The sequence below is a fragment of the Oncorhynchus mykiss genome, chromosome 1, assembly GCF_013265735.2.
Source record: "Oncorhynchus mykiss isolate Arlee chromosome 1, USDA_OmykA_1.1, whole genome shotgun sequence".
NCBI lineage: Eukaryota > Metazoa > Chordata > Actinopteri > Salmoniformes > Salmonidae > Oncorhynchus > Oncorhynchus mykiss.
In genome coordinates this window covers 16,716,904-16,788,992 of record NC_048565.1, presented here as the reverse complement: position 1 = coordinate 16,788,992, position 72,089 = coordinate 16,716,904, and the positions used below count along the sequence as shown (strand labels likewise).

At 45.1% G+C, this 72,089-nt stretch overlaps 1 protein-coding gene and 1 long non-coding RNA gene across 3 annotated transcripts; one reads left to right on the top strand and one right to left on the bottom strand.

Moving 5' to 3' along the window:
- Window positions 1-37,538: 37,538 nt before the first annotated feature.
- Window positions 37,539-58,592, bottom strand: LOC118941434. Its single transcript, XR_005037653.1, has 3 exons — window positions 58,260-58,592; window positions 58,092-58,162; window positions 37,539-38,117 (listed from the first exon to the last, which is right to left on the bottom strand). It is a non-coding gene; the product is annotated as an uncharacterized LOC118941434 (long non-coding RNA).
- Window positions 58,593-62,385: 3,793 nt separating this feature from the next.
- On the top strand, window positions 62,386-65,762 carry LOC118941412 (interferon-induced protein 44-like). 2 transcript variants are annotated; one of them, XM_036954047.1, is made up of 8 exons: window positions 62,386-62,492; window positions 62,611-62,789; window positions 63,496-63,565; window positions 63,679-63,874; window positions 64,070-64,222; window positions 64,639-64,810; window positions 64,911-65,011; window positions 65,412-65,762. In XM_036954047.1, exons 2-8 carry the CDS (start codon window positions 62,612-62,614, stop codon window positions 65,598-65,600), a joined length of 1,059 nt encoding a protein of 352 aa, XP_036809942.1. In that variant the 5' UTR covers window positions 62,386-62,492; window position 62,611; the 3' UTR covers window positions 65,601-65,762. The 2 variants fall into 2 exon arrangements, with proteins under 2 accessions (XP_036809942.1, XP_036809874.1); XM_036953979.1 differs by having other exon boundaries at window positions 63,679-63,880.
- Window positions 65,763-72,089: the final 6,327 nt, after the last annotated feature.

Genomic DNA, 72,089 nt, shown 5'->3' with positions numbered 1-72,089 from the left:
GAGTAGCATTGACCCTTGCATATCTCCATCATGTCGCTTACTCGCTCTACTCCGTTTACCTTTAATTTTAAAAGGAAACTGAAACCTGTCAGGTTTGTTTTCACATTTTCACAGCTACGTGGCCTGTTGTTAAAGCCCAAGTGCTTGTGACAAAGGAGTCATCTGTCAGAAAAACTGAAATACTTTGTTGAACCCTACTGAGGGTTAGAGCCTACTGTATTTTGACAACCTATATTTCAGGATATGGATGATTAACATGTATTTTTACCCAGACTGGCTCGGCAGTTCATTGAGCCTGGTCCCCATCCAAACAAACCTATCAGACAACAGTCCAGTATGATGGTAGCCTATGGGCTACCATCACCAGCCAGCCAAATCAGGTATGGGTTTTTCCCAGAATCCAGGCTGTGGCTTGCTAGACTCATGAATAAATTAGATTACCTTACTACTGCAACATAAGGTGAAATGCACCGGAGTTTCCCTTCTATTCCCGTAGTCCTCTACACACCCAATAAATGACAGGAAATAGCCTATGGCATTTCCAACTAAAACAAAAGTATAGTTGCATTTGCTATCAGCTTTGCTGTGGGGTTTACGGTTTCACTGCTTCTGTCACGTTCTCATGGAGATAACTGGAACCAAAGCAGTATAAGACAAACGTGTGTGTAAGAGGGAGCATGGCTGTCTGTATAGCTGTCTCTATGGCTGTCTGTTTAGCTGTCTGTATAGCTGTATGTATGGCTGTCTGTATAGCTGTCTGTTTGGCTGTCTGTATAGCTGTCTCTATGGCTGTCTGTATGGCTGTCTGTTTAGCTGTCTGTTTGGGTGTCTGTTTTGCTGTCTGTTTGGCTGTCTGTTTGGCTGTCTGTTTGGCTGTCTGTATACAACACTGTCATGTAATGTATACAAGGTGGTTTTATACAGTACCAGTCAAAAGTTTGGACACACCTACTTATTCAAGGGTTTTTCTTTATTTTGACTATTTTCTACATTGTATAATAATAGTGAAGACATCAAAACTATGAAATGACACATATGTAATCATGACGTAACCAAAAAAGAATTTGAGATTCTTCAAAGCAGCCACCCTTTGCCTTGATGACAGTTTTGCACACTCTGTATATTCAAAGAGAAGATTATACTTTAATTTCAGTTCCAGTTTGTTTCAAATCTGGTTACGTTCCTATCAGGGATTAGAAACAAAACCAGGGCAGCAAAGGCCCGGTCTTAGAGTCAGGTCGCCCCAGCACTGGCGGCAGGGTAGCCTAGTGGTTAGAGTGTTGGACTAGTAACCGGAAGGTTGCAAGTTCAAATCCCCGAGCTGACAAGGTACAAATCTGTCGTTCTGCCCCTGAACAGGCAGTTAACTCACTGTTCCTAGGCTGTCATTGAAAATAAGAATTTGTTCTTAACTGACTTGTCTAGTTAAATAAAGGTAAAAAAAATAAAAAGACAGACGCTGATGTTCGTCATGCTCCCAAGTGTGCTCGTCTGCGGTCCGCCCCCGGGCCACCACGTCCCTCTGAGGACAGCACAGTGGTCGAGACACTACTGCCCCATCCTTCTCTTCCCTATATCACAAACGTGGCTGGAGGGGTTATAGAAGCCTAGATGAAGCTGGAGCGTTGGCTCTGGCTAAATCCTAAACACAAGGATGGGTAAACTAAGCTTATTTTGTACAGTACAGTCTATAATCTTGTGTTGACTGCATAATGCTTGAATGGTATCATGTGGACTTATTGCTGTGGCAATCATTCATTAAGAGAATGTGGAAAACAAATGATAGGTGGGTTATCCTTAGACGTTTGTCAAAGTATTTCTTTATGACATCCTCCATTACCTTTCCAAAATATAATATCAAGAACCCGCTGAAAACAAAGCCCTGCTTTCATGCCATTGCATAACAAACCCGACTCAACAGTCATGCAGCACTTTATCATTATGAGCCGATATCTGACCAAAATAATGGTGCAATGCTGCATACACACTATCTCACCCCATTTGTTATGGTGGTCTCAAGGACAGAGCCACAGAGAGAAAGGAAAAAGAGAGATTTGGTTGTTAATCGCAGCAGCGCCTATCGCTGTCCAGATAACAGAAGCTGGCATGGGGAGATAAGCAATAGAGTCTGGGATCAGATAATCAGGGAGGGTTGGTGAGAGAGGCCAGGTAAAGCCAGGACTGGTGTTATGTAGGGAGAGGGCATGGTGTACCTAGAGCCAGAGGGCTCTGGAATGCCTTACTCACACAGGCCTCATTGTGTGGCTTATCTGCCTGTCATCAGTATCGGTGAAGGCAACATCAGGAGTCTATCTGGGACCGGGCGGCTGACTGACGGATGGACGGCCGGATGGACTGGCGGACAGATGGCCTTGCTGCCCCAGCGCACAACTTGACAAGCTCTGTAGGAACAAAGGATCGCCATTCCAAGGGCAGCTGTTTTGAACATACTCTCACATGCACACTTCCTAAATGTTCAGTAGGTGAAGAGACATAGCCATGGGAAGTAGGGGTGCTGAGGGGGATGCAGCACCCCTTGAAAAATATGTAAAGAGAGAGAGAGAGAGACATTATTAGCCATTGTCTTTTGGTTTTAGGTTTAGAGACAACAACAAGGGAATCAAAACCAAAACGTCTGTGAGCATGAGGGCAGACACTGTATGTTCTGAGAACACTCAACGTGACTGGGAACAACAGGCGCGGCTTTGTGGTTTTACAGGAAACAGCTCTCTGTGTCAGAACACCACAGAAGCCCCACCCACGGCCCGCTGCCATTGGCTCAGCTGTTGTCAGGCTCAGCTCAGGAGAGAACAAAGCCTGCACCAGCCAATCAGAGCAGAGTAAGAAGTTTCCTGTTCTACCAACATCTCATCTTAGGCTGAAGTAGAGCGTGTTGGCGTGACATCATGGGGCTTTAAAACTGAAAACCACAATAATTTAAAAGGCCCAGTGAATGATGACATACTACCCCAAACTAACCTGTTGCTGCTACATGGTGTGAAGCAGTTCACTGGTTGAGTGACAACTGACCTAGTTTAGGGCCTTTTAGAAGTAAACAACAACAGGGCAATTATTTCTCAGAACACCTATATTCTGCCAACTGAGAAAATCTACGAGGTATGCTATGTTAGCCTTATCCCTTTAAGTGGATATTTTAAGTATTTGATTACTTTGATGAGTTGAAATGACTGTTCAATTAAGTGGACCCCACTTTTCGTTTCCAAAAATCCACCAAAAGGTTTTGGGAGGAGGAAGACTGAGGAAGTGGTTAGCTTTCCCCGGGTGGTCTTTCACCTTGCAGGCATCATCGTCAGGCTCAGGCTGAGGCACAATCAGTGATGCTTTATTGATATAGATCAGGCATGGGCAACTTTGATGGGGGTGGGGACCACAAAAAATGTGAACTTATCATGAGGGGCCGGTCTGTAATCCGACCATGCTTACTACAAGTGTAGATATCTGGCTACTTGACAAAATTTCCAATCAAAATTTGTTTTGCTGACATGAGTTAATTGAGTGACTGCTGATGCACAACCAAATTTCGAAAATGCACCTTGTGTATTCTATGATTCTAACTCTCAAAAGTAAGTTCAGACCCCGAATGAATTTCCCCCTCCCCCATTTGTATTATTTTGTATTGTTATAATATTTTTTTTGTATTGGTCCGCGGGCCTACAAAAGGGCCACCAGTTGGCCATCCCTGATGGATATCCATGCCTATGTCCAATAATGCATCCCATCCTGAAATTGAAGAAATCATTCTGTCTAAAATGATGTTTCTGAAGCTGAAAAAAAGTTAATTACTTAACATATTGTGAATGTTCAACTAATTAGATTACAAGGACACTGAACATTGAGAATGTTCATCTTATTAAACAGGTGTTTACGAGGACACTGATGAGTGAACAACATGGCTAAGAAGTGCTTGTCAGGGATGGGTGGGGAACACCATAAACTCACCCCCCTCAGACTGAATACAACTGCTCCTCGATCTATGCCAATACTAATAAAGTCTTAAAATAGTGTCTCTGACACCAGCACACCTCTGTTAAACCCAGTTCCCTTAGCAAATGATTAAACCACATCACACTTTGAAAGTGAAGCACAATTCATTCCACAAGTGAGAAGTCAAAACTTGCAAATTATTGGACGAATTCAAGTTGTGACAAAAGTATATTTACATTGGAGAATTTTTTGTTGTTGTTTAAAATAACAGACATTTTCACTTTCCTCCATAACTCTACCACCATATATATTTGAGTGCTCTATTGTAAATGTAATATGAAATGTAGGTGATATTTTGATAGATGAAAATCACCATCATCAAACTAGCACTGGGCAGATAGAAGTATTCAGGTCAAGGGTAGATGGCATGCACTTGAGGCTATGATGAACTTTATGGCCCACTGGAGGACAACTCAGTAACTGGGTGAGAGTTCAGTGTTTGCCCATGTCTAAGGAAAATGAACAGGGTGGAGTTTCTGGAGTTAAGGTAATTTCCCCTGTCACTTAGCCTGCTTGTTCACCCTCAGCAACAGTTTTGAGGAGCTAAACAACTGTCCACACTGGCAATCAGTCAGGAAAGGGAGGACTGACAACTTCCCCTTGACCCCATCGTTACGCATGTGCACACACGCGTGTGCACACATGCACACAACTACACACATGTGAGTGCCCACACACACACACACACACACACACACACACACACACACACACACACACACACACACACACACACACACACACACACACACACACACACACACACACACACACACAAGAAACTATACTATGAAGCAAAGATAAATTATATAAAGAATGATAGCAAAAACCTTTGGAGCACCTTAAATGAAATTCTGGGCAAGAAGGCAAACTCAGCTCCCTCATTCATTGAGTCAGATGGCTCATTCATCACAAAACCCACTGATATTGCCAACTACTTTAATGATTTTTTAATTAGTAATATTAGCAAACTTAGGCATGACATGCCATCAACAAACACCGACACTACACATCCAAGTATAACTTACCAAATTATGAAAGAAAAGTATTGTAAATTTGAATTCCGTATATTGAGTATGGAAGAGGTGAAAAAATATTGTTGTCAATCAACAATGACAAGACACCGGAAAATTACAATGACAACTTGAATGGAAAGGATTACTTAGGATGATTGCGGACGAAATTTCCCCTCCTATTTGACATATCATCAATCTAAGCCTACTAGAAAGTGTGTGCCCTCAGGCCTGGAATGAAGCAAAAGTAATGGTGCCGGGGGGATGGCTGGCGTTTTACGGGCTCCTAACCAACTGTTCTATTTTGTTTGTTTTTTCGCGTTGTTTGGAAGTCATTTTTTTACTTATTTTGTATATAATGTTGCTGCTACAATCTCCTATGACAGAAAAGAGCTTCTGGACATCAGAACAGCGATTACTCACCTGGATCTGGACAAAGATTTTTTCTTTAACGAGTCCGACGCCAAGGATATACTGCTTTCTCGAGACCAGTCCCAAATCCCTGTCATTCACATTAAGAAAAGACGGAAAAAAAGGGGTCAGAGGTCGGGCTGCCTTCTGAGAATTCGTAGGCGAGTGAGTAAACCTCCACATCCATCTGTACTATTGGCAAACCTGCAGTCATTGGAAAATAAAATGGATGATCTACGATTAAGACTATCCTACCAACGGTACATTAAAAAGTGTAATATCTTATGTTTCACCAAGTTGTGGCTTAACAATGACACGGATACCACAGAGCTGGCTGGGTATTCCGTGCATCGGCAGGACAGAGAAGCTACGTCTGGTAAGACGAGGGGCGGGGTGTGTGGCTATTTGTAAATTAAAGCTGGTGCGAGATTTCTAATATTAAAGAAGTCTCAAGGTATTGCTCGCCGTAGGTAGAGTACCTCATGATAAGCTGTAGACCACACTATCTACCAAGAGAGTTCTCAACTATATTATTTGTAGCCGTCTATTTACCACCACAAACCGATGCTGGCACTAAGACCACACTCAAAGACCCACACTGTATAAGGCCGTAAGCAAACAAGAAAATCTTCACCCAGAAGCAGCGCTCCTAGTGGCGGGGGACTTTAATGCAGGCAAACTTAAATCTATTTGACCAAATTTATACCAGCATGTCACATGTGCAACTAGAGGGAAAACAACTCTAGACCATCTAGAGCTGTCGCTTTCAAGGAGCGGGACTCTAACCCGGAAGCTTATAAAAAATCCTGCTATGCCCTGCGACGAACCATCAAACAGGCAAAGCGTCAATACAGGACTAAGATCGAATCATACTACACCAGCTCTGATGCTCGTTGGATGTGGCAGGGCATGCAAACCACTACAGACTACAAAGGGAAGCACAGCCGAGAGCTGCCCAGTGACACGAGCCTACCAGATGAGCTAAACTACTAATATGCTCGCTTCGAGGCAAATGGCACTGAAACATGCATGAGAGCACCAGCTGTTCCAGAAGACTCTATACAGCTGATGTGAGTAAGACCTTTAAACAGGTCAACATTCACAAGGCCGCAGGGCCAGACGCATTACCAGGATGTGTACTTCGAGCGTGCGCTGACCGACTGGCAAGTGTCTTCACTGACATTTTCAACCTCTCCCTGTTCGAGTCTGTAATACCAATATGTTTTTAGCAGACCACCATAGTGCCTGTTCCCAAGAACACTAAGGTAACCTGCCTAAATGACTACCGACCCTTAGCTCTCACGTCTGTAGCCATGAAGTGCCTTGAAAGGCTGACATCAACACCATTATCCCAGAAACCCTAGTCCCACTCCAATTTGCATCCCGCCCCAACAGATCCACAGAGGATGCAATCTCTATTGCACTCCACACTGCTCTTTCCCACCTGGACAAAAGGAACACATATGTGAGAATGCTATTCATTGACTACAGCTCAGCGTTCAACACCACAGTGCCCTCAAAGCTCATCAATAAGCTAAGGACCCTGGGACTAAACACCTCCCTCTGCAATTTGATCCTGGACTTCCTGACGGGCCGCCCCCAGGTGGTAAGGGTAAGAAACAACACATCTGCCATGCTGACCCTCAACAACCCCACAGGGGTGCGTGCTCAGTCCACTCCTGTTCTCCCCATTCACCCACGACTGCGTGGCCAAACACGACTCCAACACCATCATTAAGTTTGCTGACGATACAACAGTGGTAGGCCTAATCACTGAAAATTATGAGACAGCCTATAGGGAGGAGGTCAGAGACCTGGCAGTGTGGTGCCAGGAAAACAACCTCTTCCTCAACGTGAGCAAGACAAAGGAGCTGATCGTGGACAACAGGAAAAGGCTGGCCGAACAGGCCCCCATTAACATCGACGGGGCTGTAGTGGAGCGGGTCCTTGGTGTCCACATCAACAACAAACTATCATGGTCCAAACACACCAAGAGGGCTCGACAACACCCTTTCCCCTCAGGAGACTGAAAATATTTGGCATGGGTCCCCAGATCCATCCATCCTGACCGTTTGCTTCACCGCCTGGTATGGCAACTGCTCGTCATCTGACCATGAGGCCCTTCAGAGGGTAGTGTGTACAGCCCAGTACATCACTGGGGCCAAGCTTCCTACCATCCAGGACCTATACACTTGGCGGTGTCAAAGGAAGGCCACAAAAATTGGCAAAGACTCCAGTCACAGACGGTTCTCTCTGCTATTGCAAGCAAACCCTCCCTTTGTTTTTACATTGCTGCTTCTCGTTTATTATCTATTTATTTAACCAGGTAAGTTGACTGAGAGCACATTGTCATTTACAGCAACAACCTGGAGAATAGTTACAGGAGAGAGAAGGGATCAATGAGCCAAATTTAAACTGGGGAAGATTAAGTGGCCATGATGCTATGAAGGCCAGATTGGAAATTTAGCCAGGACACCAGGGTTAACACCCCTACTCTTACGATAAGTGCTATGGGATCTTTTGTGACCACAGAGAGTCAGGACACCTGTTTAACATCCCATCCAAAAGGCAATGCCCTACACAGGGAAATGTCCCCAATCACTGCCCTGGGGGATTGGGATATATATATATATTTTTTAAGACATGAGGAGAGGGTGCCTACTAATGGCCCTCCAACACCACTTCCAGCAGCATTTGGTCTCCCATCCAGGAACTGACCAGGACCAACCCTGCTTAGCTTCAGAAGAGAAGCAGCAGAGGGATACAGGGTGGTATGCTGCTGGCTATGCATAGGAAACTACCCCTACCTACATGTAGAAAATAACTTGACTAACCTGTACCCCAGCACACTGACTCGGTACCAGTACCCCCTGTATATAGCCTCATTATTGTTATTTTTATACTGTTACTTTTTATTTTACTATTTTTACTTTAGTTTATTTTGTATTTATTTCTTGAACTGCATTGTTGGTTAAGGGCTTGAAGGTAAGCATTTCACATAAGGTTGTTAACCTGTTGTATTTGGAGCATATGACAAATAAAATGTGACTTCATCAGCTTTAATAAACATTTTGAAAAAATGGTGTTTGGCCAGATACAATGCTATTTTACAGTAAACAAATTCACAACAGACTCAGCACAATTATAGGGAAGGGCATTCAACAACCACAGCCCTTACACAAATGACTAATGATTGGCTGAGAGAAATTGATGATAAAATAATTGTTGGGGCTGTTTTGTTAGAATTCAGTGCGGCTTTTGACATTATAGATAATTGTCTGCTGCTGGAAAAACGTATGTGTTATGGCTTTACACCCCCTGCTATATTGTGGACAAAGAGTGACCTATGTAACAGAACACAGAGGGTGTTCTTCAATGGAACTTTCTCCAACATAATCCAGGTAGAATCAGGAATTCCCCTGTTGTCTAGGCCCCTTACTTATTTCAATCTTTACTAATGACATGCCTTTGAGTAAAGCCAGTGTATCTATGTATGTAGATGACTCAACACTATAAATATCAGCATCAACAGCAAGTTAAATTACTGCAACACTTAAATAAGAGCTGCAGTTAGTTTCTGAATGGGTGGCAAGTAATAAGTTAGTCCTATATATTTCAAAAACTAAAAGCATTGTATTTGGGACAAATCATTCACTAAACCCTAAACTGCAACTAAATCTTGTAATGAATAATGTGGAAATTGAGTAAGTTGATGCGACTAAACTGCTTGGAGTAACCCTGGATTGTAAACTGTCATGGTCAAAACATTTTGATACAACAGTAGCTAAGATGGGGAGAAGTCTGCCAATGATAAAGCACTGCTCTGCCTTCTTAACAACACGATCAACAAGGCAGGTCCTACAGGCCCTAGTTTTTTCGCACCTGTACTACTGTTCAGTTGTTTGGTCAGGTGGCACAAAGAGGGACTTAGGAAAATTACAATTGGCTCAGAACAGGGCAGAACGGCTGGCCCTTAAATGTACATGGAGAGCTAACATTAATAATATGCATGTCAATCTCTCATGGCTTAAAGTGGAGGAGAGTGACTTCATCACTACTTATTTTTGTAATAAGTGTTGACAAGCTGAGTGCGTCAAGCTGTCAGTTTAAACTACTAGCACACAGCTCGGACACCCAAGCATACCTCACAAGACCAGTGGTGTGAAATACTTAAGTAAAAATACTTTAAAGTACAACTTAATTATTTTTTTAGGATATCTGTACTTTACTTTACTATTTATATTTTTGACAACTTTAATTTTACTTCACTACATTCTTAAAGAAAATAATGTACTTTTTACTCCATACATTTCCCTGACACCCAAAAGTACTCATTACAGTGACTTCTGAAAGTATTCTCCCCCCTCTGCATTTTTCCTATTTTGTTGCCTTACAAAAAAAAAATATTCTTGGGGGGTTTGTAACATTTGATTTACACAACATGCCTACCACTTTGAAGATGCAAAATATTTTTTTTCTTGTGAAACAAACAAGAAATAAGACAAAAAAAAACTGAAAACTGGAGCGTGCATAACTATTCACCCCCCCCCCCCCCCCCCAAAGTCAATACTTTTTAAAGCCACCTTTTGCAGCAATTGCAGCTGCAAGTCTCTTGGGGTATGTCTCTATAAGCTTGGCACATCTAGCCACTGGGATTTTAGCCCATTCTTCAAGACAAAACTGTTCCAGCTCCATCAAGCTGGATGGGATCCTGTACAGCAATCTTTAAGTCATACCACAGATTCTCAATTGGATTGAGGTCTGGGCTTTGACTAGGCTATTCCAAGACATTTAAATGTTTCCCCTTAAACCACTCGAGTGTTGGTTTAGCAGTATGTTTAGGGTCCTTGCCCTGCTGGAAGGTGAACCTCTGTCCCAGTCTCAAATCTCTGGAAGACTGAACAGGTTTCCCTCAAGAATTTCCCTGTATTTAGCACCATCCATCATTCCTTCAATTCTGACCAGTTTCCCAGTCCCTGCCGGTGAAAAACACCCCCACAGCATGATGATGTCACCACCATGCTTCACTGTGGAGATGGTGTTATTGGGGTGATGGGTTTGTGCCAGACAAGGCATTTTCCTTGATGGCCAAAAAGCTCAATAGTAGTCTCATCTGACCAGAGTTCCTTCTTCCATATGCTTGCGGCGTCTCCCACATGCCTTTTGGCGAACATCAAACATGTTTGCTTATTTATTTCTTTAAGCAATGGCTTTTTTTCTGGACACTCTTCCGTAAAGCCCAGCTCTGTGGAGTGTACGGCTTAAAGTGGTCCTATGCACTGATACTCCAATCTCCGCTGTGGAGCTTTGCAGCTCCTTCAGGGTTATATTTGGTCTCTTTGTTGCCTCTCTGATTGACGCCCTCCTTGCCTGGTCTATGAGTTTTGGTGGGCGGCACTCTCTTGGCAGGTTTGTTGTGGTGCCATATTCTTTCCATTTTTTAATAATGGATTTAAGGGTGCTCCGTGGGACGTTCAAAGTTTCTGATATTTTTTTATAATCCAACCCTGATCTGTACTTCTCCACAACTTTGTCCCTGACCTGTTTGGAGAGCTCCTTGGTCTTCATGGTGCTGCTTGCTTGGTGGTGCCCCTTGCTTGGTGGTGCCCCTTGCTTAGTGGTGTTGCAGAATCTGGAGCCTTTCAGAACAGGTGAATATATACTGAGATCATGTGACAGATCATGTGACACTTAGATTGCACACAGGTGGACTTTATTTAATTATTTATGTGACTTCTGAAGGTAATTGATTGCACCAGATCTTATTTAGGGACTTCATAGCAAAGGGGGTGAATACATATACACGCACCACTTTTCCATTTAGAATTTATTTTGAATTTTTTGAAATCTTTTTCATTTCACTTCACCAATTTGGACTATTTTATGTATGTCCATTACATGAAATCCAAATAAAAATCTATTTAAATTACAGGTTGTAATGCAACAAAATTGGAAAAATGCCAAAGGGGGGGTGAATACTTTTGCAAGGCACTGTACATTTTGAATGCTTAGCAGGACAGGAAAATTGTCCAATTCCCAAACTTATCAAGAACATCAGGAACATCCCTTGTCATCCCCACTGCTTCTGATCTGACGGACTCACTAAAAACACATGCTTTGTTTTTAAATGATGTCTGAGTGTTGGAGTGTGCACCTGGTTATCCGTTAATAACAAAAACAAGAAAATGGTGGCGTCTGGTTTGCATAATATAAGGAATTTTGTATTATTCTTTTACTTTTGATACTTAAGAATATTTTAGCAATTACATTTACTTTTTATACTTAAGTATATATAAAACCAAATACTTTAATACTTTTACTCAAGTAGTATTTTACTGAGTAACTTTCACTTTTACTTGAGTAATTTTCAATTAAGGTATCTTTATTTTTACTCAAGTATGACAATTGTGTACTTTTCCAAACCACTGCACAATATATGCCACCAGAGGTCTCTTCACAATCCCCAAGTCCAGAACAGACTATGGGAGGCGCACACTACTACATAGAGCCATGATTACATGGAACTCTATTCCACATAAGGTAACTGATGCAAGCAGTAGAATCAGATGAAAAAAAACAGATGAAAATCCACCTTATGGAACAGCGGGTACTGTGAAGAGACACACAAGCACTCTACACACTCGTACATTTTAATATGGTTGTATGGTCCTATTATATATTTTGTTTTGTAGATATGTAGTGGTGTAATAATGTTATATGATGTACTGTTTTATCTTTTGTTTTATGTGTGATGTAAGTGCCTTAATGTGTTTGAACCCCAGGAAGAGTAGCTGCTGCCTTGGCATCAGGATCCCTAATAAATACAAAAATGCAGACACACTCTGTGAAAAGGGAAACGTTTTTTCCTGTGTCTTTTAGAGTTGGACTTATGTGAAGGACGAACTATGATTAAAAAAACTTTGTTTCCCTTTCAGTCATAGGATGGATGGGAACATACCGTATAAATGATATACAGTACCAGTCAAAAGTTTGGACACACCTTCTCAATCAAGGGTTTTTCTTTATTTTTACTATTTTCTACATTGTAGAATAATAGTGAAGACATCAACACTATGAAATAACACATATGGAATCATGTAGTAACCAAAAAAGTGTTAAACAAATCAAAATATATGTTATATTTGAGATTCTTCAAAGTAGTCACCCTTTGCCTTGATAACAGCTTTGCACACTCTTGGCATTCTCTCAAATAGATGCATGAGGTAGTCATCTGGAATTAACAGGTGTGCCTTGATAAAAGTTAATTTGTGGAATTTCTTTCCTTCTTAATGTGTTTGAGCCAATCAGTTGTGTTGTGACAAGGTAATGGTGGTATATTATGGCAAGAACAGCTCAAATAAGCAAAGAGAAATTACAGTCCATCATTACTTTAAGACATGAAAATGTCAAGAACTTTTAAAGTTTATTCAAGTGCAGTTGCAAAAACCATCAAGTGCTATGATGAAACTGCCACAGGAAAGGAAGACCCAGAGTTACCTCTGCTGCAGAGGATAAGTTCATTAGAGTTACTAGACTCAGAAATTGCAGACCCAAATAAATGCTTCACAGAGTTCAAGTAACAGACACATCTCAACATCAACTGTTCAGAGGAGACTGCGTGAATTGGGCCTTTGTGGTTGAATTGCTGCCAAGATACCACTACTAAAGGACACCAACAATAAGAAGAGACAAGCTTGGGCCATGAAACACACGCAATGGAAATCTGTCCTTTGGTCTGATGAGTCCAAATTTGTCATTTTTGGTTGCAACTGCCATGTCTTTGTGAGACGCAGAGTGGGTGAACGGATGATCTCCACATGTGTGGTTCCCAACATGAAGCATGGAGGAGGAGATGTGATGGTGATGAGCTTCAACTTTCTTAACATTTCCACCGGAAATCCCCCTAAACCTCATTAAAACTCAGACCCTGGCTACGGCCCCGGAAGGGGGGACACAGGCAAGAATGACCATTAGAGGCCTTCCTTAGAGTGTGATGTCCACATAGGAAACATGATGGACAAACAGCAGTCAGCACTGATGATGACCAACCAAGAGAAATATGCTGCTAAACAGGAATAGGAAGTTAATAAAATCGTCAACATCTATAAACCAGTCATCCCCAATCGTAAATCAATGACATGAAACAATGTAAAGACTCAGATACTAGGTGGAGGTGACTGGCTTCCTCCTCTTGACCTCAGAGATCCAGATGACCACAGCATTCCCAAAACCCCCCAGAAGGAAAATTATGACTTCAATTGCAAACTGAGGAAAACTTTCTGAGGAAAACTCTAAAAAGAGTGAATACTCACAAAGCGTCTGGGTGTCTTCTCTGACATTTTCAACTTGTCCCTGAATCAACTTGTTTGATTCATTAAAAACTGCGGGCATACTGCAAGTCAAAACACAAAATCCCTTGCAGTGTCGTATCCACCTCTTCAGTAGTCTGTTTGCTGTGGCTTTACAACCGTTGACAGATGAAGTATTTAGGAAGTCAACATAATTTTTTACTGAAAACGTTTCCCATCTTCTTCCACTGATCCGATCAAAAGGCATGCATTTCATTGACTAAAAACATTTATACTAAACTAGAGGAACTTTAACTGACATCCGGTTTTGGTTAGAAGTTGTGAGTTTGACAAGTGCACGTGCACATTTTTACATTTTTAATTTAACCTTTATTTAACTAGGTAAGTCAGTTAAGAACAAATTCTTATTTACAATGACGGCCTACACCGGCCAACCCTGGACGACACTGGGCCTCCTAATCACGGCCGGATGTGTTGATCAGCATGATTACGAACCAGGGACTGTAGTGACGCCTCTTGCTCTGAGTTGCAGTGCCTTAGACTGTACTTATGGTGTGTGTGTGTGGACAAGACGTACAGGACATGTACTGTACATGCAGGGATGTGTGTTTTGATGTGTTCCGTGTACACTCCTTAGCCTTGCTATCCCAGCACGAAGAACTATTCTGTGTTCTGGGAAACGATTATGAGGGTCACTTTCCAGTCATTCCAACTGTGGAACTGATTGAAAGCAGGTCCGAGCTCCAATACCACTGAGACCTGCTGGAGCTGCAGTGAAAATCAGAGTGAGGCAATGCCTGAAAATCACTAACAGAAAAAGAGCATGAGCAAATGTTTTTCATCAATGTTTATCCAAGCTGGGACATAAACACATAAAAACAAACTTATCCTTTTCAGGAGAGGATGCATAAGCTAAATATTGTGCAAATGTACCATTGGAGGAAGAATTGCATGTTTACGTGTCTTTGTGTCTGTTTTGGAAAATAATCCTCCAGTCACATATGAAACACAAAACAGAGTTGAGTCCTCAAATGACTGGTGAGTGAATTCAGCCATCTTATGGGAAGTTACCCACACCACGCTAAAAACAAATTTCCAATAACAGGAAAGACCCATGTAAACTTCTGCCTCTAAGGTCAAACATCATGGTTTCTCCCAAGTGATGCAGAAAAACAAGTGTGTGGGGGGGCAGACAATTCTGAGCCATCCAGGAAGATTCTTGCTGCTCTGGATGACCAATTGCTTTTGCTCTCTGAGGAAAACTCTAAAAACTCTAAAAAGAGAGAATACTTACAAATCATCAACCTGTTCCTGTCCCAGTCCCAGGCTGTAGTCCCCACCTACTTTAAAGAGACAGATCACCATCATCCCAGTGCCTAAGAAAAACATGGTGACATGCCCAAATAACTATCACCCGTCGCACTCACCCATGTGGCATCATGAAGTGTTTCGAGAGGTTGGTAATGACCTACATCAAGGCCAGCATGCCAATCACATTGGACCCACTACATTTAGCCTAATTCTCCAACAGATCCATGGAAGATGCCATTTCCATCGATATTCACGAGGCCGTAACACATCTGGACAAGAGGAACACCTGTGTGAGAAAGCTGTTCATTGGCTACAGTTCAGAATTCAGTAATATTGTTCCCTCCTCAATACCAATCTCAGAGCCCTGGGTCTGGAGACCACCCTCTGCAACTGGATCCTGGACTTCCTGATGGTCAGACCACGGCTGTAAGGATGGCCAACAACACCTCCTCCACACTGACTCTTAACACAGGGGCCCAATGTACTCCCTGTTCGCCCACGACAGTGTCGCTTTGCACGACACCAACTCCATCATCAAGTTTTCTGACGACCCCACGGTGTCACGCCCTGATCTGTTTCCCCTGCCTTTGTGATTGTCTCCACCCACCTTCAGGTGTCACCTGTTTTCCCCATTAGTCCCTGGGTACTTATTTCTATATTCCCTGTTTGTCTGTTGCCAGTTTGTCTCGTCAAGTCAACCAGCGTGTTTTTCCATGCTCCTGCTTTTTCTGTTTTGCTAGTCCTTCCGGTTTTGACCCTTGCCTGCCTTGACTCTGAACCTGCCTGCCTGACCATGCTGCCTGCCCTGACCTCGAGCCTGCCTGCCACTCTGTACCTCCTGGACTAACCTAGTTTATAATATTTTGCCTGTCCACAACCATTCTCTTGCCTGCCCCTTGGATCATAGTAAATATCAGAGACTCGAACCATCTGCCTCCCGTGTCTGCATCCTGTGCCCTTATACGCGGTTGTAGGCCTGATAACCAACAACGATGAGTCATCCTATAGGGAGAAGGTAAGTGAGCTGGCATTGTGGTGCCAAGGCAACAACCTCTTCCTCAACGTCAGAAAAACAAAGGAGTTGGATGTTAACTTCAGGAAGCAGAGGAGGTAACATGCCCTGATCCACATCAACGGGACTGCAGTAGACAGAGTCAGCAGTTTTAAGTTCCTCTGCATCCACATCACTGAGGACTTGTCATGGACCAACAACACCACCACTCTTGCCAAGAGGGCGCAACAGCATCTCTACTTCCTAAAGCGGCTGAAGAATGTCGGCATGCCACCCCGGGTCCTCTCCAAATACTACCGCTGCACCGATGAGAGCGTTCTGACTGGCTGGACCCGGCTTCTACCTATGGAAGGCCCACATCATCATGAAGGATCCCACACACCCTAGCCGCAAGCTGTTCACTCCCTTACTGTCGGGCAGACGTTATTGGAGCATGAGGTTTGACATCAACAGGCTCAGAGACAGTACAAGCTGCCTTCTTAACACTTCAACTGGACTCTCACTATGATTGCTAAATACTGCACAATTTAAACATTGCCTCCCAATCCCCAAAACACGTGTACATATCGGAATATAAATGATGCCTTCCTGTATTATACTTATGCTAAAATGTTTATTCTATTCTACGGAGCCATTTACTTTATTCCTATTCTTCTTTTTTGTTATGTCTTATTGTTGTTGCATTGTCGAGAAGAAACCTGCAAGTAAGCATTTCGATGGAGGTTGTATACCATGTGTATCCCATAGATACAACTAATGAACCTTGAAAGTCGAATTTGCAAGCCTGTACCCGTCCCTGTGGTAAGAAAGCCAAAAGCACAAACAGAGAAGGAGAGAGAGAAGGAAGTGGAAGCATGTGGGTTTGTGTGCATCATGGTTGTTGAGAGAAGGGGAGGGTGGTGGTGTTGGTGGTGGCAGTGGAGTGGGTGGTGTTACACAGCACTGGCTCACTCCGGTTTGAGCTGCTTTTAGCCGGCTCTGTGCCACGGCGAGGTTGCGAGGTTAGCGCAAGGGTGGCGGCGGGGTTACTTAGCGCCTTGTCTGCGATTTGCGTGTCAGACATGACGCAGGGACTCGGCTCTAGCGTTGACAGATGCACCAGGTTTGTGTGTGTCGGTATGTGTCTTTATGTGTGTGTGTGTGTGTGTGTGTGTGTGTGTGTGTGTGTGTGTGTGTGTGTGTGTGTGTGTCAGAGTACTCTGTGTCCGTACTGTAAGGAGCTGTCACGACATGGAGGAACCCACTGTCCCACAGACGCACACACAGACAGACAGACAGACAGACAGACAGACAGACAGACAGACAGACAGACAGACAGACAGACAGACAGACAGACAGAAACTGTCCTATATAAATACACCAAGTGTACAAAATATTAAGAACACTCCCCCTTTTGCCCCTCAGAACAGCCTTATTTTTTGGGGCATGGACTCTACAAGGTGTCAAATGTGTTCCACAGGGATGCTGGTCCATGTTGACTCCAATGCTTCACAAAGTTGTGTCTAGTCAGCTGGATGTCCTTTGGGTGGTGGACCATTATTGATACACACTGTTGAGTGTGAAAAACCCAGCAGCGTTGCAGTTCTGAGCCTGGCACCTACTGCCATACCCTGTTCAAAGACAATTAAATAGTTTGTCTTACCCATTCACCCTCTGAATGGCACCCACAATCCATGTCCTAATTGTCTCAAGGCTTTAAAATCCTTCTTTAACTTGTCTCCTCCCCTTCATCTACACAAATTGAAGTGGATTTAAAGAGTGACATTAATAAGGGATCATAGCTTTCAACTGGATTTACCTGGTCAGTATATCTCATGGAAAGAGCAGGTGTTCATATTGTTTTATACACTCAGTGTAGTTTCTCACATATTGGAGTTCCCCCAAATTAATTAGTTTGTCTGGTTTTGCAGAACAACAAGAAATTCTAGGAATTGGACAACCAGAATGTTACTCAATACACCATAATTAAAAGTTGCACACAAACCAATTTTTGTATGACATTTGACATATTCCTGCATTTGTTTTGAGCCCCTTCCAATGTACAACAATGAGATGGTTGAGTGAACAAGAGGCTTTTTATATCAGATCCTTTGTCCAAATCAATGAAGATATATCCCATAAAGAAGATCCAGTCTGCTGTGTCAAATCACAGAATATGTGCCACCTCTCTATGCAAATAGTATTCGGCAAACACATCTCTATACAGTGCCTCACAGAGGCAGCATATACAACAAACCCAGTAATTTGTGTACTTTGAAGACACACCAGTCTGACATCAGCAAACAGTCAGACGCATGCCACTGAACAGGAGCCAGTTCTACTGCTGTGACTGGGTTAACCAGTGTGGAGGACCTTTGGATGGTTTGGTCTGCCAGGGCAGTCACTCCCCTCTCTGTGTTTGCAAGTGGGATTGTCTTGAGGTCTGTGAATGGGGAGCTTGTGAGAGAAGGGTCCCCACCGAGGAGGGGGGTGGGGATGGTCACTGACACAGCTGTTCAGCTCAAATAGTGCCTGCTGTCGTTTGGGGACTCCTGTTGGAAGTGTGGTTTGCTGGGAGAGCGTTGTAAGGAGCAGCAAGGAGGGATACTCTATTGTTTTTCTGTGTTTTTGCTTTGCTGGGAAAGACTTTAGTGATAAAGAAAGAGTCCAGGCTGTTTTGCTTGAATTTCATTTTAACCACTTCAAACTGGTCAAAATGGATGTTCTTGTTAAATGCTATTCCACTGTATGTATGATAAGTCAAGCTTACGTGATCATGAGAGTTTGTTTTGGGAATCTATGCTACATTTTGAACTTCCTCAGTTACAGTGTGTCCCCTATGTCTTCTGTCTCAAACCAAAAAGGGATCACAGTTATAGTGACCAAAAGTGAAACCTGTAGCCGTCCTTCACTGTTCGAACACTAAATCACAACACACCAAATCAGATTTTTGTGTGTTGTGTTCCCTTAAAGGCGGTCCCTGGTGCAACGAGGAACATGCTCTGCAGGGGAATTCGTGACACTGGTAGTTTACGGCTCTTTGGTCACGGGTTATAAAAACTCTGAATCAGCATGGAGTGGAGGCTCTGGACTGGGGTCTATCCCACAGTGCAGTGGGGTAATGAATGCCCCTCACCACGGTGAAGCTCTCGCCTGAGTTATGAGGTGAGAGCAAAGGTCGTAACCTCTCCCTTAACACGGCCTCCTCCAGTGGCCTAATTCTAAATCCAATTACAATGTTTAACCTGGATCCTTAAGCCATATAAACCAGAAACAGAAGTAGCGTTCTACTCTACCACTGTGCAATCATTATCTTGTAAGACAGCTTTGCCTTCTCTATCAAGACGTAACTTTGGGAATTCCATAGAATACCCACATGCACATGTACATCATTCTACATGCATATGTTGACACAAGCGGGTGTATAGCTATTTACAGACTGGTAATTTATTGTTGAAATGACCTGACGAAGGTCCTAGTGCAGGGGTTGTCAACCTTTTCTTGCCCAGGGACCCCCTCTCAGGCAAACCGGTGACCCAGGGATCCCCTCTCAGGCAAACCGGCGACCCGGGGACCCCCTCTCAGGCAAACCGCTGACCCAGGGACCTCCTCTCAGACAAACCGCCGACCCAGGGACCCCCTCTCAGGCAAACCGCCGACCCAGGGACCCCTCTCAGGCAAACCGGCGACCCAGGGACCCCCTCTCAGGCAAACCGCCGACCCAGGGAACCCAAAAATGTGCTGTCTTGTCTTATCGTATGATGGTGAACGATAATGGCGGAAGTAGTCAACAGTAGTCAACATTTTAAAATCAATTGATTTAGTAGATAGTTTTTCATTATTTTGACCTCCCCACATAATAATTGGAAGAGGAAGTGTAAACTCTAACATAACCTATTAGCTAGGTAACTCTAAAAACATTTTCGCTAAGAGCAGCTGTTTAGCTTGTTAAACAAAGGTTAGCCAAGTGTAGGCAAAAATGAATGTCCAAGTCAAGAAAGCTCAGCAGCAGTCAGTGGCACTTGCCACACTGGTAACCTATTCACATGAGCTTTTTCAAAGCCTATGTCACATACTTCAGGTGGTTGTCTGTAGCTTGACTGTCTGTAGTGGATGTCTGTAGCTTGACTGTCTGTAGTAGGTGTCTATAGCGTGACTGGTTTAGGTGGGTGTCTGTAGCTTGACTGTCTGTAGTGGTTTTATGTAGCGTGACTGTCTGTAGTGGGTGTCTGTAGCTTGACTGTCTGTAGTAGGTGTCTATAGCGTGACTGGTTTAGGAGGGTGTCTGTAGCTTGACTGTCTGTAGTAGGTGTCTATAGCGTGACTGGTTTAGGTGGGTGTCTGTAGCTTGACTGTCTGTAGTGGGTGTCTATAGCGTGACTGGTTTAGGAGGGTGTCTGTAGCTTTACTGTCTGTAGTAGGTGTCTATAGCGTGACTGGTTTAGGTGGGTGTCTGTAGCGTGACTGTCTGTAGTGGGTGTCTGTAGCTTGACTGTCTGTAGTGGGTGTCTGTAACGTGACTGTCTGTAGTGGGTGTCTGTAGTGTGACTCTCTGTAGTGGGTGTCTGTAGTGTGACTGTCTGTAGTGGGTGTCTGTAGTGTGACTCTCTGTAGTGGGTGTCTGTAGCGTGACTGTCTGTAGTGGGTGTCTGTAGCTTGACTGTCTGTAGTGGGTGTCTGTAGCTTGACTGTCTGTAGTGGGTGTCTGTAGCATGACTGTCTGTAGTGGGTGTCTGTAGCCTGACTGTCTGTAGTGGGTTTCTGTAGCGTGACTGTCTGTAGTGGGTGTCTGTAGCATGACTGTCTGTAGTGGGTGTCTGTAGCTTGACTGTCTGTAGTGGGTGTCTGTAGCGTGACTGTCTGTAGTGGGTGTCTGTAGAGTGACCAGTTTAGGTGTGTGTCTGTAGTGTGACTGTCTGTAGTGGGTGTCTGTAGCTTGACTGTCTGTAGTGGGTGTCTGTAGCTTGACTGTCTGTAGTGGGTGTCTGTAGCGTGACTGTCTGTAGTGGGTTTCTTTAGCTTGACTGTCTGTAGTGGGTGTCTGTAGCGTGACTGTCTGTAGTGGGTGTCTGTAGCCTGACTGTCTGTAGTGGGTGTCTGTAGCTTGACTGTCTGTAGTGGGTGTCTGTAGCATGACTGTCTGTAGTGGGTGTGTGTAGCTTGACTGTCTGTAGTGGGTGTCTGTAGCGTGACTGTCTGTAGTGGGTGTCTGTAGAGTGACCAGTTTAGGTGGGTGTCTTTAGTGTGACTGTCTGTAGTGGGTGTCTGTAGCTTGACTGTCTGTAGTGGGTGTCTGTAGCTTGACTGTCTGTAGTGGGTGTCTGTAGCGTGACTGTCTTTAGTGGGTGTCTGTAGCTTGTCTGTCTGTAGTGGGTGTCTGTAGTGTGACTGGTTTAGGTGGGTGTCTGTAGCTTGACTGTCTGTAGTAGGTTTCTATAGCGTGACTGGTTTAGGTGGGTGTCTGCAGTTTGCCTGTCTGTAGTGGGTGTCTGTAGCTTGACTGTCCGTAGTGGGTGTCTGTAGCTTGACTGTCTGTAGTGGGTGTCTGTAGTGTGACTGTCTGTAGTGGGTGTCTGTAGTGTGACTGTCTGTAGTGGGTGTCTGTAGCGTGACTGTCTGTAGTGGGTGTCTGTAGCTTGACTGTCTGTAGTGGTTGTCTGTAGTGTGACTGGTTTAGGTGGGTGTCTGTAGCTTGACTGTCTGTAGTAGGTGTCTGTAGCGTGAGTGGTTTAGGTGGGTGTCTGTAGTGTGACTGTCTGTAGTGGGTGTCTGTAGCTTGACTGTCTGTAGTGGGTGTCTGTAACGTGACTGTCTGTAGTGGGTGTCTGCAGTGTGACTCTCTGTAGTGGGTGTCTGTAGCGTGACAGTCTGTAGTGGGTGTCTGTAGCTTGACTGTCTGTAGTGGGTGTCTGTAGCGTGACTGTCTGTAGCGTGACTGTCTGTAGTGGGTGTCTGTAGCGTGACTGTCTGTAGTGGGTGTCTGTAGCTTGACTGTCTGTAGTGGGTGTCTGTAGCATGACTGTCTGTAGTGGGTGTCTGTAGCTTGACTGTCTGTAGTGGGTGTCTGTAGAGTGACCGGTTTAGGTGGGTGTCTGTAGTGTGACTGTCTGTAGTGGGTGTCTATAGCTTGACTGTCTGTAGTGGGTGTCTGTAGCATGACTGTCTGTAGTTGGTGTCTGTAGCCTGACTGTCTGTAGTGGGTGTCTGTAGCGTGACTGTCTGTAGTGGGTGTCTGTAGCATGACTGTCTGTAGTGGGTGTCTGTAGCTTGACTGTCTGTAGTGGGTGTCTGTAGCGTGACTGTCTGTAGTGGGTGTCTGTAGAGTGACCGGTTTAGGTGTGTGTCTGTAGTGTGACTGTCTGTAGTGGGTGTCTGTAGCTTGACTGTCTGTAGTGGGTGTTTAGCTTGACTGTCTGTAGTGGGTGTCTGTAGTGGGTGTCTGTAGCTTGGCTGTCTGTAGTGGGTGTCTGTAGCTTGACTGTCTGTAGTGGATGTCTGTAGCTTGACTGTCTGTAGTGGGTGTTTGTAGCGTGACTGTCTGTAGTGGGTGTCTTTAGCTTGACTGTCTGTAGTGGGTGTCTGTAGCATGACTGTCCGAGGTGGGTTTCTGTAGCTTGACTGTCTGTAGTGGGTGTCTGTAGAGTGACCGGTTTAGGTGGGTGTCTGTAGTGTGACTGTCTGTAGTGGGTGTCTGTAGCGTGACTGTCTGTAGTGGGTGTCTGTAGCTTGACTGTCTGTAGTGGGTGTCTGTAGTGTGACTGGTTTAGGTGGGTGTCTGTAGCTTGACTGTCTGTAGTAGGTGTCTATAGCGTGACTGGTTTAGGTGGGTGTCTGCAGTGTGACTGTCTGTAGTGTGTGTCTGTAGCTTGACTGTCTGTAGTGGGTGTCTGTAGCTTGACTGTCTGTAGTGGGTGTCTGTAACTTGACTGTCTCTAGTGGGTGTCTGTAGTGTGGACCTCTGTAGTGGGTGTCTGTAGCGTGACTGTCTGTAGTGGGTGTCTGTAGCTTGACTGTTTGTAGTGGGTGTCTGTAGCGTGACTGTCTGTAGTGGGTGTCTGTAGCTTGACTGTCTGTAGTGCGTGTCTGTAGCCTGACTGTCTGTAGTGGGTGTCTGTAGCTCGACTGTCTGTAGTGGGTGTCTGTACCATGACTGTCTGTAGTGGGTGTCTGTAGCCTGACTGTCTGTAGTGGGTGTCTGTAGCATGACTGTCTGTAGTGGGTGTCTGTAGCCTGACTGTCTGTAGTGGATGTCTGTAGCTTGACTGTCTGTAGTGGGTTTCTTTAGCTTGACTGTCTGTAGTGGGTGTCTGTAGCGTGACTGTCTGTAGTGGGTGTCTGTAGCCTGACTGTCTGTAGTGGGTGTCTCTAGCTTGACTGTCTGTAGTGGGTGTCTGTAGCATGACTGTCTGTAGTGGGTGTCTGTAGCCTGACTGTCTGTAGTGGGTGTCTGTAGCATGACTGTCTGTAGTGGGTGTCTGTAGTTTGACTGTCTGTAGTGGGTGTCTGTAGCGTGACTGTCTGTAGTGGGTGTCTATAGCGTGACTGGTTTAGGTGGGTGTCTGTATTGTGACTGTCTGTAGTGGGTGTCTGTAGCTTGACTGTCTGTAGTGGGTGTCTGTAGCTTGACTGTCTGTAGTGGGTGTCTGTAGCTTGACTGTCTGTAGTGGGTGTCTGTAACGTGACTGTCTGTAGTGGGTGTCTGTAGTGTGACTCTCTGTATTGGGTGTCTGTAGCGTGACTGTCTGTAGTGGGTGTCTGTAGCTTGACTGTCTGTAGTGGGTGTCTGTAGCTTGACTGTCTGTAGTGGGTGTCTGTAGCGTGACTGTCTGTAGTGGGTGTCTGTAGTGTGACTCTCTGTATTGGGTGTCTGTACCGTGACTGTCTGTAGTGGGTGTCTGTAGCTTGACTGTCTGTAGTGGGTGTCTGTAGCTTGACTGTCTGTAGTGGGTGTCTGTAGCGTGACTGTCTGTAGTGGGTGTCTGTAGCCTGACTGTCTGTAGTGGATGTCTTTAGCTTGACTGTCTGTAGTGGGTGTCTGTAGCATGACTGTCCGAGGTGTGTGTCTGTAGTGTGACTGTCTGTAGTGGGTGTCTGTAGCATGACTGTCTGTAGTGGGTGTCTGTAGCCTGACTGTCTGTAGTGTGAAGCAGCTTGCACCAGCCTGACCCTGTCCCCTTACTTGCAGATACTTAATCTGATTCTATTCAGTCTGACAATTGGTTTCATAACGCCAACCTGGCTGTCATTGCGTGTTAGGCAGTAATGGGCTGTAAACATTTGATTTGAGTGTAATTTATTCTGATGCTATGTCAAATAACTTCTCTTCTCTATAACTTCTCTATGTTCTAATTCTTATAAATTTTTTCCTTTCCTCCTATTTCCTTCAAAATACAGTATGACAGAAATAAATAATTTAGTGTCATATCCTAGCTGGCCAAAAGAGAAGTCTCTCCACACATGCATAGATGGTCAGGATGAGAAATCAATTTGCCGGACTGGACAAGTGTGATCTCTGTGCTGATGATCATGATGTCCTGATATAGATCTTAAGCGTAAATGTGCCCTAAATAGCCGGCAGATGACTCCCAAACCAAATGAAGCCACAGCATGGGCAGTCATGGGCGGATGTTTAAACCCCCTGTCACGCCCTGGCCATAGAGAGGCTTTTATTCTCTATTTTGGTTAGGCCAGGGTGTGACAAGGTTGGGCATTCTAGTTTCTTTATTTCTATGTTTTGGCCGGGTATGGTTCTCAATCAGGGACAGCTGTCTATCGTTGTCTCTGATTGGGAATCATACTTAGGCAGCCTTTTCCACACCTGTATTTTGTGGGTAGTTGTTTTCCGTATAGTTTATGCACCTTACAGAACTGTTTTGGTTTTCCCTCTTGTTTATTTTGTTAGAGTGTTTTGTGATCAAATAAAATCATGAACACTTACCACGCTGCGCTTTGGTCTGATCCTCATTACGACGAGAGCCATGACACCCCCTCACCCCAGTCGTGTTCCGCAGTTTCACTGCCCCCCCCCCCCCCCCCCCCCCCCCCCGCAAGGTCTGAGCAAACCCCTCCTCTCCAAATTGTATATACTGTATATATATTTATACACTGAACACATAAAGTGCTGAGGAATATTTCTGTCTGTAATAAAGTCCTTTTGTGGTGAAAAACTCATTCCAATTGGCTGGGCCTGGCTCCCCAGTGGATGGCTGCGCCCCTTCCCATTCATGTGAAATCCATAGATTAGGGCCTAATGAATTGAATTCAATTGACTGATTTCCTTCTATGAACTGTAACAGTAAAATCTTTGAAATTGTTACATGTTACATTTGTATATATTTGTATATATATATATATATATATATATATATGTATATATTTTGTGTTTTTTTGTTTGCAATTTTACCCCTTTTTCTCCCCAATTTTGTGGTATCCAATTGTTAGTAGCTACTATCTTGTCTCATCGCTCCAACTCCCGTACGGGAGAGACGAAGGTAGAAAGTCATGCGTCCTCCGATACACAACCCAACCAAGCTGCACTGCTTTTTAACACAGTGCGCATCCAACCCGGAAGCCAGCCGCACCAATATGTCGGAGGAAACACCGTGCACCTGGCAACCTTGGTTAGCGTGCACTGCGCCTGGCCCGCCACAGGAGTCGCTGGTGGGCGATGAGACAAGGATATCCCTACCTGCCAAACCCACCCTAACCCGGACGACGCTAGGCCAATTGTGCATTGCCCCACGGACCTCCCGGTCACGGCCGGTTGCGACAGAGCCTGGGCGCGAACCCAGAGTCTCTGGTGGCACAGCCCGTAACCACTGCGCCACCCAGGAGGCCCTACATTTATATTTTTGTTCAGTACATAAACTCAGCAAAAAAAGAAATGTCCCTTTTTCAGGAACCTGTCTTTCAAAGATAATTCATAAAAATCCAAATAACTTCACAGATCTTCATTGTAAAGGGTTTAAACACTGTTTCCCATGCTTGTTCAATGAACCATAAACAATGAATGAACACCTGTGGAAAGGTCGTTAAGACGCTAACAGCTTACAGACGGTAGGCAATTAAGGCCACAGTTATGAAAACTTAGGACACTAAAGAGGCCTTTCTGCTGACTCTGAAAAACACCAAAAGAAAGATGCCCAGGGTCCCTGCTCATCTGCGTGAACGTGCCTTAGGCATGCTGCAGAGAGGCATGAGGGCTACAGATGTGGCCAGGGCAATAAATTGCAATGTCCGTACTGTGAGACGCCTAAGACAGTGCTACAGGGTGACAAGATGGACAGCTGATCGTCCTCGCATTGGCAGACCACGTGTAACATCACACCTGCCGGAGAGGTACAGGATGACAACAACAAGCTGCCCAAGTTACACCAGGAACGCACAATCCCTCCATCAGTGCTCAGACTGTCCCCAATAGGCTGAGAAAGGCTGGACTGAGGGCTTGTAGGCCTCTTGTAAGGCAGGTCCTCACCAGACATCACCGGCAACAAAGTTTCCTATGGGTACAAACCCACCGTCGCTGGACAAGACAGAACTGGCAAAAAGAGCTCTTCACTGACGAGTCACGGTTTTGTCTCACCAGGGGTGATGGTCCGCGTTTATCGTCGAAGGAATGAGTGTTACACCGAGGCCTGTACTCTGGAGTGGGATCGATTTGGAAGTGGAGGGTCCGTCATGGTCTGGGGCGGTGTGTCACAGCATCATCGGACTGAGCTTGTTCTCATTGCAGGCAATCTCAATGCTGTGCGTTACAGGGAAGACATTCTCCTCCCTCATGTGGTACCCTTCCTGCAGGCTCATCCTGACATGACCCTCCAGCATGACAATGCCACCAGCCATACTGCTCATTCTGTGCGTGATTTCCTGCAAGACAGGAATGTCAGTGTTCTGTCATAGCCAGCGAAGAGCCCGGAACTCAATCCCATTGAACACGTCTGGGACCTGTTGGATTGGAGGGTGAGGGCTGGGGCCATTCCCCCCAGAAATGTCTGGGAACTTGCAGGTGCCTTGGTGGAAGAGTGGGGTAACATCTCACAGCAAGAACTGGCAAATCTGGTGCAGTCCATAAGGACGAGATGCACTGCTGTATGTAATGCAGCTGGTGGCCACACCAGATACTGATTGTTACTTTTGATTTTGACCCCCCCTTTGTTCAGGGACACATTATTCTGTTTATTTTAGTCACATGTCTGTGGAACCTGTTCAGTTTATGTCTCATTTGTTGAATCTTGTCATGTTGATACAAATATTTACACATGTTAAGTTTGCTGAAAATAAACACAGTTGACAGTGAGAGGACATTTCTTAGTTTGCTGAGTTTATATATATATATATATATATATATTGGTTTTATTTTTTTATTTTTTCTATGGGGAAACAATTCTACACATTTTGCCATGGACAAAGAGAAAAATGTGCAGTTTTATAGCTAATCTCATGCTTGCCTACACCTTTTGCCATGAGGCTGAGAGAAATGTTGCTGTTTTAAAGCGAATTACCTACAATTCTACTGATATTGCCAAGGGACAAAGAGAAACATTTGCAGTTTCATAGCTAACGTCCTGCTTGTCTACACATTTTGAAATGAGGCTGAGAAAATGTTGCTAATATCCTGCAATTCTACACATATTGCCATTGGGCAGAGAAAAATGTGCAGTTTTATAACTAATATCATGCTATTCTACACATTTTCCAATGAGGCTAAGAGAATTTAGCATGTTAAAGCTAATTTTCTGCTATTCTACACATTCCCCCCCCAGAGACTGTGGGCCCCATCTTGCGGCTGCAGGGAGGGTGAGGGCGGATACGCCAGTGCCCTGACCCATATGAGGTGTATCCACTACACCCCATCCAGTACATATGGTTCTTCTCAGCGTAGGTATGTGTAGATATGTACTCATGTCAAGTATGCATGCCTTATGATAATCAATACATATGACATGCCCATGACACCTCCTGACCGCCTTATGTAACTGTGGTGAAAACACCTGTCATGGACGCCCTGTGGTGCTCCGATCCCCATGCATGCATTTTCATCATCATTGAACTGCCTTGGGAGAAGATGGACCCACTTCTCAGGAATGTATACCCGGGTCCTTTTACAGGAGACAGAATGTAACGGGGTGCTTGAGGAAAAGTTCAGCCAGTCCTCGTCTGAGTCAGAAAGAGAGATAGGGAGAGAGAGAGCGAGAGAGAGAGAGAGAGAGAGAGACAAAGGAGGGAGTGGGTTGGACTTCCCCTGAGAGTCGGCGCGCGCTGGTTCAGACCGGTTCCTGTTTTCCCCTTTCCCTTCACTGACATGTAAATACCGGCCTGGCTTGCCGCCAGCATTAGTCACCATTCTGTCTTGTGAGAGAGAGAGAGAGAGTGAGAGAGAGAGAGTGAGAGAGAGAGAGAGAGAGAGAGAGAGAGAGAGAGAGAGAAGTAGAGAGACGCAAATTAAGTGAAGAGAGGCTCACATGAAGAGAGAGGGAGACAGAGAGGGATAGAGAAAGAGAGCGAAAGAGAGAGAGAGCAAGAGAGAGAGAGCAAGCCAACACCCACTCTGGCTCACAGCTCTCTAGACTACTCTCTTGTCGGTGGTTGGACACCGAAAGCAGCGATAAGGCTTCACACACACAGGGCTTCTGGGGTTGTTTGCAGAGAGGACAGGAGTTCTAGATGAAAACCCTGAAGCTGCACATCCTCCCTAGTCTGGGAGGGATTGAGGGCTTTTCAGACCGACGCCTCGGAAAAACTATTACTTTAGAGCAATTATAGCCAGTTTGATTAGTATCCCTTATTGTCCGAAACAAATAAAGGACTTTGCACTGTTGTGAAATTAACGTGACATGACCAATAAAAGGAATGTGAAAAAAAGGAGGAGTAGAACTCTCCTAGAATGTAAATATTGATATCGCCCCCTCTTCATGTTTCATGCGGCATTTGGGGTCTTATAGATAAGGTCTCGTGGTGATTATACATGTCTTGAGCAACAACAACAACAACAACAAAAATCCAAAGTAGCTTCAATGACCTGTGTGATGCACATACAGTGGGGAGAACAAGTATTTGATACACTACCGATTTTGCAGGTTTTCCTACTTACAAAGCATGTAGAGGTCTGTCATTTTTATCATAGGTACACTCCAACTGTGAGAGACGGAATTTAAAAAATCCAGAAAATCACAGTGTATGATTTTTAAGTAATTAATTTGCATTTTATTGCATGTCATAAGTATTTGATCACCTACCAACCAGTAAGAATTCCGGCTCTCACAGACCTGTTAGATTTTCTTTAAGAAGCCCTCCTGTTCTCCACTCATTACCTGTATTAACTGCACCTGTCTGAACTCGTTACCTGTATAAAAGACACCTGTCCACACACTCAATCAAACAGACCAAAACCTCTCCACAATGGCCAAGACCAGAGAGCTGTGTAAGGACATCAGGGATAAAATTGTAGACCTGCACAAGGCTGGGATGGGCTACTGGACAATAGGCAAGCAGCTTGGTGAGAAGGCAACAACTGTTGGCGCAATTATTAGAAAATGGAAGAAGTTCAAGATGATGGTCAATCACCCTCGGTCTGGGGCTCCATGCAAGATCTCACCTCGTTGGGCATCAATGATCTTGAGGAAGGTGAGGGATCAGCCCATAACTACATGGCAGGACCTGGTCAATGACCTGAAGAGAGCTAGGACCACAGTCTCAAAGAAAACCATTAGTAACACACTACGCCGTCATGGATTAAAATCCTGCAGCAAACGCAAGGTCCCCCTGTTCAAGCCAGCGCATGTCTAGGCCCGTCTGAAGTTTGCCAATGACCATCTGGGTGATCCAGAGGAGGAATGGGAGAAGGTCATGTGGTCTGATGAGACAAAAATAGAGCTTTTTGGTCTAAACTCCACTCGCCGTGTTTGGAGGAAGAAGAAGGATGAGTACAACCCCAAGAACACAATCCTAACCGTGAAGCATGGAGGTGGAAACATCATTCTTTGGGGATGCTTTTCTGCAAAGGGGACAGGACGACTGCACCGTATTGCGGGGAGAATGGATGGGGCCATGTATCGCGAGATCTTGGCCAACTACCTCCTTCCCTCAGTAAGAGCATTGAAGAGGGGTCGTGGCTGGATCTTCTAGCATGACAACGACACGAAACACACAGCCAGGGCAACTAAGGAGTGGCTCCGTAAGAAGCATCTCAAGGTCCTGGAGTGGCCTAGCCAGTCTCCAGACCTGAACCCAATAGAACATCTTTGGAGGGAGCTGAAAGTCCATATTGCCCAGCGACAGCCCCGAAACCTGAAGGATCTGGAGAAGGTCTGTATGGAGGAGTGGGCCAAAATCCCTGCTGCAGCGTTTGCAAACCTGGTCAGGAACAACAGGATGCGTATGATCTCTGTAATTGCAAACAAAGGATTCTCTACCAAATATTAAGTTATACTTTTCTGATGTATCAAATACTTATGTCATGCAATAAAAAGCAAATTAATTACTTAAAAATCATACTCTGTGATTTTCTGGATTTTTGTTTTAAATTCCGATGCAAGAAACCACTTTACAAAATAAAATCTACTATTATTACCTTAAAGAGAATTAGACAATGTAGGCTACCCCTCTGCCCATTAGCTTATTTGCATATTCAAGCCTGTCTCAAAATACAACACTACCCATTTAGTTTGCCAATGACACAACAGTGGTAAGCCTGGTCCCCGACAACCACAAGGCAGCCTATATGGAGGAGGTCCACAGAGACCTGTGGTGCCAGGACAACAACAACAACAACTTCTCCCTCAATGCGATCAAGACAAAGGAGATGATTGTGAACTACAGGAAAAGGAGGATCGAGCACACCCGCATTCTCATCAACAGGGCTGTAGTGGAACAGGTTGAAAGTTTCAAGTTCCTTGTTGTCCACATCACCAACAAACTAACATGATCCAAACACACCAAGACAGTCGTGAAGAGGGCACGACAAAACCTATTCCCCCTCAAGAGACTGAAAATATTTGGCATGGGTCCTCAAATCCTCAAAATATTCTACAGCTGCACCATCGAGAGCATCCTGACTGTTTGCATCACTGCCTGGTATGGCAACTGCTCGGCCTCGGACCGCAAGGCACTACAAAGTGTAATGCGTACAGCCCAGTACATCACTGGGGCCAAGCTTCCTGCCATCCATGACCTCTATACCAGGCGGTGTCAGAGGAAGGCCCTAAAAATTGTCAAAGACTCCAGCCACCCTAGTCATAGACTGTTCTCTCTGTTACTGCTTGGCAAGTGGTACCGGAGCGCCAAGTCTAGGTCCAAGAAGCTTCTAAACAGCTTCTACCCCCAAATCACAAGATTCCTGTACATCTAATCAAATGGCTACCCAAACTCTTTTACGCTGCTGCTACTCTCTGTTTATTATCTATGCATAGTCACTATAATAACTCTACCTACATGTACATATTACCTCAACTACCTTGACTAACCGGTGCTGCACATTGACTCTATACCAGTAACCCATGTATATTATTGTCATTTTACTGCTGCTCTTTAATAATTTGTTACTAATATTTCTTTTTTTGTTGTTGTATTTTTCTTGAAACTACATTGTTGGTTAAGGGCTTGTAAGTAAGCATTTCACTGTAAGGTTGTATTCGGCACATGTGTAAAATAACATTTGATTTTAATTAAGACATAAGCTTTTTACCTGAATACATGTTTTGTACTCTTGTAGGAATCAGAAACTCCCCATTGCCGACCTATATTTAGCTATAACTGGGCTAATAGCTCGCTAACGAGCAAAGAATATCAACCAATGTGCACACGCGCGGCACTCTGATATGAACTGATCTGAAAAGCGCATTCGCTCGCAGGTGACTGAAAGACCGCTCATGGGCTACCCCCGCCAATATAATTATACTCTGCTGCGCTCTGGCTCTCCCAACAACAAAATCATAGACTAAATCTTGCAAATATAGATTTGTTTTGGTTTTTAGCATTGAAAAGGGGCTGACATAATGTTGATTCGATCACAGAAAAAACAGTGATCTATATAGTGCAAATTAAATTGGGTGAACTCAGTGAAGTTCAATCACGCCTCTCTGCGTGGCGTGATAGTTCTTCTGCGCGGCAGTTTAGACTAGAGGGACCATTGCCAGTGAAGTGGCCTCAGCTGGGTTACACAATGTTACACAATTCAGCCAAGTTCCTCCGTTTTGCATGGAAAATGTATTTATTGCATGTTTTTGTACAAAGAATCCCTTTCCTGCTTGTCTGCTGTAAAAATACTTGGGGTTGGGTGGTGGAGATGGGGAGTGTGGAGTTGGGGGAGATTGAACAGACTGGACAATTGTCAGCTTCTAACCTCCTAAAGGGTAAAAAGAAAAAGAAAAACAAAAGTGTGATTCACTGAATTGAGGCCAAGAAGCATAAACTGGCTTCAAAATGGGGTTTATATAGTCCTAACTAACATCTCCCCTCTCTCCTTTGCTGACAGACTTTGTAGTGCAAACTCATTCCAATTATACAGACTTTAAGGATTAAAACATGACTGGTATCTGTTTACTACATTCCTCTTATCTGGTAGGACTATTTCTGCAGCTGAACAACATGTCTGCAGCTTCAGACAGACAGGGTTCAGCTGTCGAACACTAAGGGCCCAACCGGTAGAGCAGACCTGCAGGCAGCCAGGCCAGTTGCGTCAGACAACTGTTGTTATTGAGGGGTACTGATAATAACCAGTGTCAGCAGTCACATATTGACATGTTTAGTTGCAGCAAATCAAATGTATTTGTCACATGTGCCAAATACAACAGGTGTAGACTTTACCGTAAAATGCTTTCTTGTGAGCCTTTTCCCAACATTGCAGAGTTAAAAAAGTATGAAAAATTTGCACAAAAAAAGGAAATAGTAACACAATTAAATAACAACAACGAGGCTATATACAATAAGTACCCGTACCGAGTCAATGTGTAGGGGTACGAGGCAATTGAGGTAATTGAGGTAATATGCACATGTAGGAAGGGGTAAAAGTGACTAGGCAAATCAGGATAGACAATAAACAGAGTAGCATCGGTGTATGTGAAGAGTGTGAAATAGTGTGAAAGTGTGTCTGTGTGAGTGTGTGGCGTCAATATGCATATAAGTGTGGGTTTTATGTGTGTGAGCATATGGAGTGTGTGTGTGTGTGTGTGTGTGTGTGTGTGTGTGTGTGTGTGTGTGTGTGTGTGTTGGAGTGTCAGTGTAGTATGTTTGAGTAGTATCCGGTGAGTGTGCATAAAGCCAATGCAAGAGAATCAGTGCAAAAGAACGGGGTCAATATAAATAGTCAGGTACCCATTTTATTAACTGTTCAGCAGTGTAAGGGCTTAGGGGTAGAAGCTGTTCAGGAGCCTTTTGGTCCAAGACTTTACCCTCCGGTGGTGATGGTATTGGAGTCGTGCGTGGCCATCCAGTCGTGGGTGAATAGGGAGTACAGGAGGGGACTAAGAACCCACCCCTGAGCATGTCTCACTACTCATTCATTCTACTCATTATTCATGTACACACGACTGAGTTTGTACCGTATAATCTAAAGCTATGAAAGGGAATATGTCCCTATCGTCAGTGGGGGTTGTAAGGTTGCTCGGGGTTTAGGGGCTATTTAACTACTGTACTTTGTCTGGAACTTTCATCAGAAAAAGCATATTCATCCTCTCAAAGTTTTGCTTGAAATTTCAGGACATTAATGTCACAGCTGACAACAAACATCTACAGTAGTCAAACCACCACCCAACTAATTCTTTAACATTTGAAATCCTTTAATGAGGCCTTTGTTTCTATTTTCTCCCCAAGCAACCACCAGCAGCCGGCTTCATCCAGATCATCTCCTGGTTTCCATCCTCTCAGCACTTCAGGTTAACGAGGCCACTGGCCAACCCACTCCATCCGTAGTGAAAATACCATTGCCTCCAATAGGGCTGGCAAGTCTTGGGATAGGGAGAGAGCCTGTGTGTGTGTGTATTTGTGTGTGTGACTGCTGAGCGTGTATGTGTGTGTGTGAGTACGGTGAGGAGGCAATTGTGAAAGACTGCAATGTCACATGGATAAATAGTCGGCATAGCTCTCTGTTCCCTTCCTCCATCCCTCCCCCTATCCCCCCCCCTCTCTATCTACAACTCCAATAGTAATGCAGTACATGTCTCTCATCACCACAGCCAATCAGTGAGGGCTGAGCACAAAGGTACTTCCTGCTTAGTCAGAGAAACCAAAATGAATGGGTGAGCTTCCTGACCTCTTCCATAGAACAGCCCAAATGCAGTGGCACACACTGTTTATTCGCTGGTGTCCTTATAGAGATGCAGGTTGGCCCCATGTGCAGATCTAGGATCAAATTACCCCACTGTATCCTTACCATGACCATTAGGAGGTAAAATACAAATCTGAGATCAGTCCATGGGGGTAACAACATGTTTCACAAGTACAGTACCATTCAAAAGATTAGATACACCTACTCATTCTAGTTTTTTATTTTATTTTTACTATTACTGTTAAACAAATCAAAATATATGTTATATTTGAGATTCTTCAAAGTAGCCACCCTTTGCCTTGACAGCAGCTTTGCATACTCTTGGCATTCTCTCAACCAGCTTCATGAGTTAGTCACCTGGAATGCATTTCAATTAACAAGTGTGCCTTGTTAAAAGTTAAATAGTGGAATTTCTTTCCTTTGTTACATCTACTCCTGTCACGCCCTCTACTGCTCATCCTGTGTCTCCTTGACCTGACGCCACTCCCCCAGTACTCTCTCCCTCTCCCTCTCTCTCTCTGTGTGTGATTGTGTGGGCGGATGCCCCAACCCCTCTCGCTCCAGCCTCAGCCTCCGCACCTGGTTTCCTGCAGTCCACCCAAGCTTGCCCTGGCCTGCACTCCATCTTCCCCCTGTGTTTCAATTAATACCTTGTTTACTTCATCCCAGTTTCCTCGTCTGAGTCTGCTCTTGGGTTCCCCTGTTCCACTCCGCGTAACATCCTCCTTAATGCGTTTGAGTCAATCAGTAGTGTTGTGAGAAGGTAGGGGTTTTATACAGAAGAAAACCCTATTTGGTAAAATACCAAGTCCATATTATGGCCGTAACAGATCAAATACACAAAGAGAAATGACAGTCCATCACTACTTTAAGACACAAAGGACAGTGAATCCGGAAAATGCCAAGAACTTTTAAAGTTTCTTCAATTGCAGTCACAAAAACCATCAAGCGCTATGATGAAACTGTCTCTCATGAGGACCGCCACAGGAAAGGAAGACCCAGAGATAGCTCTTCTGCAGAAGACAAATTAATTAGAGTTACAAGCCTCAGAAATTGCAGCCCAAATAAATGCTTCACAGAGTTCAAGTAACAGACACATCTCAACATCAAATGTTCAGAGGAGACTGAGTGAATCAGGCCTTCATGGTCGAATTGCTGCTAAGAAACCACTACTACAGGACACCAATAAGAAGAAGAGACTTGCTTGGGCCAAGAAACACGAGCAATGGACATTAGACCGGTGGAAATCTCTCCTTTGGTCTGATGAGTCCAAATTTGAGATTTTTGTTTCCAAGCGCCGTGTTTATGTGAGATGCAGAGTGGAAGAACAGATGATCTCTGATATGTGGTTCCCACCGTGAAGCATGGAGAAGGAGGTGTGATTGCGTGGGGGGGCTTTGCTGGTGATTTATTTAAAATTCAAGGCACACTTAACCAGCATGGCTACCACAGCATTCTGCAAAGATACGTCATCCCATCTTGTCTGCACTTAGTGGGACTATGATTTGTTTTTCAACAGGACAATGAGCCATCACACCTCCAGGCTGTGTAAGGGCTATTTGACCAAAAATGAGAGTGATGGAGTGCTGCATTAGAGGACCTGGTCTCAACCCAATTGAGATGATTTGGGATGAGTTGGACCGCAGAGTGAAGGAAAAGCAGCCAACAAGTGCTCAACATATGTGGGAACTCCTTCAAGACTGTTGGAAAAGCAGCCGAGGTGTAGCTGGTTGAGAGAATGTCAATAGTGTGCAAAGCTGTCATCAAGGCAAAGGATGGCTACTTTGAAGAATCTCAAATAAATGTTGATGATTCCATATGTGTTATTTCATAGTTTTGATGTCTTTACTATTATTCTACAAGGTAAAAACTAGTAAAACATTAAGAAAAACCCTTGAATGAGTAGGTGTGTCCAAACTTTTGACTGGTACTGTCGATCACTCAATGACTTGTCTCTCCATGCTCGTCATGCTATATCTTGAAATGCGTGTCATAGATTTGCAATTAGAATTTACTAACTTGGAGTCAGATACCCACTGGGCACACACTGGTTGCATTAATGTTGTCGCCACGTAATTTCAATTAAATAAGGTTGAACCAACATGGAATAGACGTTGAGTTGACATCTGTGCCCAGTGAGTATGGAGTTCATTTTCCATGATAGTACCCCAAGCAGTGGTCACGTTCAAGTTATTGTGAAGACAGCAGGTTACACTTGGCAGTGAGATGAATCAGACGGGGTACATACACTCTTAGAAAAAAGGGTTCCAAAAGGGTTCTTCACTATTAGAAAAAAGGGTTCCAAAAGGGTTCTTCATTGTCCCTATAGATTAACCTTTTTTGGATCCAGGTAGAACCATTTTGGGTTCCATGTAGAACCCTCTGTAAAAATTGTTCTTTATGGAACCCAAAAGGGTTCTTCTACCTGGAACCAAAAAGGGTTCTTCAAAGGGTTATCCTATGGGGACAGCCGAAGAACCCGAGGTTCTAGATATAACTTTTTTTCTGGGTGTACTGACAAAATACGTTGCCTTTCAAATTGGAAACAGCTCACAGACACACACTCACAACGTAAACGTTTTCCCATCCCATCTCCCATTCAGAAATTCCTCATATCTCCAAGGTTTCTTCAACAAGTGTCCCAAATCTGCTGAATTGACTCACACAGCAAGCAGTTAGCTGAGCTCCAAAAGCAATTTCATTGGCTGATAATGGCAATTGGGTTGTTATGGTTAATTCTTCACAGGAATCAGACAGCAACCAGTGGCCCCAAGAACATAAGCATACGCATGCATGACCAGGACAAAATAAAGAAGTGGTTGTGAGTTTGTATGTGAAAGTGCAATGCAGATTAGTTCATTATTTGTATATTTTATTGATGATATTATGAACTTATAAATTATGCAAAAATATTTTTAAAGGGCTGACAGAAACACAATTGTTGTTTGGAACATAAACTAAAGAGTATTCAGCTTTGTGCATATGACCATTTGTATAACAGCTTGTTGTTGAGAGATACATCCAGGAACAAGAGCAGCATTGTCTCAGTTGAAATCAGTGAGTTTGTGAAACAGAGATGCCATGCATATGAATTTACCATCACTCAACACAAACACTACAACTGCAGGCAGTGACCACCATCTAGTGTCAACATATGGTAATGGCAACCAGAATGATAATCTGTATTTATTTATTTGTATTTTTTTCTTTAACTAGGCAAATCAGTTAAGAACAAATTCTTATTTTCAGTGACAGCCTAGGAACAGTGGGTTAACTGTCTCTTAAGGGGAAGAACAACAGATTTGTACCTTGTCAACTCAGGGATTTGAACTTGCAACCTTTCAGTTACTATTCCAAAGCTCTAACCACTAGGCTACCTGATCTTTCAATAAAATACTCAAGAAACATCATGAATACTTTAATAATAGTAAAGATTGTACATGAAATGCTAAGGATAATTTTTGATAGGTTAACAAATATTTGTAATCAAGTAAAATCCATGCAAAGTGAGGGCTGTGTACCATTTCTATAATGCTTTCCTTCATGTCTGGTTCCACACTCATAGTTACTATAGGGATTCCAGTCCTTTCCAGACATAGTCCACAGTCCGGTAGTTGTGTACGTGCCATCACTTCCCCTGGAACTCCAAATGGCATTGTTCTCAGGGGTTACCACTGTGTTGTTGATCCACCAAATGATGTCCAACAAATGGTGTGTTTTTAAACCACTGAGTATACACACCAGTGTAGGTGAGGCACCAGGGTTGTGCCCAAATGAGGAGAGGATTACTACAGAGGGATTAGAAGGGTTCAAACCTGAGGAGAGAAAGAATATCAACATGCATGAAGCTCTCGGGGTGAAAGGTGTTGGAACCAAACATGTTTAGAAACATTTGGAACTCTGTACTACAGTATATCTTGAATAAATGTTATTGAATACAGACAATTGGGTCGTTCCACGAAATGAGAGCCTTTTGTGTCCTTTTGATATTTTAAGTAGAAATTGTGCCCCAATATAGAATTTTAAAGCCTGTTATATTATTATCATGCTTGCTCCCGCTCCCACTCCCCCTCTCTGGCGCTCGAGGGCGCCAGGCTGCCCTTCATTATGCACACCTGTCACCATCATTACACGCATCAGCGCTCATTGGACTCACATGGACTCCATCATTTTGTTGATTGCCCCTCTATATCTGTCTGTTCCTAAGTTGTGTTCCCCCTGTCAGCATTATTGTAGTTTACTTTTCCCGTGTCCAGACGCTGTCCGTGTCTGACACCACTATTGGAAGCTTCAGGGAGTCTATGTTTTTTGTTTTTGTTGGTAACGTTGGGTCCATATGCCGTCGCCGATGGATCCGGGAGTGCCTCAACCGGCTCGTCGGCCTCCCACGCCTCAGCTAGCTCGTCGGGCTCCCACGCCTCAGCTAGCTTGTCGGGCTCCCACGCCTCAGCGAGCTCGTCGGGCTCTCACGCCTCAGCCGTTTCGTCAGGCTTTCACGCCTCATCCGGCCCGTCGGCTTCCACGCCTCAGCTAGCTGGTCGGGCTCCCACGCCTCAGCTAGCTGGTCGGGCTCCCACGCCTCAGCTAGCTTGTTGGGCTCCCACGCCTCAGCGAGCTGGTCAGGCTCCCACGCCTCAGCTAGCTGGTTGGGCTCCCAAGCCTCAGCTAGCTGGTCGGGCTCCCACGCCTCAGCTAGCTGGTCGGGCTCCCACGCCTCAGCTAGCTTGTTGGGCTCTCACGCCTCAGCCGTTTCGTCAGGCTCTCACGCCTCAGCCGTTTCGTCAGGCTTTCACGCCTCAGCCGTTTCGTCAGGCTTTCACGCCTCACCCGGCCCGTCGGCTTCCACGCTGTACTGTCACACCTGCTCCCTCTCCCCCTCTCTGGCGCTCAAGGGTGCCAGGCTTCCCTTCATTATGCACACCTGTCACCAGCATCAGTGCTCATTGGACTCACCTGGACTCCTTCAAATTTGTGGATTGCCCCTCTATATCTGTCTGTTCCTCAGTTGGTTCCCCGTGTCAGCATTATTGTCGTTTATGTTTCCCCTGTCCAGACGCTGTCTGTGTTCTGTTTCATGTCTGTGTTTTTATTAAATATTGCCTACCTGTTCTTGCTTCTCTTCTCCTCCATCTGTCCTTAAAATGATAGTAAATGAAGTAAATAAATCGGATTTTCAATAAGAATAAATATTTGCCAAAGTTTCAAAACTCAGCATCAACCCTGTGTAACCTTGGAATATTTTAACCCACTTCACCCAAACATTCTCCAGGTTTCCTAGTTATTATATTGCTTTGACAAAGCCATATCTGAAGATTATTATTTATTTATTGTTATGATTCATTTACATCCATCCCTCATTTTAAGGTCATCCCTGTTACGTGAACTGAGCTTTTGTTTTAATATGGTGAAACTATTCCTTTAACTATTCCTTTTTCACAAGAAACATTGAACATATAATTGTACAATCATAGTGTAAAAGCAGCTGAGCTGGTTCTGCTCTTTTTTGGCAATTGTCTGGTGTTGTGGGGGAAGACTGAGCGGGTCGAGAATAACACATCAACCCTGTTACCCATAGACAGACAGGCTAGAAATTTTTTAACAAAAACATTTTGGATGGTAAAGCTTGCATGCAAATGCCACTCCCTGTTTCACACAACAAGCTTTCAATCCCACCTGTCACAAGGGGATTTATGGCTGATTTCAGATGAAATCCTCAACCGTGTTACAGTTAATGCTGTTACTTTATTTGGCACTTAATAGAAAGCAAAAGTAATGGCGTATTTTTGTAGGCACTTTCCCTATGAATTGCCCCCATAGGAATGACTGAACTAACCTGTTAGGGTGAGTGAATGAGGACCCAAACGCGAACTAACTTAAACAGAGCTTCTTTAATAACCAAACGTAGGTAGGCTCAGATAGACCGGCAGATTCCGACAGGACAGGACAAGGTTACAGCAAACAGGACGATAGTCTGGTTCAGGCATGAAACACAACAAACAAGAATCCGACAAGGACAGGAACAAAAACAGAGAGAGATATAGGGACCTAATCAGAGGGAAAAAGGGAACAGGTGGGAAACGGGGTGAATGGGTAGTTAGGAGGAGACAAGGCACAGCTGGGGAAAAGAGGGGGAGAAAAGGTAACCTAACAACGACCAGCAGAGGGAGACAGGGTGAAGGGAAAGGACAGAAACACACAACATGACAATACATGACAGTACCCCCCCACTCACCGAGCGCCTCCTGGCGCACTCGAGGAGGAAACCTGGCGGCAACGGAGGAAATCCTCGATCAGCGCACGGTCCAGCACGTCCCGAGAGGGAACCCAACTCCTCTCCTCAGGACCGTACCCCTCCCAATCAACGAGGTACTGGTGACCACGGCCCCGAGGACGCATGTCCAAAATCCTGCGGACCCTGTAAATGGGTGCGCCCTCGACAAGGATGGGGGGGGGGGGGGGGAGACGAGCGGGGGCGCGAAGAACGGGCTTAATACAGGAGACATGGAAGACCGGGTGGACGCGACGAAGGTATCGCGGAAGAAGAAGTCGAACTGCGACAGGATTAATGACCCGAGAAATACGGAACGGACCAATGAACCGCGGGGTCAACTTGCGAGAAGCCGTCTTAAGGGGAAGGTTCTGAGTGGAGAGCCAAACTCTCTGACCGCGACAATATCTAGGACTCTTAGTTCTACGCTTATTAGCAGCCCTCACAGTCTGCGTCCTATAACGGCAAAGTGCAGACCTGACCCTCTTCCAGGTGCGCTCGCAACGTTGGACAAAAGCCTGAGCGGAGGGGACGCTGGACTCGGCGAACTGAGATGAGAACAGCGGAGGCTGGTACCCGAGGCTACTCTGAAAAGGAGATAGCCCGGTCGCAGACGAAGGAAGCGAGTTGTGGGCGTATTCTGCCCAGGGGAGCTGTTCTGACCAAGACGCAGGGTTGCGAAAAGAAAGACTGCGTAAGATGCGACCAATAGTCTGATTGGCCCGTTCTGCTTGACCGTTAGACTGGGGGTGAAAGCCGGAAGAGAGACTGACGGAAGCCCCAATCAAACGGCAAAACTCCCTCCAAAATTGAGACGTGAATTGCGGACCTCTGTCCGAAACGACGTCTGACGGAAGGCCATGAATTCTGAAAACATTCTCGATGATGATTTGTGCCGTCTCTTTAGCAGAAGGAAGCTTAGCAAGGGGAATGAAATGAGCCGCCTTAGAGAACCTATCGACAACCGTAAGAATAACAGTCTTCCCCGCTGACGAAGGCAGTCCGGTGACAAAATCTAAGGCGATGTGAGACCACGGTCGAGAGGGAATGGGAAGCGGCCTGAGACGGCCGGCAGGAGGGGAGTTACCGGACTTAGTCTGCGCGCAGACCGAACAAGCAGCCACGAAACGACGCGTGTCATGCTCCCGGGTGGGCCACCAAAAACGCTGGCGAATGGAAGCAAGCGTACCCCGAACGCCAGGGTGGCCGGCTAACTTGGCAGAGTGAGCCCACTGAAGAACGGCCAGACGAGTAGGAACGGGAACGAAAAGAAGGTTCCTAGGACAAGCGCGCGGCGACGGAGTGTGAGTGAGCGCTTGCTTTACCTGCCTCTCAATTCCCCAGACAGTCAACCCGACAACACGCCCCTCAGGGAGAATCCCCTCGGGGTCAGTGGAGGCTACTGAAGAACTGAAGAGACGAGATAAAGCATCAGGCTTGGTGTTCTTAGAGCCCGGACGATAAGAAATCACGAACTCGAAACGAGCGAAAAACAGCGCCCAACGCGCCTGACGCGCATTAAGTCGTTTGGCAGAACGGATGTACTCAAGGTTCCTATGGTCAGTCCAAACGACAAAAGGAACGGTCGCCCCCTCCAACCACTGTCGCCATTCGCCTAGGGCTAACCGGATGGCGAGCAGTTCGCGGTTTCCCACATCATAGTTACGTTCCGACGGGGACAGGCGATGAGAAAAATACGCGCATGGGTGGACCTTGTCGTCAGAGAGGGAGCGCTGAGAAAGAATGGCTCCCACGCCCACCTCTGACGCGTCAACCTCGACAACGAACTGTCTAGAGACGTCAGGTGTAACAAGGATAGGAGCGGATGTAAAACGATTCTTGAGGAGATCAAAAGCTCCCTGGGCGGAAACGGACCACTTAAAGCACGTCTTGACAGAAGTAAGGGCTGTGAGAGGAGCTGCCACCTGACCGAAATTACGGATGAAACGACGATAGAAGTTCGCGAAGCCGAGAAAGCGCTGCAGCTCGACGCGTGACTTAGGGGCGGGCCAATCAATGACAGCTTGAACCTTAGCGGGATCCATCTTAATGCCTTCAGCGGAAATAACAGAACCGAGAAATGTGACGGAGGAGGCATGAAAAGTGCACTTCTCAGCCTTCACAAAAAGACAATTCTCTAAAAGGCGCTGGAGGACACGTCGAACGTGCTGAAGATGAATCTGGAGTGACGGTGAAAAAATCAGGATATCGTCAAGGTAAACGAAAACAAAGATGTTCAGCATGTCTCTCAGGACATCATTGACTAATGCCTGAAAGACAGCTGGAGCGTTAGCGAGGCCGAAAGGAAGAACCCGGTATTCAAAGTGCCCTAACGGAGTGTTAAACGCCGTCTTCCACTCGTCCCCCTCCCTGATGCGCACGAGATGGTAAGCGTTACGAAGGTCCAACTTAGTGAAAAACCTGGCTCCCTGCAGGATCTCGAAGGCTGAAGACATAAGAGGAAGCGGATAACGATTCTTAACTGTTATGTCATTCAGCCCTCGATAATCTATGCAGGGGCGCAGAGACCCGTCCTTCTTCTTGACAAAAAAAAACCCCGCTCCGGCGGGAGAGGAGGAGGGGACTATGGTACCGGCGTCAAGAGCTACAGACAAATAATCCTCGAGAGCCTTACGTTCGGGAGCCGACAGAGAGTATAGTCTACCCCGGGGGGGAGTGGTTCCCGGAAGGAGATCAATACTACAATCATACGACCGGTGTGGAGGAAGAGAGGTGGCCTTGGACCGACTGAACACCGTGCGCAGATCGTGATATTCCTCCGGCACCCCTGTCAAATCACCAGGCTCCTCCTGTGAAGAAGAGACAGAGGAAACAGGAGGGATAGCAGACATTAAACATTTCACATGACAAGAGACGTTCCAGGAGAGGATAGAATTACTAGACCAATTAATGGAAGGATTATGACAAACTAGCCAGGGATGGCCCAAAACAACAGGTGTAAAAGGTGAACGAAAAATCAAAAAAGAAATGGTTTCGCTATGATTACCAGAAACAGTGAGGGTTAAAGGTAGCGTCTCACGCTGAATCCTGGGGAGAGGACTACCATCCAGGGCGAACAAGGCCGTGGACTCCCTTAACTGTCTGAGAGGAATGTCATGTTCCCGAGCCCAGGTCTCGTCCATAAAACAGCCCTCGGCCCCAGAGTCTATTAAGGCACTGCAGGAAGCTGACGAACCGGTCCAGCGTAGATGGACCGACAAGGTAGTGCAGGATCTTGAAGGAGAGACAGGAGTAGTAGCGCTCACCAGTAGCCCTCCGCTTACTGATGAGCTCTGGCTTTTACTGGACATGAAGTGACAAAATGGCCAGCAGAACCGCAATAGAGACAGAGGCGGTTGGTGATTCTCCGTTCCCTCTCCTTAGTCGAGATGCGGATACCTCCCAGCTGCATAGGCTCAGCTCCCGAGCCGGCAGAGGAAGATGGTAGTGATGCGGAGAGGGGGGCAACGGAGAACGCGAGCTCCTTTCCACGAGCTCGGTGACGAAGATCAACCCGTCGCTCAATGCGAATAGCGAGTTCAATCAAGGAATCCACGCTGGAAGGAACCTCCCGGGAGAGAATCTCATCCTTTACCTCTGCGCGGAGACCCTCCAGAAGACGAGAGAGCAAAGCCGGCTCGTTCCAGCCACTGGAGGCAGCAAGAGTGCGAAACTCAATAGAGTAGTCAGTTATGGATCGATTGCCTTGACATAGGGAAGACAGGGCCCTGGAAGCCTCCTCCCCAAAAACAGATCGATCAAAAACCCGTATCATCTCCTCCTTAAAGTCCTGATACTGGTTAGTACACTCAGCCCTTGCCTCCCAGATTGCCGTGCCCCACTCACGAGCCCGTCCAGTAAGGAGAGATATGACGTAGGCGACACGAGCAGTGCTCCTGGCGTAAGTGTTGGGCTGGAGAGAAAACACAATATCACACTGGGTGAGGAACGAGCGGCATTCAGTGGGCTCCCCAGAGTAACACGGCGGGTTATTGATTCTGGGCTCCGGAGATTCGAAAGCCCTGGAAGTGGCCGGTGGATCGAGGCGGAGATGGTGAACCTGTTCTGTGAGGTTGGAGACTTGGGTGGCCAGGGTCTCAACGGCATGTCGAGCAGCAGACAATTCCTGCTCGTGTCTGCCTAGCATCGCTCCCTGGATCTCGACGGCTGAGTGGAGAGGATCCGAAGTCGCTGGGTCCATTCTTGGTCGGATTCTTCTGTTAGGGTGAGTGAATGAGGACCCAAACGCGAACTAACTTAAACAGAGCTTCTTTAATAACCAAACGTAGGTAGGCTCAGATAGACCGGCAGATTCCGACAGGACAGGACAAGGTTACAGCAAACAGGACGATAGTCTGGTTCAGGCATGAAACACAACAAACAAGAATCCGACAAGGACAGGAACAAAAACAGAGAGAGATATAGGGACCTAATCAGAGGGAAAAAGGGAACAGGTGGGAAACGGGGTGAATGGGTAGTTAGGAGGAGACAAGGCACAGCTGGGGAAAAGAGGGGGAGAAAAGGTAACCTAACAACGACCAGCAGAGGGAGACAGGGTGAAGGGAAAGGACAGAAACACACAACATGACAATACATGACATAACCAGAGGTAAATCATGTCCAGAGTCTAGGACTTCAAGCTGTCGAGTTTTATTGCCACTTACTATAGTCATTTATGAAAATGAACAAGTGCTGTTGCCTAGTCACTTTACCTCTACCTATATGTACAGTACATAGCTACCTCAATTACCTCGTACCCCTGCACATCGACTCGGTACTGGTACTCCCTGTATATAGCCATGTTATTTTCTACTCCCTGTATATAGCCATGTTATTTTCTACTCCCTGTATGTAGCCATGTTATTTTCTACTCCCTGTATATAGCCATGTTATTTTCTACTCCCTGTATGTAACCATGTTATTTTCTACTCCCTGTATGTAGCCATGTTCTTTTCTACTCCCTGTATGTAGCCATGTTATTTTCTACTCCCTGTATGTAGCCATGTTATTTTCTACTCCCTGTATATAGATAACCATGTTATTTTCTACTCCCTGTATGTAGCCATGTTATTTTCTACTCCCTGTATGTAGCCATGTTATTTTCTACTCCCTGTATATAGATAACCATGTTATTTTCTACTCCCTGTATGTAGCCATGTTATTTTCTACTCCCTGTATATAGCCATGTTATTTTCTACTCCCTGTATGTAGCCATGTTATTTTCTACTCCCTGTATGTAACCATGTTATTTTATACTCCCTGTATTGATAGCCATGTTATTTTCTACTTCCTGTACATAGCCATGCTATTTTTTACTTCCTGTAAATAGCCATGCTATTTTCTACTCCCTGTATATAGATAGCCATTATATTTTCTACTCCTATAGATAGCCATGTTATTTTCTACTCCCTGTATAGATAGCCATGTTATTTTCTACTCCCTGCATGTAGCCATGTTATTTGCTACTCCCTGTATAGATAGCCATGTCATTTTCACCTCTCTATATATAGCCATGTTATTTTCTACTCCCTGTATATAGCCATGTTATTTTCTACTCCCTGCATGTAGCCATGTTATTTTCTGTTCCCTGTATATAGCCATGTCATTTTCACCTCTCTATATATAGCCATGTTATTTTCTACTCCCTGTATACAGCCATGTTATCTTCTACTCCCTGTATATAGCCATGTTATTTTATGTTCTCTGTATATAGCCATGTTATTTTCTGTTCCCTGTATATAGCCATGTTATTTTCTGTTCCCTGTATATAGCCATGTTATTTTCTGTTCTCTGTATATAGATAGCCATGCTATTTTCTACTCCCTGTATATAGATAGCCATGTTATTTTTTACTCCCTGTATATAGATAGCCATGTTATTTTCTACTCCCTGTATATAGATAGCCATGTTATTTTCTGTTCTCTGTATATAGATAACCATGTTATTTTTTACTCCCTGTATATAGATAGCCATGTTATTTTCTACTCCCTGTATATAGATAACCATGTTATTTTCTACTCCCTGTATATAGATAGCCATGTTATCTATATACAGGGAGTAGAAAATAACATGGCTGTATACAGGAAGTAGAAAATAACATGGCTATATATATACAGGGAGTAGAAAATAACATGGTTGTATACAGGAAGTAGAAAATAACCACCCACACATGCAATTACATCTCCTGGTTTCAATGATGTTTCCAGAGACAATATCTCTCTCTTCATCACTCAATACCTAGGTTTATCTCCACTGTATTCACATCCTAACATACATTATCCGTCTGTACATTATACCTTGATGCTATTTTATCGCCCCCAGAAACCTCCTTTTACTCTCTGTTCCAGACGTTCTAGACGACCAATTCTTATTGCTTTTAGCCGCACCCTTATTCTACTCCTCCTCTGTTCCTCTGGCGATGTAGAGGTGAATCCAGGCCCTGCAGTGCCTAGCTCCACTCCTATTCCCCAGGCGCTCTCTTTTGACGACTTCTGTAACCGTAATAGCCTTGGTTTCATGCATGTTAACATTAGAAGCCTCCTCCCTAAGTTTGTTCTATTCACTGCTTTAGCACACTCTGCCAACCCGGATGTTCTAGCTGTCTGAATCCTGGCTTAGGAAGACCACCAAAAATTCTGAAATTTTAATTCCAAACTACAACATTTTCAGACAAGATAGAACTGCCAAAGTGGGCGGTGTTGCAATCTACTGCAAAGATAGCCTGCAGAGTTCTGTCCTACTATCCAGGTCTGTACCAAAACAATTTGAACTTCTACTTTTAAAAATCCACCTCTCTAAAAACAAGTCTCTCACCGTTGCCGCCTGCTATAGACCACCCTCTGCCCCCAGCTTTGCTCTGGACACCATATGTGAACTGATTGCCCCCCATCTATCTTCAGAGCTCGTGCTGCTAGGCGACCTAAACTGGAACATGCTTAACAACCCAGCCAACCTACAATCTAAACTTGATGCCCTCAATCTCACACAAATTATCAATGAACCTACCAGGTACCTCCCCAAAGCCATAAACACGGGCACCCTCATATATATCATCCTAACCAACTTGCCCTCTAAATACACCTCTGCTGTCTTCAACCAAGATCTCAGCAATCACTGCCTCATTGCCTGCATCCGTAATGGGTCAGCGGTCAAACGACCTCCACTCATCACTGTAAAACGCTCCCTGAAACACTTCAGCAAGCAGGCCTTTCTAATCGACCTGGCCGGGGTATCCTGGAAGGATATTGGTCTCATCCCGTCAGTAGAGGATGCCTGGATATTTTTTTTAAATGCCTTCCTAACCATCTTAAATAAACATGTCCCATTCAAGAAATTTAGAACCAGGAACAGATATAGCCCTTGGTTCTCCCCAGACCTGACTGCCCTTAACCAACACAAAAACATCCTATGGCGTTCTGCATTAGCATCGAACAGCCCCCGTGATATGCAGCTGTTCAGGGAAGCTAGAAACCATTATACACAGGCAGTTAGAAAAGCCAAGGCTAGCTTTTTCAAGCAGAAATTTGCTTCCTGCAACACTAACTCAAAAAGGTTCTGGGACACTGTAAAGTCCATGGAGAATAAGAACACCTCCTCCCAGCTGCCCACTGCACTGAAGATAGGAAACACTGTCACCACTGATAAATCCACCATAATTGAGAATTTCAATAAACATTTTTCTGCGGCTGGCCATGCTTTCCACCTGGCTACTCCTACCCCAGTCAACAGCACTGCACCCCCCACAGCAACTCGCCCAAGCCTTCCCCATTTCTCCTTCTCCGAAATCCGTTCAGCTGATGTTCTGAATGAGCTGCAAAATCTAGACCCCTACAAATCAGCCGGGCTAGACAATCTGGACCCTTTCTTTCTAAAATTATCTGCCGAAATTGTTGCCACCCCTATTACTAGCCTGTTCAACCTCTCTTTCGTGTCGTCTGAGATTCCCAAAGATTGGAAAGCAGCTGCGGTCATCCCCCTCTTCAAAGGGGGGGACACTCTTGACCCAAACTGCTACAGACCTATATCTATCCTACCATGCCTTTCTAAGGTATTCGAAAGCCAAGTCAACAAACAGATTACCGACCATTTCGAATCTCACCATACCTGTCAGGTGCGTGAATGAGGACCCAAAAGCGAATTAACAAACAGAGTTTCTTTAATGATGAACACACGTGGGCTCAGATGGACAGGTAGATTCCGACAGGACAGGACAAGGTTGCAGCAAACACGATGATAGTCTGGTTCAGGCATGAGACACACAAACAAGAATCCGACAAAGACAGGAGCAGAAACAGAGAGAGATATAGGGACCTAATCAGAGGGAAAAAGGGAACAGGTGGGAAAAGGGGTGAATGAGGTAGTCAGAGAAGACAAGGAACAGCTGGGGGAAAGAGGGACAGAAACGGTAACCTAGTACGACCAGCAGAGGGAGACAGGGTGAAAGGAAAGGACAGAAACAAGACACAACATGACAATACATGACAGTACCCCCCCACTCACCGAGCGCCTCCTGGCGCACTCGAGGAGGAAACCTGGCGGCAACGGAGGAAATCCTCGATCAGCGCACGGTCCAGCACGTCCCGAGAGGGAACCCAACTCCTCTCCTCAGGACCGTACCCCTCCCAATCTACGAGGTACTGGTGACCACGGCCCCGAGGACGCATGTCCAAAATCCTACGGACCCTGTAGATGGGTGCGCCCTCGACAAGGATGGGGGGGGGGGGGGGAAGACGAGCGGGGGCGCGAAGAACGGGCTTGATACAGGAGACATGGAAGACCGGGTGGACGCGACGAAGGTATCGCGGAAGAAGAAGTCGAACTGCGACAGGATTAATGACCCGAGAAATACGGAACGGACCAATGAACCGCGGGGTCAACTTGCGAGAAGCCGTCTTAAGGGGAAGGTTCTGAGTGGAGAGCCAAACTCTCTGACCGCGACAATATCTAGGACTCTTAGTTCTACGCTTATTAGCAGCCCTCACAGTCTGCGTCCTATAACGGCAAAGTGCAGACCTGACCCTCTTCCAGGTGCGCTCGCAACGTTGGACAAAAGCCTGAGCGGAGGGGACGCTGGACTCGGCGAACTGAGATGAGAACAGCGGAGGCTGGTACCCGAGGCTACTCTGAAAAGGAGATAGCCCGGTCGCAGACGAAGGAAGCGAGTTGTGGGCGTATTCTGCCCAGGGGAGCTGTTCTGACCAAGACGCAGGGTTGCGAAAAGAAAGACTGCGTAAGATGCGACCAATAGTCTGATTGGCCCGTTCTGCTTGACCGTTAGACTGGGGGTGAAAGCCGGAAGAGAGACTGACGGAAGCCCCAATCAAACGGCAAAACTCCCTCCAAAATTGAGACGTGAATTGCGGACCTCTGTCCGAAACGACGTCTGACGGAAGGCCATGAATTCTGAAAACATTCTCGATGATGATTTGTGCCGTCTCTTTAGCAGAAGGAAGCTTAGCAAGGGGAATGAAATGAGCCGCCTTAGAGAACCTATCGACAACCGTAAGAATAACAGTCTTCCCCGCTGACGAAGGCAGTCCGGTGACAAAATCTAAGGCGATGTGAGACCACGGTCGAGAGGGACTGGGAAGCGGCCTGAGACGGCCGGCAGGAGGGGAGTTACCGGACTTAGTCTGCGCGCAGACCGAACAAGCAGCCACGAAACGACGCGTGTCATGCTCCCGGGTGGGCCACCAAAAACGCTGGCGAATGGAAGCAAGCGTACCCCGAACGCCAGGGTGGCCGGCTAACTTGGCAGAGTGAGCCCACTGAAGAACGGCCAGACGAGTAGGAACGGGAACGAAAAGAAGGTTCCTAGGACAAGCGCGCGGCGACGGAGTGTGAGTGAGCGCTTGCTTTACCTGCCTCTCAATTCCCCAGACAGTCAACCCGACAACACGCCCCTCAGGGAGAATCCCCTCGGGGTCAGTGGAGGCTACTGAAGAACTGAAGAGACGAGATAAAGCATCAGGCTTGGTGTTCTTAGAGCCCGGACGATAAGAAATCACGAACTCGAAACGAGCGAAAAACAGCGCCCAACGCGCCTGACGCGCATTAAGTCGTTTGGCAGAACGGATGTACTCAAGGTTCCTATGGTCAGTCCAAACGACAAAAGGAACGGTCGCCCCCTCCAACCACTGTCGCCATTCGCCTAGGGCTAACCGGATGGCGAGCAGTTCGCGGTTTCCCACATCATAGTTACGTTCCGACGGCGACAGGCGATGAGAAAAATACGCGCATGGGTGGACCTTGTCGTCAGAGAGGGAGCGCTGAGAAAGAATGGCTCCCACGCCCACCTCTGACGCGTCAACCTCGACAACGAACTGTCTAGAGACGTCAGGTGTAACAAGGATAGGAGCGGATGTAAAACGATTCTTGAGGAGATCAAAAGCTCCCTGGGCGGAAACGGACCACTTAAAGCACGTCTTGACAGAAGTAAGGGCTGTGAGAGGAGCTGCCACCTGACCGAAATTACGGATGAAACGACGATAGAAGTTCGCGAAGCCGAGAAAGCGCTGCAGCTCGACGCGTGACTTAGGGACGGGCCAATCAATGACAGCTTGGACCTTAGCGGGATCCATCTTAATGCCTTCAGCGGAAATAACAGAACCGAGAAATGTGACGGAGGAGGCATGAAAAGTGCACTTCTCAGCCTTCACAAAAAGACAATTCTCTAAAAGGCGCTGGAGGACACGTCGAACGTGCTGAACATGAATCTGGAGTGACGGTGAAAAAATCAGGATATCGTCAAGGTAAACGAAAACAAAGATGTTCAGCATGTCTCTCAGGACATCATTGACTAATGCCTGAAAGACAGCTGGAGCGTTAGCGAGGCCGAAAGGAAGAACCCGGTATTCAAAGTGCCCTAACGGAGTGTTAAACGCCGTCTTCCACTCGTCCCCCTCCCTGATGCGCACGAGATGGTAAGCGTTACGAAGGTCCAACTTAGTGAAAAACCTGGCTCCCTGCAGGATCTCGAAGGCTGAAGACATAAGAGGAAGCGGATAACGATTCTTCACTGTTATGTCATTCAGCCCTCGATAATCTATGCAGGGGCGCAGAGACCCGTCCTTCTTCTTGACAAAAAAAAAACCCCGCTCCGGCGGGAGAGGAGGAGGGGACTATGGTACCGGCGTCAAGAGCTACAGACAAATAATCTTCGAGAGCCTTACGTTCGGGAGCCGACAGAGAGTATAGTCTACCCCGGGGGGGAGTGGTTCCCGGAAGGAGATCAATACTACAATCATACGACCGGTGTGGAGGAAGAGAGGTGGCCCTGGACCGACTGAACACCGTGCGCAGATCGTGATATTCCTCCGGCACCCCTGTCAAATCACCAGGCTCCTCCTGTGAAGAAGAGACAGAGGAAACAGGAGGGATAGCAGACATTAAACATTTCACATGACAAGAGACGTTCCAGGAGAGGATAGAATTACTAGACCAATTAATGGAAGGATTATGACAAACTAGCCAGGGATGGCCCAAAACAACAGGTGTAAAAGGTGAACGAAAAATTAAAAAAGAAATGGTTTCGCTATGATTACCAGAAACAGTGAGGGTTAAAGGTAGCGTCTCACGCTGAATCCTGGGGAGAGGACTACCATCCAGGGCGAACAAGGCCGTGGGCTCCCTTAACTGTCTGAGAGGAATGTCATGTTCGCGAGCCCAGGTCTCGTCCATAAAACAGCCCTCCGCCCCAGAGTCTATTAAGGCACTGCAGGAAGCTGACGAACCGGTCCAGCGTAGATGGACCGACAAGGTAGTGCAGGATCTTGAAGGAGAGACAGGAGTAGTAGCGCTCACCAGTAGCCCTCCGCTTACTGATGAGCTCTGGCTTTTACTGGACATGAAGTGACAAAATGACCAGCAGAACCGCAATAGAGACAGAGGCGGTTGGTGATTCTCCGTTCCCGCTCCTTAGTCGAGATGCGGATACCTCCCAGCTGCATAGGCTCAGCACCCGAGCCGGCAGAGGAAGATGGTAGTGAAGCGGAGAGGGGGGCAACGGAGAACGCGAGCTCCTTTCCACGAGCTCGGTGACGAAGATCAACCCGTCGCTCAATGCGAATAGCGAGTTCAATCAAGGAATCCATGCTGGAAGGAACCTCCCGGGAGATAATCTCATCCTTTACCTCTGCGCGGAGACCCTCCAGAAAACGAGCGAGCAAAGCCGACTCGTTCCAGCCACTGGAGGCAGCAAGAGTGCGAAACTCAATAGAGTAGTCTGTTATGGATCGATTACCTTGACATAGGGAAGACAGGGCCCTGGAAGCCTCCTCCCCAAAAACAGATCGATCAAAAACCCGTATCATCTCCTCCTTAAAGTCCTGATACTGGTTAGTACACTCAGCCCTTGCCTCCCAGATTGCCGTGCCCCACTCACGAGCCCGTCCAGTAAGGAGAGATATGACGTAGGCGACACGAGCAGTGCTCCTGGAGTAAGTGTTGGGCTGGAGAGAAAACACAATATCACACTGGGTGAGGAATGAGCGGCATTCAGTGGGCTCCCCAGAGTAACACGGCGGGTTATTGATTCTGGGCTCCGGAGATTCGAAAGCCCTGGAAGTGGCCGGTGGATCGAGGCGGAGATGGTGAACCTGTTCTGTGAGGTTGGAGACTTGGGTGGCCAGGGTCTCAACGGCATGTCGAGCAGCAGACAATTCCTGCTCGTGTCTGCCTAGCATCGCTCCCTGGATCTCGACGGCTGAGTGGAGAGGATCCGAAGTCGCTGGGTCCATTCTTGGTCGGATTCTTCTGTCAGGTGCGTGAATGAGGACCCAAAAGCGAATTAACAAACAGAGTTTCTTTAATGATGAACACACGTGGGCTCAGATGGACAGGTAGATTCCGACAGGACAGGACAAGGTTGCAGCAAACACGATGATAGTCTGGTTCAGGCATGAGACACACAAACAAGAATCCGACAAAGACAGGAGCAGAAACAGAGAGAGATATAGGGACCTAATCAGAGGGAAAAAGGGAACAGGTGGGAAAAGGGGTGAATGAGGTAGTCAGAGAAGACAAGGAACAGCTGGGGGAAAGAGGGACAGAAACGGTAACCTAGTACGACCAGCAGAGGGAGACAGGGTGAAAGGAAAGGACAGAAACAAGACACAACATGACAATACATGACAATACCTTCTCTGCTATGCAATCTGGTTTCAGAGCTGGTCATGGGTGCACCTCAGCCACGCTCAAGGTCCTAAACGATATCTTAACCGCCATCGATAAGAAACATTACTGTGCAGCCGTATTCATTGATCTGGCCAAGGCTTTCGACTCTGTCAATCACCACATCCTCATCGGCAGACTCGACAGCCTTGGTTTCTCAAATGATTGCCTCGCCTGGTTCACCAACTACTTCTCTGATAGAGTTCAGTGTGTCAAATCGGAGGGTCTGCTGTCCGGACCTCTGGCAGTCTCTATGGGGGTGCCACAGGGTTCAATTCTTGGACCGACTCTCTTCTCTGTATACATCAATGAGGTCGCTCTTGCTGCTGGTGAGTCTCTGATCCACCTCTACGCAGACGACACCATTCTGTATACTTCTGGCCCTTCTTTGGACACTGTGTTAATAATTATTATTGGATAGAAAACACTCTAAAGCTTCTAAAACCATTGGAATTATGTCTGTAAGTATAGCAGAACTCACAGGGCAGGCATTCTTCCAAACTAGTTTTTGTGGTCATGAAAGTTGGAGCAACTTTGACGTCATCGCCCCCACCCTTCCCAACCAGTTATGATTCTGGGGAGACTTTCTATCTCTAGATGTCCTCTTTCAGTAGAGCTTTGAATCGTTCAAATTCCGCGAGAATTGACCCTATGGGAGTGAAATTAGTGCGTGCCACGAGAAAATAGGTTGTGCGTTGTGGCGCGAATTGGTCCCAGCCATTCCTTTGTTCCAGCACTCAAGAGAAGGGCAGACGATGGCCGATTGAATTGAAGTTTGTTTTGTGTGTCTAAAACATCATAAAGCTTGCTTCTGCACTTGGTTTGACCTGTTTAGTCGACATATAATATGTAATTTTGAAGTTTTGATGCGCAACTTTTCCGGACCAGAGGACGTTTTGGGTGCATTTCAGCTGATGTTATTAGCAGTAGCTAATACAAAGACGCAAGACTTGAAACCAAACAATGTATTGGGTAAGTATGAAGCCTTCCAGAACATTCTGAACGAAGACCATCGAAGGTAAGGGAATATTTATGCTGAAATCTGTGTTTCTGTTGACTCCAACATTACGTAGAAATGTAGCTTGTATCTGAGCGCCGTCTCAGCATATAGAATAGTGTGCGATTTCTGTAACGTTAAAAATAAATCTAACAAAGCGGTTGCATAAAGAAGCAGTGTATCTTTCTAACTATATGTAGAACATGTATATTTAGTCAAAGTTTATGATGTCTATTTACGTTATCTTGCCGCGCTACCTAGATTTCCTGCGGACATTTTTGAGTAATTTCTGAACGTGAACTCACTGTCAATGGACATTTATGGATATAAATGGCATATTATTGAAAAAAAAATGTACTGTGTAACATGTCCTATTACTGTCATCTGATGAAGATTTTCAAAAGGTTAGTGAACGATTAATTTTTTTATCCTGCGTTTGTTGATTGCATGTTTTGGCTATTCAAATGAGCTGTGTCTGGTGGTGGTTTGACATATATATGTGCTATGTTTTCGCCGTAAAACATTTTAGAAATCTGACTTGCTGGCTAGATGAACAAGGTGTTTATCTTTCATTTGAGCTATTGGACTTGTTAATGTGTGGAGGTTAAATATTTGTAAGAATATTTTTGCGTTCCATGCGCCACCGTTTCAGCTGAACGTGGGAGGGTTGATTCCCAATTGGGAACCAATATCTTAGACAGGTTAACAACCCTCCAGGAAAGCTTCAATGCCATACAACTCTCCTTCCGTGGCCTCCAATTGCTCTTAAATACAAGTAAAACTTGTAACTCTGACTTAGAATACGTGGACAACTACAAATACTTAGGTGTCTGGTTAGACTGTAAACTCTCCTTCCAGACCCATATCAAACATCTCATGTTATTTTCTACTCCCTGTATATAGATAACCATGTTATTTTCTACTTCCTGTATACAGCCATGTTATTTTCTACTCCCTGTATATAGATAGCCATGTTATTTTCTACTTCCTGTATACAGCCATGTTATTTTCTACTCCCTGTATATACATAGCCATGTTATTTTCTACTCCCTGTATATAGATAGCCATGTTATTTTCTACTTCCTGTATACAGCCATGTTATTTTCTACTCCCTGTATATAGATAACCATGTTATTTTCTACTTCCTGTATACAACCATGTTATTTTCTACTCCCTGTATATAGATAGCCATGTTATTTTCTACTTCCTGTATACAGCCATGTTATTTTCTACTCCCTGTATATAGATAGTCATGTTATTTTCTACTCCCTGTATATAGCCATGTTATTTTCTGTTCCATGAATATAGCCATGTTATTTTTTACTCCCTATCAATAGCAATGTTATTTTCTACTCCCTGTATATAGATAGCCATGTTATTTTCTACTCCCTGTATATAGATAGCCATGTTATTTTCCACTCCCTGTGTACAGCCATGTTATTTTCTACTCCTTGTATATAGATTGCCATGGTATTTTCTACTCCCTGTATATAGGCATGTTATTTTTTACTCCCTGTATATATATAGCCATGGTATTTTCTACTCCCTGTATATAGATAGCCATGTTATTTTCTACTTCCTGTATACAGCCATGTTATTTTCAACTCCCGGTATATAGATAACCATGTTATTTTCTACTTCCTGTATACAACCATGTTATTTTCTACTCCCTGTATATAGATAGCCATGTTATTTTCTACTTCCTGTATACAGCCATGTTATTTTCTACTCCCTGTATATAGATAGCCATGTTATTTTCTACTTCCTGTATACAGTCATGTTATTTTCTACTCCCTGTATATATATAGCCATGTTATTTTCTGTTTCCTGTATATAGCAATGTTATTTTTGTACTCCCTATCAATAGCAATGTTATTTTCTACTCCCTGTATATAGATAGCCATGTTATTTTCTACTCCCTGTATATAGATAGCCATGTTATTTTTTACTCCCTGTATATAGATAGCCATGGTATTTTCTACTCCCTGTATATAGATAGCCATGGTATTTTTTACTCCCTGTATACAGCCATGTTATTTTCTACTCCCTGTACATAGATAGCCATGTTATTTTCTACTCCCTGTATATATACAGCCATGTTATTTTCTACTCCCTGTATATAGATAGCCATGTTATTTTCTACTTCCTGTATACAGCCATGTTATTTTCTACTCCCTGTATATAGATAGCCATGTTATTTTCTACTTCCTGTGTACAGCCATGTTATTTTCTACTCCCTGTATATAGATAGCCATGTTATTTTCTACTTCCTGTATACAGCCATGTTATTTTCTACTCCCTGTGTATAGCCATGTTATTTTTTACTCCCTATCAATAGCCATGTTATTTTCTGTTCCTTGTATATAGCCATGTTATTTTTTACTCCCTATCAATAGCCATGTTATTTTTTACTCTCTATCAATAGCCATGTTATTTTTTACTCTCTATCAATAGCCATGTTATTTTTTACTCCCTATCAATAACCATGTTATTTTCTACTCCCTGTATATAGCCATGTTATTTTCTACTCCCTGTATATAGCCATGTTATTTTCTACTCCCTGTATATAGCCATGTTATTTTCTACTCCCTGTATATAGATAGCCATGTTATTTTCTACTTCCTGTATACAGCCATGTTATTTTCTACTCCCTGTATATAGCCATGTTATTTTCTACTCCCTGTATATAGATAACCATGTTATTTTCTGTTCCCTGCATATAGCCATGTTATTTTCTGTTCCCTGTATATAGCCATGTTATTTTTTACTCCCTGTCAATAGCCATGTTATTTTCTACTCCCTGTATATAGCCATGTTATTTTCTGTTCCCTGTATGTAGCCATGTTATTTTCTGTTCCCTATACATAGCCATATTATTTTCTACTTCCTGTATTTAGCCATGCTATTTTCTGTTCCCTGTATATAGCCATATTATTTTCTACTTCCTGTATTTAGCCATGTTATTTTCTACTTCCTGTATTTAGCCATGTTATGTTTTACTCATTGTTATTTGTTAATCACTGTATATTTATTCCTTGTGTCGGTTTTTCAATTATTTTTACATGTTTTACCTTAGCTTTAACTCTGCATTGTTGGACATGGACCCATAAGTAAGCATTTCCCTGTTAGTCTACACCTGTTGTTTGCAAACCATGTGACAATTGATTTGAATGGCTCTTTATGACAGAACGTTAAAATGACTTGAAATCAAACATTTTTTGGAACACTTCTCAAAAAGCTCCGAATTGGTGGAACGACCCAATTGTGGTCTGCGTTGTGGGAGAATGTGTACAAAAACAATTCACCTATACATTTATATTTTATTAATGCAAAAGGGATTTAATTCTAGCCTACCTTCAACAAAGAGTTGGATCCCTCTACTGAATACCACTTCTCTTTGAGGAGACTTGCTCCCATGTACACACCTAAGGAAAAACATGACCATAATTATCACCAGAACACTGCAAAAGTCCACATAGTGACTGCAATGCAATCTGGATTGAAAGTTGAGCTGAAAGTTACCCCAGTAGTAGTAAAGTGAAACACAGTCCTCGTGCTCTGTTCATTCTGTCTGTTTCAGTTGGTGCTCTGGATAGGAGAAAAGCCCACCTGCTGTGAGCCCCTTATTGGTGTCTTGTCCTTCTAGTATCATACAGCTCTCTCCTCTCACATGGACTTCTACTGCAGGGAAAGATAGTTCTTCACCTCAGGTTTTTATTTCAGCATTTAGCCCAATCCTGCTAAGAACCGTCAGTTAATCACTAATTAGGAGAATATCAATAAATGATACAGTCATATGGCTACCTCCTCTAAAGATACAGACTTTCTCACAACTAAGTTGGTCTAGAGGCGGGACACCGGTGCAAAGAGGAAATGTTGTGAAAAACTATCTGGGTGGAACATGAGTTTTTTTTCCCAAGCCACGTGTTGTGCCCCTCTATTGCAGGCTCAAAACAAGTAGATCAGTTATTCAGTTTGAAGGAGTATAGAAAAACAAGAAGAACTGGCACGAGTGGTTGTGTCTAAAACAAATGTAGACTCATGTACGACTTCTCCAGTTCTGCCCACTCTGGAGTATTTGGGGGATTCTGACAATGAGGATTGTCTGTGAACCACAAGCGGCTTAACTTTACTTCTCCCTTTGCCATCATACTGTTAGTCAACCCACAAGAAATATTCACTCTCAGAACATGGCAATAACAAAACAACAACATCAACCTGAGAGTTTATTAGGAGTTGCTTTGGAAGGCCATTACAGAGAACCTTATACAGATGCAGAATTTTAATTTGAGCCAGTTTGCTACATCAGGAAACTAATCCTGCAGCAACTGGAAATATGAATTATTATGTGGATTGTAATTAAAGGATATTTTCAGTAGGGGTTGACAATTCTTTTTTTACGGCAAATCAGTCAGAAATGTTAAAGTGGAAATTACAAGCCTTAGAAGCCTTTTTCAACATTGAATAAACAACACGTTTGCATTTCCTGCTGTGCAGGAAAATACTCAGCAACAAAAGAGTTATCAAATTAAGATCCTACATCTGTAGATACAGTACAATGTTATTACATGGTATACCTTACATTAATCTCTACAAATCAGTTGTTGTTTCTCTCAAGTCCTTCTGTAGGTCCACAGTAATAAACTGCCATGTCATTCTCTTTAGATCCATGGATCACTAACTGCTGCTGGTGAAATGGGCTGCTATCGTTGGTCTGGACAGTGAACATGTTGGGATGGAAGCCTTGACCGTAGAGCAGATGGGAGGTGTTGGTCAGGGGGTAGCTCAGTACTATCTCAATCCTCTCTCCTGTACTCTGCCTGTACCAGCTTACAGTGGCCAACCTACAGTTAGTGGACAGAAGGCAGTCCAGAATGGCATCCTCCCCCAGTTTCAATGATAAGCTCTTCAGTGATACACCCAGGGATTCTCCCAAATGTAGACCTGTAGAAGTCATAACAGAATGTCAAAGAAGGAAAGTCATACAGGCCTAAAGACAGTGGCCTGGTCTAGAAACAACCCATAGTTCTCGAATCAATTCTGTTTAAAAAAATGCATTACATTTCATAATGTCTTAATATGCCTACTTCCACAGAGACATAATGTCACAATTACTGAATGATTGTAGGGTACTGTATCCGACAGTAAAGCGTTTAAACACTCAATCTGGTTATTTCAAAATAATGTTTCCTATGATGTTTTGAGATTGTTATTGTGAAATTGACTTATCATTTTGAATGACTGACAAGTGTAACATGATTCTCGTTATCCCTTTCATGGCCTGGTTCAGTGCTCTATTCTGTGAGATGATGAAAAATAAGCATTCAATCCCAGACTGCCTTACTGTATAGACTCTACTTGAGGTTTCTCTGGAGGTGAAGGGAGGCTTTGTTTGTTAGTCCAACTGAGTATCACAGAGGAACTGCCTTCCAACATGTAGTACACATAACTCATTAGACCATTTTGACTTCAGATGTGCGTCTATCACAGTCTGCAAAAGTAGCATTACCTTTAGGCTCTCATCTATTGTACTTTATTGTTGGGATGTGTTAATTTATAGTGCATTCGGAAAGGATTCAGACCTCTTGACTTTTTCCAAATGTTGATACGTTACAGCCTTAATCTAAAATGGATTCAATTGTTTTTTCCCCCTCATCAATCTACACACAATACCCCATAATGACAAAGCAAAAACAGGAAAACTGAAATATCACATTTACATAAGTATTCAGGTCCTTTACTCAGTACTTTGTTGAAGCACCTTTGGCAGCGATTACATCCTTGAGTCTTCTTGAGTATTATGCTAAAAGCTTGGAACACCTGTATTTGGGGAGTTTCTCCCATTCCTCTCTGCAGATCTTCTCAAGCTCTGTCAGGTTGGATGGGGAGTGTCGCTGCACAACTATTTTCAGGTCTCTCCAGAGATGTTCGATCAGGTTCAAGTACGGGCTCTGGCTGAACCACTCAAGGACATTTAGATACTTGTCCCGAAGCCACTCCTGCAATGTCTTGGCTGTGTGCTTAGGTTTGTTGTCCTGTTGGAAGGTGAAACTTCACCCCAGTCTGAGGTCTTGAGCCCTCTGGAGCAAGTTTTCATAAAGGATATCTCTGTACTTTGCTCCATTCATCTTTCCATCGATCCTGACTAGTCTTCCAGTCCCTGCCTCTGAAAGACATCCTCACAGCATGATGCTGCCACCACCATGCTTCACCATAGGGATGGTGCCAGGTTTCCTCCAGACGTGACGCTTGACATTCAGAACAAAGAGTTCAATCTTGGATTCATCAGACCAGAGAATCTTGTTTTTCATGGTCTGAGTCATTTAGGTGCCTTATGGCAAACTCCAAGCAGGCTGTCATGTGCCTTTTACTGAGGAGTGGCTTCCGTCTGGCCACTCTACCACAAAGGCCTGATTGGTGGAGTGCTGCAGAGATGGTTGTCCTTCTTGACGGTTCTCCCATCTCCACAGAGGAACTCTGAAGCTCTTGGTGGTTACAAACTTCTTCCATTTTAAGAATGATGGAAGCCACTGTGTTCTTGGGGACCTTCAATGCTGCCGAAATGTTTTGGTACCCTTCCCCCGATCTGTGCCTCGACACAATTCTGTCTCGGAGCTCTACAGACAATTCCTAGACCTTACGGCTTGGTTTTTGCTCTGAAAGGCACTGTCAACTGTGGGACCTTATACAGACAGGTGTGCGTTACAAATCATTTCCAATCAATTGAATTTACCACAGGTGGACTCCAATCAAGTTGTAGAAACCTCTCAAGGATGATCAATGCAAACAGGATGCACTTCAGCTCAATTTCCAGTCTCATAGCAAGGGTCTGAATACTTATGTAAATAAGGTAAAATGTCTAAAAACCTGTTTTCACTTTGTCATTATAGGGTATTGTGTATAGATTGATGAGGATTGATAAATTTTACAATAAGGCTGTAATGTAACTAAATGTGGAAAAGTCAAGGGGTCTGAATACTTTCTGAATGCACTGTACATAGAGGACTGTGAATGACTTACAGTGTGTGTACAATAGCATGTCCATAGGCAAAATATGTAGATTCAGCATAATTGCCCCAAACTTTCTGATTCAGTTTTTCGATGGGCTATTCATTGTCTGTTTTTTTGTCTCATTGAAAATGGTGTCTTGCTGAAAATGTGTTGCATCAGTTCAGTATTTCACGCAAGTGTAGTACTAGAGGACTGGACTTAGTTATATAGCATGGGCGGTAGTTAGATTTCCCTGTCACAACAGGGTCGCAAGTTGGTGCAGTTTGAGCACTTTCCATTTAATTAATACACTGGTGGCAATGGTGGGATAATCCTCGGGCAGTCTCAAGATAATGTCACTGTTCTAATCACTACACGAGTAACCTATACTGAAATTGGATCCTCAGCTTCAGTATGTGGGCAACACTCCTGCTGAACCCACAACAGTTATAGATTGTGCTTCCAACAGCCGCACCTCTTTTCCTGCTAGTCCAAGACAGACCTTTATAAAATGATGATAGACTTATTGTAATTATTAAAAGTCTAAGTTCATGTTGAGTTAACTGAGGTTTGTTTTTACTCTAGGCTGAACACAGCTCTACTGGAAAGACAAGTAGTGGAAATGGGATTTCAAAATTTCACTTTCGTTTCCACACAACAGACACGCCCACAAGTTTACTGAGAAACAGATACACAATACTATCAGGTCAAACTGATCCATAGGCTCAGCTGGTTGTGGATACAATCTCCAAGCAATCTTGCTAGGTAGGTTTGTTTAGTTTACTTTATGTTACTCTTTGAACCATGTTCATTTTATTACGGTCATTGGCTTTAAGAATTCAATGTTGCATGATGGTATATGAATATGTTATTACATTGACAGCATGTCCTTCAACTTCGGGATGGTACCTGGAAGTTGTCCTAATTTTTCTGCACCAGTTTTGCATGGTGAGAAACCCTCATCAATAACTTTGGCAACAAACCTGTTGGGAGGGGACGGCAGACCCGACTCGAGTAAAGTCAGCAAGGGGAATGTGATAAATGCACCTGGGGTGTTTGCAGGTAAGCAAATAGGTGTTGACTATCATGATGTTGGAGTACATTTCTTAAAGGTCCAATGCAGCCGTTTTTATCTCAATATAAAATCATTTCTTTCAAAATAGCTTAGCAAAGAGCAATTTCTCAAGCAATAACTTTGCTGGGACTGTCTGGGAGTATGGAAGGGAAAACTGAAAACTAGCTGTTATTGGCAGAGAGGCTTAGAACTCTCTTTCTTATTAGTATTTTAACTAATTTACCGCCTGATGTCACTAGGCAGGCCAAAACTCCATTCCACTCCACTCAATTTCAGGTGGTCTTTTCAAACAGCTCGTACACTAAAAGGGCATTATAATAATTTTCACAATTTCACAGTACTATTCCAACCTTATAGTGTGGAAATATATATAAAACACAGGGAAATCTGCACTGGGCCTTTAATAGTCTAACAGGGAAATCTGCACTGGGCCTTTAATAGTCTAACAGGGAAATCTACACTGGGCCTTTAATAGTCTAACAGGGAAATCTGCACTGGGCCTTTAATAGTCTAACAGGGAAATCTACACTGGGCCTTTAATAGTCTAACAGGGAAATCTACACTGGCTGCACCAGACCTTTAATCACCTATTGTGTGTTGTGAGACTCATTGCCACTTTCCAGTAGACTACACTTACCTGATAATTCATGATTTTCATTAGTTTGCTCTTACACTATACTCTCTCAACTCTAGGCCTGCTAGGGGCAGAACAGTGGAAAAGTAAGATGGAGTCCCCATGGAGGGAGGTGGCATGGACTGAGGAGTGAGTAGGGTATCACAACAATACACTCACACTTACCTATGTACACCAACTAGGCCTACTAAACAATCCACCATGTAATTATATTTAATTGTTAATGACCAATGTTTGCCCAGTCGCAGGGAGACCCTGATGGAGTCTATCAGTTCCTATAAGCCTGGTTTTGAGGCTTTGTCTGAGGCTCGGGTTCTGCTGCTGGGTCCTGTCGGAGCCGGCAAGTCCAGCTTCATCAGCTCTGTTCAGTCAGTCTTCACAGGAAGATTCACTAACCGGGCCATGGTTGGCTCTTCCTCTGCCAGCTTCACCAAAAAGGTAGAGGTAAAAAAACATAGAAAGTATTTGAGTTTGTTAGAAACTGGGAGTTTTGGGGCTGGATGATATAGATCAATTACATGCGTAAATAAAGATTTAGTTAAGTTACAACAACTATTATTGTTAATCACTCCATATTGTAAACCACATTGTATATCCTTACACGTATAATTCTGTCTGTGTTCTCTATCTCAGCTCCAGTTGTTCAACATCCGTGGGCGGAGTCCAGAGCAGCCTACTGCGCTGGTCCTGTGTGATGTCATGGGTCTGGGAGATGGGGAGACCACTGGACTAACCCTCCATGACACTCTGGCTATCATCAAAGGCCATGCACCCGAGGGACACAAGGTACGTGAGGGAGAAAGGACACAGGTGCCACCGTTGTGTGTAAGAAAGAATGCAAGTATTGGATGTCGACGTTAAAATTACAGGGGCACAGTGTGTGTAACATTCATATAACTCGGAGTTGAGCAACAGCGGCCACAGTGTGTTCCAGGTCTGCTCTAACACACAGTGTGTGCCGATTTTTGTTCCAGTTTAGTTCTAACACACCTGATTCAACTAATCACAGTCTGCAATTTAGACCACTATTATGATTCAGGTGAGATAGTGCTGGGTTGGAACATACTCATGCAGGCAGCCTCACAAGATAGGAGTTGCTCACCCCTGATATACATTTCTCTGTTCAGTAGAGAATATTATAAATACTCTCTCAGCTGGTTGGTTTGAACAACCAAGCTAATGTTCTCATCCATCCTCTACAGTTCAGTCCTGAGCAGCCTGTGAGATCAGAGACTGTGGGGTATGTAAAGAAGCCGTCCCTTAAAGACAAGGTCCACTGTGTCGTCTTTGTGGTGGATGCTTCTAAAGTGTCCAGCTACACCAAAGGTCTGGGCACCACCTTCCAACAGCTCCGAGAACACATCAGTGACCTGGGTGAGCAATACAAGAAGCTTTTTCGCAATGGAAGTAATGGTTGTAGGGACTGTGGTCAATTCTGTCAGTTGACAGTGTGTGAAACAAATGTGTTTTGTAGGTGTGCATCAAGTGGCACTGCTGACACACGTGGACCAGGTGTGTCAGGAAACTGCCCGTGACATCACCCAGGTGTACAACAGTCGGATCGTTCAGCAGACGGTATTCTCAATAATACCCTTTATTGACGTTTTAGTTAGCTATTGGAACATCAGCTATCGGAACATCTGACATTTAACCACCCTGTATGAACATCCTTGACTGACTTGTGTATTTGGTTTTACTGTCATGGTGGGGACAAGAAATCCTCACAAGGATAGTAAAACAAGGAAAAAAATACTATTTTAAGCTTAGGGGTTAGGTGTAGGGTTTCACTTTGGGTTAAGGTTAGAATCAGGGTTAGGGGTAGGTTCAGGGCTAGGGTTACGGGTTAGGATTAGTATCAAGGTTAGGGTTAGGATAAGGGTTAGATGTTAGGGAAAATAGGATTTTGAATGGGAATCAATTGTTTGGTCCCCACAAGGATAGTAAAACAAATGTGTGTGTGTGTGCATGTGCGTAGATGACCAACGCTGGGGCTCTGCTTGGCATGTCCACCTCCTACATCGTTCCGGTGAAGAACTACTCATCTGAGCTGGACGTCGATGAGAACACAGACATCCTTCTGCTCAGTGCTGTGGACCACATCCTGCAATACGTGGATCTGCATTTCCAGGACTGTGCAGCAACATACCCTAAACTGTCTCTTTAAAAAGACTGTGAAATGTTATTTAAAAATGCATTACATATGTTTATAATGTTTTTTGACTTGCTTGCACTATTGTTAACTTTTTAATTTGATTTGATTTAATTTGTCCTTTACATAAGTCTTGCTTTGACTAAGACAAATAAGTAAAAGCCATTTTGAACGGTGTACATGTTGTCTGTCTAGGAATGTTTTAAGCTGTTTTGTACAATAGGGGCACTCTCACAAGGGATTATGGGTCACTGGCCACATGTATATAGGTACAATGTGTTAGCTCAGCATAGGTGAGCAAGTACAGTGGGGCAAAAAAGTATTTAGTCAGACACCAATTGTGCAAGTTCTCCCACTTAAAAAGATGAGAGAGGCCTGTAATTGTCATCATAGGTACACTTCAACTATGACAGACAAAATGAGAAATAAAAATCCAGAAAATCACATTGTAGGATTTTTAATGAATTTATTTGCAAATTATGGTGGAAAATAAGTAGTCGTGACAGTACCCCCTCGGAGGACGAGGCGCAGTGCAGTCCGGATGGAGATGGGGGAATTCTCGCAGCATGGAAGGATCTAACACGTCTCCACCGGAACCCAGCATCTCTCCTCCGGACCGTACTCCTCCAAGTCCACGAGGTACTGAAGGCCCCTCGCCCGACGTCTCGAATCCAAGATGGATCGAACAGAGTACGCCGGGACACCCTCAATGTTCAGAGGGGGCGGAGGAACATCCCGCACTTCAGCCTCCTGAAGCAGGCCAGCCACCACCGGCCTGAGGAGAGACACATGGAACGAGGGGTTAATACGGTAATTAGTGGGTAGCTGTAACCTACAACATACCTCGTTCACTCTCCTCAGGACTTTAAACGGCATCACAAACCGCGGAGCAAGCTTCCGGCAGGGCAGACGGAGGGGCAGGTTTCGGGTCGAGAGCCATACACTGTCCCCTGGTGCGAACACCGGGGCCTCACTGCGGTGACGGTCTGCGCCAACTTTCTGGAGCAGTATGGCGCCCTGATGGTGGACGTGGGCGGCCTCCCAGGTTTCCTCCGTGCGCCGGAAACAATTGTCCACCGCAGGAGCCTCGGTCTGACTGATGCCAAGGAGCCCGAACCGGCTGATACCCTAATACACATTGAAAGGGAGAAAGGTTAGTGGAGGTGTGGCGGAGCGAGTTCTGGCCATCTCTGCCCAGGGCACGAACTTCGCCCACTCCTCCGGCCGGTCCTGGCAATAAGACTGCAGAAACCTATCCACATACTGGTTACCTCTCTCCACCTGCCCATCACTCTCGGGGTGAAAACCTGAGGTAAGGCTGACCGCGACCCCCAGATGGGCCTTCCAGACCCTTGACGTGAACTGGGGACCCCGATCAGACACTATATCCTCAGGCACCCCATAGTGCCGGAAGACGTGTGTTAACAGGGCCTCCGCAGTTTGTAAGGCCGTAGGGAGACCCGGGCAAAGGGAGGAGACGACACGACTTCGAAAAACGGTCCACAACGACCAGGATCGTGGTGTTACCCTGTGAAGGTGGAAGATCAGTTAAGAAATCCACCGACAGGTGCGACCACGGCCGTTGTGGAACGGGTAAGGGTTGTAACTTACCTCTGGGCAGGTGTCTAGGATCCTTGCACTGGGCGCACACTGAGCAGGAGGAAACATAAATCCTCACGTCCTTAGCTAAAGTGGGACACCAGTACCTGCCAACAAGACAACGCACCGTCCGACCTATCCCAGGATGAACAGAGGAGGGTGAGGTGTGGGCCCAATAGATCAGTCGGTCGCGGACAGCAGACGGAACGTACAGACACCCAGCTGGACACTGAGGGGGAGAGGGCTCTGCACGTGACGCCCGCTCAATGTCCGCTTCCAACTCCCACACTACCGGCGCCACCAAACAAGAAGCTGGGAGTATGGGAGTGGGATCCGTGGACCGCTCCTCTGTGTCATACAGCCGGGACAGTGCGTCTGCCTTCACGTTCTGGGAGCCTGGTCTGTAAGAGAGGGTAAACACAAAACGGGTGAAAAACATGGCCCACCTTGCCTGACGAGGATTCAGTCTACTCGCCTCCCGCATGTACTCCAGATTGTGATGATCAGTCCAGATGAGAAAAGGGTGTTTAGCACCCTCAAGCCAATGTCTCCACGCCTTCAAAGCCTTGACGACAGCCAACAACTCCCGGTCCCCCACATCATAGTTTTGCTCCGCCGGGCTGAGTTTCTTCGAAAAGAAGACACAGGGGCGGAGCTTCAGTGGCGTACCCGAGTGCTGAGAGAGCACTGCTCCTATCCAAGCTTCGGATGCGTCCACCTCCACTATGAACGGCAAAGAGGGATCCGGATGGGCCAACACAGGAACCGAGGTAAACAGAGCCGTAATGGGAGCAGCAACCTGACCAAAACCCCAGATAAACCTCCGATAGTAGTTGGAAAACCCTAAGAATCACTGCACCTCCTTTATCGTGGTGGGAGTCGGCCAATTACGCACGGCTGCAATGCGGTAACTCTTCATCTCCACTCCTGACGTGGAAATCCGATGCCCTAGGAAGGAGACGGACTGTTGGAAGAACAGGCATTTCTCAGCCTTGACGTACAGGTCATGCTCCAACAGGCGACCAAGCACTTTGCGCACCAGGGACACATGCTCGGCACGTGTAGCGGAGTATATCAGAATGTCATCGATATACACCATTACACCCTGCCCGTGCAGGTCTCTGAAAATCTCGTCTACAAATGATTGGATGACTAATAGAGTCTTCTACCCATACAGCATGAAGAGGTACTCATAATGCCCTGAGGTGGTACTAAATGCCGTCTTCCACTCGTCTCCCTTCCAAATACGCACCAGATTGTACTCACTCCTGAGATCCAGTTTAGTGAAGAAGCGCACCCCGTGCATTGACTCAATCGCCGTAGCGATAAGAGGTAGCGGGTAACTATACCTCACCAGGATTTTATTGAGACCTCGATATTCAATGCAAGAGCGCAAACCTCCATCCTTCAGGTAAAATGGAGGGCTGAATGTACCCCTGACGCAGGGATTCGGAGACATATGTCTCCATAGCCACCGTCTCCGCTTGTGACAGGGGATACACGTGACTCCTGGGAAGTGCAGCGTCTGCCAGCAGATATGTTTCACAATCCCCCCCGTCGATGGGGTGGTAATTGAGTCACCTTATTTTTACAGAAGGCGAGAGCCAATGCGGCATATTCTGGGGGAATGCGCACAGTGGAGACCTGGTCTGGACTTTTCACCGTAGTATCACCAACGGAAACACCTAAACACCTACCTGAGCACTCTCACGACCACCCCATGAGAGACCTCTGTGGCCAAGAAACAGTGGGGTTATGACAAGCTAACAAAGGGGAGGCCCAGCACCATGGAATACACAGGATAATTAATAAGAAAAACACTCATCTTTTCACTGTAACCCCCCTGCGTTACCATACTCAAAGGAGTGGTGGCCTCCCTGATAAACCCTGACCCTAATGGTGACTATCTAAGGCATGAACGGGGAAAGGCATACCCACAGGAACAATGGGGATCCCTGAACTATGAGCTAATCCTTTATTAATGAAATTCCCAGCCGCGCCTGAATCTACTAGAGCCTTATGCTGTGAACGTGGGGAAAATTCAGGAAAAGTAACAGAGACAAACATATGTGCAACAGAGGGCTCTGGATGAGAATGGTGCCTACTCACCTGGGGTGACGCCAGAGTGCCCTGCCTGCTACCTCAATTCTCAGAGGAAACAACCCCGCACCGACCAGCAGTGTGACCTCTGTGGCCACATATGGTGCACAAGCGGGAACCCCCTCCGGTCTCCCTGCGCACCGCACCTCCCAGTTTCATGGGTATCGGAGAGGGTATGCGGGAGGATGAAACAACCAGACCCCGATGGACATGTCCACCAGCTGGTCGAAGGTGAGGGTGGTGTCTCTGCAGGCCAGCTCCCGACGGACGTCCTCACATAGACTACAGTGGTAATGATCGATCAGGGCCTTGTTGCTCCATCCAGCGCAGGCAGCCAGGGTCCTAAACTACAGTGCAAACTCCTGGGCACTCCTCATCTCCGGCCTCAGATGGTAGAGGTGCTCACCCGCCGCTCTGCCCTCGGGTGGGTGGTCGAATACTGTCCGGAAACAGCAGGTGAACTCCTCAAAATCGTCCAACTCCGCATCTCCCCCTCCACACACAGAGCTGGCCACTCCAGGGCTTTCCCGGTGAGGCACGAAACGAGGGCAAAACTCTTCTCACGGTCCGATGGAGCTGGGTGGACCGTGGCCAGGTACAGGCTTAGTTTGAGGAGAAAGGGAAGGGAACAGGAGAATCAAAACTTGGCGGAATGGAGTAGTTTAATAACTTAAAAAACATAACTCCAAAATCATAATACAAAACACGAATACTGAACATAAAACAATCTCCGACAAAGACAGGTAATGAATGGGATTGAAACCAGGTGTGTAGGAAGACAAGACAAAAACAATGGGAAAAAAATGGATCAATGATGGCTAGAAGACCGGTGATGTCGACCGCTGAGCACCGCCTGAACAAGGAGAGACTGCAACTTTGTCAGAAGTCGTGACATTAGTAATGCCTGGCCTGTGTCTATAAATTCCTGTCTGTCAAGTGAAATGATTGAGATGGTGGTTGCTTGTAGAGAATAAAGAGAATAAAGAGAATAAGTAAATGTTTTGTAAAGCTCCGGTCTAGTCTTAAATTTCGTACAGTTGACGTTCCACTCTCCGAACCCTCTAAACAGAGTGTTATATTGACATTGAAATTAAATTAAATTTACATGCCTAAGTAAGCACACTTGATAGCTGGAATATACAGAGTAATATGAACATATTCAATCAAGCAAACACACTATAATAATGTAACAGGCCATCATCTGGCAAATTCCATATCAATAACATAATTTCACTTATAGTACGTCTTTCACAATACATGAAAATCATTGAACATCCTGTTGTGTTCTAATCAATGCACTATGTTTTCAGATAGTCCCGATATCATCTATGTTCCCATCAGATTATTTTGCTGATGGTGAGGCCCAGCAATTGGTGTCTTGCTGAAAATGTGTTGCATCAGTTTAGTATTTCATGCAATAGGCGTAAGTGTATCCTCAGTATGTCAGTGTACAACCTCTTCCAAGAGGTCTGGACTTATGAAGCATGGGCAGTAGTGAGCTTTCCCTGTAACAGAATATATATGTATTTTTTTAACCTTTATTTATCTAGGCAAGTCAGTTAAGAACAAATTCTTATTTACAATGACGGCCTACCCCGGTCACACCCGGACGACACTGGGCCAATTGTGCACCACCATACGGGACTCCTAATCACGGTAGGATTTGATACAGCCTGGATTCAAACCAGGGACTGTAGTAACAACTCTTACACTGAGATGCAGTGCCTTAGACCGCTGCACAACTCGGGAGCCCAACAGAACTGTCGCAAGTTGGTGCAGTTTGCCCACTTTCCCTTCAATTAATACACTGGTAGCAATGGTGGGATAATCCTCCTCTAGTCTCATATTCTAATGCTTTTGATGGACGTGTGAGGTGTGGAACTGAATGGCACAGATTTCCCCGAAAAGAGAAAGATTGCCAGTTCAAACACTGTTCTAATTACTACACAAATATCCTACACTGAAACTCGGATATACACTTATTATAATTATTCTATAGCCTAAGCCTATGTTGAGTAGGCTATGCTTCTGCTGAACACAGCTCTACTGGTATGAAACACTGTCCCTGTAGCCATACTGGGCTCAAACTTGTGATCCTCTACTTCACAACACAAGTGACCACCCTCCTTGACAACGCATCAACAGATTGCCCTGATTTAGTAATATTTTATTTGTGGTTTGTATGATTTTTTGTCTTCTTCCCCATATCAAAACTCTTTTGGTTTCCTCACAACAGACACATCTACTGAGAAACAGATACAGGTTCAACTGAACTCTCAATCTTCTCTCTACTGTTTTGCATTATATAGGCTACTTTAAGTAAGTAAGTAGCGAAGTAAATTATGTTCTTCTTTGAACACTATCTGATTTTATGATGACAGCCATTGGCACTAAATACTTGAAAGTTGTGATAAATGATTGAACATGTTATTACATTGACAGCATGTCTTTCGGCAGCTTCAGGCAACCTGTTAAGGTAGGCCTAACTGAGATTCCTGCACCAGTTTTTGGTTGGGGGACACCTTTCTCAATATTACTGTTAGTAATAACAATGTGATGTGGAGGTACGGCTACGCGAGACTACGTCTGGTGTGATCAAAATGAATTTAAAATGACCCATGTGTATCCAGTCACAGGGAGACCCTGATGGAGTCTATCAGTTCCTATAAGCCTGATTGTGAGGCTTTGTCTGAGGCTCGGGTTCTGCTGCTGGGGACTGTTGGAGTCGGCAAGTCCAGCTTCATCAGCTCTGTTCAGTCAGTCTTCACAGGAAGATTCACTAACTGTTTTGGGCATATTGTTTCC

What these genes read in the sequence shown, in the direction of transcription:
- LOC118941412 (XM_036953979.1), top strand. Translation starts at nt 62,612, where the DNA reads ATGTCCTTCAACTTCGGGATGGTACCTGGAAGTTGTCCTAATTTTTCT. An exon ending in TGCACCTGGGGTGTTTGCAG is followed by an intron (nt 62,790 to 63,495) that starts GTAAGCAAATAG and finishes TCTCAACTCTAG; the next exon opens with GCCTGCTAGGGGCAGAACAG. An exon ending in GAGGTGGCATGGACTGAGGA is followed by an intron (nt 63,566 to 63,678) that starts GTGAGTAGGGTA and finishes ATGTTTGCCCAG; the next exon opens with TCGCAGGGAGACCCTGATGG.